This window comes from Furipterus horrens, unplaced genomic scaffold, assembly GCF_987537825.1.
Source record: "Furipterus horrens unplaced genomic scaffold, mFurHor1.1.pri manual_scaffold_11, whole genome shotgun sequence".
Lineage (NCBI taxonomy): Eukaryota > Metazoa > Chordata > Mammalia > Chiroptera > Furipteridae > Furipterus > Furipterus horrens.
In genome coordinates, this window is record NW_028327181.1 from 37524086 (window position 1) to 37596174 (window position 72089).

A 72089-nucleotide genomic window follows, 5' to 3' on the forward strand; every position below is an offset into this window, starting at 1 on the left:
TCCTTAAATATAGACTGAGTCCATATTCTGTTAGAACACAGACTGAGTAATTTTTGAACAAAATCTGAGTTCATATTCTGTTAGAACACAGACTGAGTTAGTAATTTTTGATCTGAACCCACATTCTGTTAGAACACAGACTGAGTTAGTAATTTTTGATCTGAATCCACATTCTGTTAGAACACAGGCTGAATAATTTTTGAACAAAATCTGAGTCCACATTCTGTTAGAACACAGACTGAGTTAGTAATATTTGATCTGAATCCACATTGTGTTAGAACACAGGCTGAGTTAGTATTCTGTTAGAACACTGGCTACGTGAGTGTTCTGTTAGAATACTGAGGTGAGTGAGTATTCTTTAAATATAGACTGAGTCCATATTCTGTTAGAACACAGGCTGTGTGAGTATTCTGTTAGAACACAGGCTGAGTCCATACTCTGGTAAAATACTGGCTGAGTGAGTATTCTTTAAACATAGACTGAGTCCATATTCTGTTAGAACACAGACTGAGTAATTTTTGAACAAAATCTAAGTCCATATTCTGTTAGAACACAGACTGCGTTAGTAATTTTTGATCTGAATCCACATTTTGTTAGAAAACAGTCTCAGTTAGTGTTCTGTTAGAACACAGGCTACGTGAGTGTTCTGTTAGAACACTGAGGTGAGTGAGTATTTTTTAAACATAGACTGCGTCCAAATTCTGTTAGAACACAGACTGAGTTAGTAATTTTTGAACAATATCTGAGTCCACATTCTGTTAGAACACAGGCTAAGTGAGCGTTCTGCTAGAACATAGGCTGAGTGAGTATTCTTGAAAATAGTCTGAATCCATATTCTGGTAGAACACTGGCTGAGTGAGTATTCTTTAAACATAGACTGAGTCCATATTCTGTTAGAACACAGACTGAGTAATTTTTGAACAAAATCTGAGTTCATATTCTGTTAGAACACAGACTGAGTTAGTAATTTTTGATCTGAACCCACATTCTGTTAGAACACAGGCTAAGTGAGTGTTATGTTAGAACACTGAGCTGAGTGAGTATTCTTTAAACATAGACTTAGTCCATATTCTGTTAGAACACAGACTGAGTAATTTTTGAACAAAATCTGAGTCCACATTCTGTTAGAACTCAGACTGAGTTATTAATATTTGATCTGAATGCACATTCTGTTAGAACACAGGCTGAGTTAGTATTCTGTTAGAACACTGGCTACGTGAGTGTTCTGTTGGAATACTGAGGTGAGTTAGTATTCTTTAAATATAGACTGAGTCCATATTCTGTTAGAACACAGGCTGTGTGAGTATTCTGTTAGAACACAGGCTGAGTCCATACTCTGGTAAAATACTGGCTGAGTGAGTATTCTTTAAACATAGACTGAGTCCATATACTGTTAGAAACAGACTGAGTAAGTTTTGAACAAAATCTGAGTCCACATTCTGTTAGAACACAGACTGAGTTAGTAATTTTTGATCTGAATCCACATTCTGTTAGAACACTGGCTGAGTTAGTATTCTGTTAGAACACTGGCTACGTGAGTGTTCTGTTAGAATACTGAGGTGAGTGAGTATTCCTTAAATATAGACTGAGTCCATATTCTGTTAGAAAACAGACTGAGTAATTTTTGAACAAAATCTGAGTTCATATTCTGTTAGAACACAGACTGAGTTAGTAATTTTTGATCTGAACCCACATTCTGTTAGAACACAGACTGAGTTCGTAATTTTTGATCTGAACCCACATTCTGTTAGAACACAGGCTGAATAATTTTTGAACAAAATCTGAGTCCACATTCTGTTAGAACACAGACTGAGTTAGTAATATTTGATCTGAATCCACATTCTGTTAGAACACAGGCTGAGTTAGTATTCTGTTAGAACACTGGCTACATGAGTGTTCTGTTGGAATTATGAGGTGAGTGAGTATTCTTTAAATATAGACTGAGTCCATATTCTGTTAGAACACAGGCTGTGTGAGTATTCTGTTAGAACACAGGCTGAGTCCATACTCTGGTAAAATATTGGCTGAGTGAGTATTCTTTAAACATAGACTGAGTCCATATTCTGTTAGAACACAGACTGAGTAATTTTTGAACAAAATCTAAGTCCATATTCTGTTAGAACACAGACTGCGTTAGTAATTTTTGATCTGAATCCACATTCTGTTAGAAAACAGGCTGAGTTAGTGTTCTGTTAGAACACAGGCTACGTGAGTGTTCTGTTAGAATACTGAGGTGAGTGAGTATTCTTTAAATATAGACTGAGTCCATATTCTGTTAGAACACAGGCTGTGTGAGTATTCCGTTAGAACACAGGCTGCGTCCATACTCTGGTAAAATACTGGCTGAGTGAGTATTCTTTAAACATAGACTGAGTCCATATTCTGTTAGAACACAGACTGAGTAATTTTTGAACAAAATCTGAGTCCACATTCTGTTAGAACACAGGCTGAGTTAATATTCTGTTAGAACACTGGCTACGTGAGTGTTCTGTTAGAATACTGAGGTGAGTGAGTATTCTTTAAATATAGACTGAGTACATATTCTGTTAGAACACAGGCTGTGTGAGTATTCTGTTAGAACACAGGCTGAGTACATACTCTGGTAAAATACTGACTGAGTGAGTATTCTTTAAACATAGACTGAGTCCATATTCTGTTAGAACACAGACTGAGTAATTTTTGAACAAAATCTAAGTCCATATTCTGTTAGAACACAGACTGCGTTAGTAATTTTTGAACTGAATCCACATTTTGTTAGAAAACAGGCTGAGTTAGTGTTCTGTTAGAACACAGGCTACGTGAGTGTTCTGTTAGAACACTGAGGTGAGTGAGTATTTTTTAAACATAGACGGCGTCCAAATTCTGTTAGAACACAGACTGAGTTAGTAATTTTTGAACAATATCTGAGTCCACATTCTGTTAGAACACAGGCTAAGTGAGCGTTCTGCTAGAACACAGGCTGAGTGAGTATTCTTGAAAATAGTCTGAATCCATATTCTGGTAGAACACTGGCTGAGTGAGTATTCTTTAAACATAGACTGAGTCCATATTCTGTTAGAACACAGACTGAGTAATTTTTGAACAAAATCTGAGTTCATATTCTGTTAGAACACAGACTGAGTTAGAAATTTTTGATCTGAAACCACATTCTGTTAGAACACAGGCTAAGTGAGTGTTATGTTAGAACACTGAGCTGAGTGAGTATTCTTTAAACATAGACTTAGTCCATATTCTGTTAGAACACAGACTGAGTAATTTTTGAACAAAATCTGAGTCCACATTCTGTTAGAACACAGACTGACTTAGTAATATTTGATCTGGATCCACATTCTGTTAGAACACAGGCTGAGTTAGTATTCTGTTAGAACACTGGCTACGTGAGTGTTCTGTAGGAATACTGAGGTGAGTGAGTATTCTTTAAATATAGACTGAGTCCATATTCTGTTAGAACACAGGCTGTGTGAGTATTCTGTTAGAACACAGGCTGAGTCCATACTCTGGTAAAATATTGGCTGAGTGAGTATTCTTTAAACATAGACTGAGACCATATTCTGTTAGAAATAGACTGAGTAATATTTGAACAAAATCTGAGTCCACATTCTGTTAGAACACAGATTGAGTTAGTAATTTTTGATCTGAATCCACATTCTGTTAGAACACAGGCTGAATAATTTTTGAACAAAATCTGAGTTCACATTCTGTTAGAACACAGACTGAGTTAGTAATATTTGATCTGAATCCACATTCTGTTAGAACACAGGCTGAATAATTTTTGAACAAAATCTGAGTCCACATTCTGTTAGAACACAGACTGCGTTAGTAATTTTTGATCTGAATCCACATTCTGTTAGAAAACAGGCTGAGTTAGTGTTCTGTTAGAACACAGGCTACGTGAGTGTTCTGTTAGAATACTGAGGTGAGTGAGTATTCTTTAAATATAGACTGAGTCCATATTCTGTTAGAACACAGGCTGTGTGAGTATTCTGTTAGAACACAGGCTGAGTCCATACTCTGGTAAAATACTGGCTGAGTGAGTATTCTTTAAACATAGACTGAGTCCATATTCTGTTAGAAACAGACTGAGTAATTTTTGAACAAAATCTGAGTCCACATTTTGTTAGAACACAGACTGAGTTAGTAATTTTTGATCTGAATCCACATTCTGTTAGAACACAGGCTGAGTTAGTATTCTGTTAGACACTGGCTACGTTAGTGTTCTGTTAGAATACTGAGGTGAGTGAGTATTCTTTAAATATAGACTGAGTCCATATTCTGTTAGAACACAGGCTGTGTGAGTATTCTGTTAGAACACAGGCTACGTGAGTGTTCTGTTAGAACACTGAGGTGAGTGAGTATTTTTTAAACATAGACTGCGTCCAAATTCTGTTAGAACACAGACTGAGTTAGTAATTTTTGAACAATATCTGAGTCCACATTCTGTTAGAACACAGGCTAAGTGAGCGTTCTGCTAGAACACAGGCTGAGTGAGTATTCTTGAAAATAGTCTGAATCCATATTCTGGTAGAACACTGGCTGAGTGAGTATTCTTTAAACATAGACTGAGTCCATATTCTGTTAGAAACAGACTGAGTAATTTTTGAACAAAATCTGAGTCCACATTCTGTTAGAACACAGACTGACTTAGTAATATTTGATCTGGATCCACATTCTGTTAGAACACAGGCTGAGTTAGTATTCTGTTAGAACACTGGCTACGTGAGTGTTCTGTAGGAATACTGAGGTGAGTGAGTATTCTTTAAATATAGACTGAGTCCATATTCTGTTAGAACACAGGCTGTGTGAGTATTCTGTTAGAACACAGGCTGAGTCCATACTCTGGTAAAATATTGGCTGAGTGAGTATTCTTTAAACATAGACTGAGACCATATTCTGTTAGAAATAGACTGAGTAATATTTGAACAAAATCTGAGTCCACATTCTGTTAGAACACAGATTGAGTTAGTAATTTTTGATCTGAATCCACATTCTGTTAGAACACAGGCTGAATAATTTTTGAACAAAATCTGAGTTCACATTCTGTTAGAACACAGACTGAGTTAGTAATATTTGATCTGAATCCACATTCTGTTAGAACACAGGCTGAATAATTTTTGAACAAAATCTGAGTCCACATTCTGTTAGAACACAGACTGCGTTAGTAATTTTTGATCTGAATCCACATTCTGTTAGAAAACAGGCTGAGTTAGTGTTCTGTTAGAACACAGGCTACGTGAGTGTTCTGTTAGAATACTGAGGTGAGTGAGTATTCTTTAAATATAGACTGAGTCCATATTCTGTTAGAACACAGGCTGTGTGAGTATTCTGTTAGAACACAGGCTGAGTCCATACTCTGGTAAAATACTGGCTGAGTGAGTATTCTTTAAACATAGACTGAGTCCATATTCTGTTAGAAACAGACTGAGTAATTTTTGAACAAAATCTGAGTCCACATTTTGTTAGAACACAGACTGAGTTAGTAATTTTTGATCTGAATCCACATTCTGTTAGAACACAGGCTGAGTTAGTATTCTGTTAGACACTGGCTACGTTAGTGTTCTGTTAGAATACTGAGGTGAGTGAGTATTCTTTAAATATAGACTGAGTCCATATTCTGTTAGAACACAGGCTGTGTGAGTATTCTGTTAGAACACAGGCTACGTGAGTGTTCTGTTAGAACACTGAGGTGAGTGAGTATTTTTTAAACATAGACTGCGTCCAAATTCTGTTAGAACACAGACTGAGTTAGTAATTTTTGAACAATATCTGAGTCCACATTCTGTTAGAACACAGGCTAAGTGAGCGTTCTGCTAGAACACAGGCTGAGTGAGTATTCTTGAAAATAGTCTGAATCCATATTCTGGTAGAACACTGGCTGAGTGAGTATTCTTTAAACATAGACTGAGTCCATATTCTGTTAGAAACAGACTGAGTAATTTTTGAACAAAATCTGAGTCCACATTCTGTTAGAACACAGACTGAGTTAGTAATTTTTGATCTGAATCCACATTCTGTTAGAACACAGGCTGAGTTAGTATTCTGTTAGAACACTGGCTACGTGAGTGTTCTGTTAGAATACTGAGGTGAGTGAGTATTCTTTAAATATAGACTGAGTACATATTCTGTTAGAACACAGGCCGTGTGAGTATTCTGTTAGAACACAGGCTGAGTCCATACTCTGGTAAAATACTGGCTGAGTGAGTATTCTTTAAACATAGACTGAGTCCATATTCTGTTAGAACACAGACTGAGTAATTTTTGAACAAAATCTAAGTCCATATTCTGTTAGAACACAGACTGCGTTAGTAATTTTTTATCTGAATCCACATTTTGTTAGAAAACAGGCTGAGTTAGTGTTCTGTTAGAACAGAGGCTACGTGAGTGTTCTGTTAGAATACTGAGGTGAGTGAGTATTTTTTAAACATAGACTGCGTCCAAATTCTGTTAGAACACAGACTGAGTTAGTAATTTTTGAACAATATCTGAGTCCACATTCTGTTAGAACACAGGTTAAGTGAGCGTTCTGCTAGAACACAGGCTGAGTGAGTATTCTTGAAAATAGTCTGAATCCATATTCTGGTAGAACACTGGCTGAGTGAGTATTCTTTAAACATAGACTGAGTCCATATTCTGTTAGAACACAGACTGAGTAATTTTTGAACAAAATCTGAGTTCATATTCTGTTAGAACACAGACTGAGTTAGTAATTTTTGATCTGAACCCACATTCTGTTAGAACACAGGCTGAATAATTTTTGAACAAAATCTGAGTCCACATTCTGTTAGAACAGAGACTGAGTTAGTAATTTTTGATCTGAATCCACATTCTGTTAGAACACAGGCTGAGTTAGTATTCTGTTAGAACACTGGCTACGTGAGTGTTCTGTTAGAATACTGAGGTGAGTGAGTACTCTTTAAATATAGACTGAGTACATATTCTGTTAGAACACAGGCTGTGTGAGTATTCTGTTAGAACACAGGCTGAGTCCATACTCTGGTAAAATACTGGCTGAGTGAGTATTCTTTAAACATAGACTGAGTCCATATTCTGTTAGAACACAGACTGAGTAATTTTTGAACAAAATCTAAGTCTATATTCTGTTAGAACACAGACTGCGTTAGTAATTTTTTATCTGAATCCACATTTTGTTAGAAAACAGGCTGAGTTAGTGTTCTGTTAGAACACAGGCTACGTGAGTGTTCTGTTAGAACACTGAGCTCAGTGAGTATTTTTTAAACATAGACTGCGTCCAAATTCTGTTAGAACACAGACTGAGTTAGTAATTTTTGAACAATATCTGAGTCCACATTCTGTTAGAACACAGGCTAAGTGAGCGTTCTGCTAGAACACAGGCTGAGTGAGTATTCTTGAAAATAGTCTGAATCCATATTCGGGTAGAACACTGGCTGAGTGAGTATTCTTTAAACATAGACTGAGTCCATATTCTGTTAGAACACAGACTGAGTAATTTTTGAACAAAATCTGAGTTCATATTCTGTTAGAACACAGACTGAGTTAGTAATTTTTGATCTGAACCCACATTCTGTTAGAACACAGACTGAGTTAGTAATTTTTGATCTGAATCCGCATTCTGTTAGAACACAGGCTGAATAATTTATGAACAAAATCTGAGTCCACATTCTGTTAGAACACAGACTGAGTTAGTAATATTTGATCTGAATCCACATTCTGTTAGAACACAGGCTGAGTTAGTATTCTGTTAGAACACTGGCTACGTGAGTGTTCTGTTAGAATACTGAGGTGAGTGAGTATTCTTTAAATATAGACTGAGTCCATATTCTGTTAGAACACAGGCTGTGTGAGTATTCTGTTAGAACACAGGCTGAGTCCATACTCTGGTAAAATACTGGCTGAGTGAGTATTCTTTAAACATAGACTGAGTCCATATACTGTTAGAAACAGACTGAGTAAGTTTTGAACAAAATCTGAGTCCACATTCTGTTAGAACACAGACTGAGTTAGTAATTTTTGATCTGAATCCACATTCTGTTAGAACACTGGCTGAGTTAGTATTCTGTTAGAACACTGGCTACGTGAGTGTTCTGTTAGAATACTGAGGTGAGTGAGTATTCCTTAAATATAGACTGAGTCCATATTCTGTTAGAACACAGACTGAGTAATTTTTGAACAAAATCTGAGTTCATATTCTGTTAGAACACAGACTGAGTTAGTAATTTTTGATCTGAACCCACATTCTGTTAGAACACAGACTGAGTTAGTAATTTTTGATCTGAACCCACATTCTGTTAGAACACAGGCTGAATAATTTTTGAACAAAATCTGAGTCCACATTCTGTTAGAACACAGACTGAGTTAGTAATATTTGATCTGAATCCACATTCTGTTAGAACACAGGCTGAGTTAGTATTCTGTTAGAACACTGGCTACATGAGTGTTCTGTTGGAATACTGGAGGTGAGTGAGTATTCTTTAAATATAGACTGAGTCCATATTCTGTTAGAACACAGGCTGTGTGAGTATTCTGTTAGAACACAGGCTGAGTCCATACTCTGGTAAAATATTGGCTGAGTGAGTATTCTTTAAACATAGACTGAGTCCATATTCTGTTAGAACACAGACTGAGTAATTTTTGAACAAAATCTAAGTCCATATTCTGTTAGAACACAGACTGCGTTAGTAATTTTTGATCTGAATCCACATTCTGTTAGAAAACAGGCTGAGTTAGTGTTCTGTTAGAACACAGGCTACGTGAGTGTTCTGTTAGAATACTGAGGTGAGTGAGTATTCTTTAAATATAGACTGAGTCCATATTCTGTTAGAACACAGGCTGTGTGAGTATTCTGTTAGAACACAGGCTGAGTCCATACTCTGGTAATATACTGGCTGAGTGAGTATTCTTTAAACATAGACTGAGTCCATATTCTGTTAGAAACAGACTGAGTAATTTTTGAACAAAATCTGAGTCCACATTCTGTTAGAACACAGGCTGAGTTAATATTCTGTTAGAACACTGGCTACGTGAGTGTTCTGTTAGAATACTGAGGTGAGTGAGTATTCTTTAAATATAGACTGAGTACATATTCTGTTAGAACACAGGCTGTGTGAGTATTCTGTTAGAACACAGGCTGAGTACATACTCTGGTAAAATACTGACTGAGTGAGTATTCTTTAAACATAGACTGAGTCCATATTCTGTTAGAACACAGACTGAGTAATTTTTGAACAAAATCTAAGTCCATATTCTGTTAGAACACAGACTGAGTAATTTTTGAACAAAATCTAAGTCCATATTCTGTTAGAACACAGACTGCGTTAGTAATTTTTGATCTGAATCCACATTTTGTTAGAAAACAGGCTGAGTTAGTGTTCTGTTAGAACACAGGCTACGTGAGCGTTCTGTTAGAACACTGAGGTGAGTGAGTATTTTTTAAACATAGACGGCGTCTAAATTCTGTTAGAACACAGAGTGAGTTAGTAATTTTTGAACAATATCTGAGTCCACATTCTGTTAGAACACAGGCTAAGTGAGCGTTCTGCTAGAACACAGGCTGAGTGAGTATTCTTGAAAATAGTCTGAATCCATATTCTGGTAGAACACTGGCTGAGTGAGTATTCTTTAAACATAGACTGAGTCCATATTCTGTTAGAACACAGACTGAGTAATTTTTGAACAAAATCTGAGTTCATATTCTGTTAGAACACAGACTGAGTTAGAAATTTTTGATCTGAAACCACATTCTGTTAGAACACAGGCTAAGTGAGTGTTATGTTAGTACACTGAGCTGAGTGAGTATTCTTTAAACATAGACTTAGTACATATTCTGTTAGAACACAGACTGAGTAATTTTTGAACAAAATCTGAGTCCACATTCTGTTAGAACACAGACTGAGTTAGTAATATTTGATCTGAATCCACATTCTGTTAGAACACAGGCTGAGTTAGTATTCTGTTAGAACACTGGCTACGTGAGTGTTCTGTAGAAATACTGAGGTGAGTGAGTATTCTTTAAATATAGACTGAGTCCATATTCTGTTAGAACACAGGCTGTGTGAGTATTCTGTTAGAACACAGGCTGAGTCCATACTCTGGTAAAATATTGGCTGAGTGAGTATTCTTTAAACATAGACTGAGACCATATTCTGTTAGAAATAGACTGAGTAATATTTGAACAAAATCTGAGTCCACATTCTGTTAGAACACAGACTGAGTTAGTAATTTTTGATCTGAATCCACATTCTGTTAGAACACAGGCTGAATTATTTTTGAACAAAATCTGAGTCCACATTCTGTTAGAACACAGACTGAGTTAGTAATTTTTGATCTGAATCCACATTCTGTTAGAACACAGGCTGAATAATTTTTGAACAAAATCTGAGTCCACATTCTGTTAGAACACAGACTGAGTTAGTAATATTTGATCTGAATCCACATTCTGTTAGAAAACAGGCTGAGTTAGTGTTCTGTTAGAACACAGGCTACGTGAGTGTTCTGTTAGAATACTGAGGTGAGTGAGTATTCTTTAAATATAGACTGAGTCCATATTCTGTTAGAACACAGGCTGTGTGAGTATTCTGTTATAACACAGGCTGAGTCCATACTCTGGTAAAATACTGGCTGAGTGAGTATTCTTTAAACATAGACTGAGTCCATATTCTGTTAGAAACAGACTGAGTAATTTTTGAACAAAATCTGAGTCCACATTTTGTTAGAACACAGACTGAGTTAGTAATTTTTGATCTGAATCCACATTCTGTTAGAACACAGGCTGAGTTAGTATTCTGTTAGAACACTGGCTACGTGAGTGTTCTGTTAGAATACTGAGGTGAGTGAGTATTCTTTAAATATAGACTGAGTCCATATTCTGTTAGAACACAGGCTGTGTGAGTATTCTGTTAGAACACAGGCTACGTGAGTGTTCTGTTAGAACACTGAGGTGAGTGAGTATTTTTTAAACATAGACTGCGTCCAAATTCGGTTAGAACACAGACTGAGTTAGTAATTTTTGAACAATATCTGAGTCCACATTCTGTTAGAACACAGGCTAAGTGAGCGTTCTGCTAGAACACAGGCTGAGTGAGTATTCTTGAAAATAGTCTGAATCCATATTCTGGTAGAACACTGGCTGAGTGAGTATTCTTTAAACATAGACTGAGTCCATATTCTGTTAGAAACAGACTGACTAATTTTTGAACAAAATCTGAGTCCACATTCTGTTAGAACACAGACTGAGTTAGTAATTTTTGATCTGAATCCACATTCTGTTAGAACACAGGCTGAGTTAGTATTCTGTTAGAACACTGGCTACATGAGTGTTCTGTTGGAATACTGAGGTGAGTGAGTATTCTTTAAATATAGACTGAGTCCATATTCTGTTAGAACACAGGCTGTGTGAGTATTCTGTTACAACACAGGCTGAGTCCATACTCTGGTAAAATATTGGCTGAGTGAGTATTCTTTAAACATAGACTGAGTCCATATTCTGTTAGAACACAGACTGAGTAATTTTTGAACAAAATCTAAGTCCATATTCTGTTAGAACACAGACTGCGTTAGTAATTTTTGATCTGAATCCACATTCTGTTAGAAAACAGGCTGAGTTAGTGTTCTGTTAGAACACAGGCTACGTGAGTGTTCTGTTAGAATACTGAGGTGAGTGAGTATTCTTTAAATATAGACTGAGTCCATATTCTGTTAGAACACAGGCTGTGTGAGTATTCTGTTAGAACACAGGCTGAGTCCATACTCTGGTAAAATACTGGCTGAGTGAGTATTCTTTAAACATAGACTGAGTCCATATTCTGTTAGAAACAGACTGAGTAATTTTTGAACAAAATCTGAGTCCACATTCTGTTAGAACACAGGCTAAGTGAGTGTTATGTTAGAACACTGAGCTGAGTGAGTATTCTTTAAACATAGACTTAGTCCATATTCTGTTAGAACACAGACTGAGTAATTCTTGAACAAAATCTGAGTCCACATTCTGTTAGAACACAGACTGAGTTAGTAATATTTGATCTGGATCCACATTCTGTTAGAACACAGGCTGAGTTAGTATTCTGTTAGAACACTGGCTACGTGAGTGTTCTGTAGGAATACTGAGGTGAGTGAGTATTCTTTAAATATAGACTGAGTCCATATTCTGTTAGAACACAGGCTGTGTGAGTATTCTGTTAGAACACAGGCTGAGTCCATACTCTGGTAAAATACTGGCTGAGTGAGTATTCTTTAAACATAGACTGAGTCCATATTCTGTTAGAAACAGACTGAGTAATTTTTGAACAAAATCTGAGTCCACATTTTGTTAGAACACAGACTGAGTTAGTAATTTTTGATCTGAATCCACATTCTGTTAGAACACAGGCTGAGTTAGTATTCTGTTAGACACTGGCTACGTTAGTGTTCTGTTAGAATACTGAGGTGAGTGAGTATTCTTTAAATATAGACTGAGTCCATATTCTGTTAGAACACAGGCTGTGTGAGTATTCTGTTAGAACACAGGCTACGTGAGTGTTCTGTTAGAACACTGAGGTGAGTGAGTATTTTTTAAACATAGACTGCGTCCAAATTCTGTTAGAACACAGACTGAGTTAGTAATTTTTGAACAATATCTGAGTCCACATTCTGTTAGAACACAGGCTAAGTGAGCGTTCTGCTAGAACACAGGCTGAGTGAGTATTCTTGAAAATAGTCTGAATCCATATTCTGGTAGAACACTGGCTGAGTGAGTATTCTTTAAACATAGACTGAGTCCATATTCTGTTAGAAACAGACTGAGTAATTTTTGAACAAAATCTGAGTCCACATTCTGTTAGAACACAGACTGAGTTAGTAATTTTTGATCTGAATCCACATTCTGTTAGAACACAGGCTGAGTTAGTATTCTGTTAGAACACTGGCTACGTGAGTGTTCTGTTAGAATACTGAGGTGAGTGAGTATTCTTTAAATATAGACTGAGTACATATTCTGTTAGAACACAGGCCGTGTGAGTATTCTGTTAGAACACAGGCTGAGTCCATACTCTGGTAAAATACTGGCTGAGTGAGTATTCTTTAAACATAGACTGAGTCCATATTCTGTTAGAACACAGACTGAGTAATTTTTGAACAAAATCTAAGTCCATATTCTGTTAGAACACAGACTGCGTTAGTAATTTTTTATCTGAATCCACATTTTGTTAGAAAACAGGCTGAGTTAGTGTTCTGTTAGAACAGAGGCTACGTGAGTGTTCTGTTAGAACACTGAGGTGAGTGAGTATTTTTTAAACATAGACTGCGTCCAAATTCTGTTAGAACACAGACTGAGTTAGTAATTTTTGCACAATATCTGAGTCCACATTCTGTTAGAACACAGGTTAAGTGAGCGTTCTGCTAGAACACAGGCTGAGTGAGTATTCTTGAAAATAGTCTGAATCCATATTCTGGTAGAACACTGGCTGAGTGAGTATTCTTTAAACATAGACTGAGTCCATATTCTGTTAGAACACAGACTGAGTAATTTTTGAACAAAATCTGAGTTCATATTCTGTTAGAACACAGACTGAGTTAGTAATTTTTGATCTGAACCCACATTCTGTTAGAACACAGGCTAAGTGAGTGTTATGTTAGAAAACTGAGCTGAGGGAGTATTCTTTAAACATAGACTTAGTCCATATTCTGTTAGAACACAGACTGAGTAATTTTTGAACAAAATCTGAGTCCACATTCTGTTTGAACACAGACTGAGTTATTAATATTTGATCTGAATGCACATTCTGTTAGAACACAGGCTGAGTTAGTATTCTGTTAGAACACTGGCTACGTGAGTGTTCTGTTGGAATACTGAGGTGAGTGAGTATTCTTTAAATATAAACTGAGTCCATATTCTGTTAGAACACAGGCTGTGTGAGTATTCTGTTAGAACACAGGCTGAGTCCATACTCTGGTAAAATACTGGCTGAGTGAGTATTCTTTAAACATAGACTGAGTCCATATACTGTTAGAAACAGACTGAGTAAGTTTTGAACAAAATCTGAGTCCACATTCTGTTAGAACACAGACTGAGTTAGTAATTTTTGATCTGAATCCACATTCTGTTAGAACACAGGCTGAGTAATTTTTGAACAAAATCTAAGTCCATATTCTGTTAGAACACAGACTGCGTTAGTAATTTTTGATCTGAATCCACATTTTGTTAGAAAACAGGCTGAGTTAGTGTTCTGTTAGAACACAGGCTACGTGAGTGTTCTGTTAGAACACTGAGGTGAGTGAGTATTTTTTAAATATAGACTGCGTCCAAATTCTGTTAGAACACAGACTGAGTTAGTAATTTTTGAACAATATCTGAGTCCACATTCTGTTAGAACACAGGCTAAGTGAGCGTTCTGCTAGAACATAGGCTGAGTGAGTATTCTTGAAAATAGTCTGAATCCATATTCTGGTAGAACACTGGCTGAGTGAGTATTCTTTAAACATAGACTGAGTCCATATTCTGTTAGAACACAGACTGAGTAATTTTTGAACAAAATCTGAGTTCATATTCTGTTAGAACACAGACTGAGTTAGCAATTTTTGATCTGAACCCACATTCTGTTAGAACACAGGCTAAGTGAGTGTTATGTTAGAACACTGAGCTGAGTGAGTATTCTTTAAACATAGACTTAGTCCATATTCTGTTAGAACACAGACTGAGTAATTTTTGAACAAAATCTGAGTCCACATTCTGTTAGAACTCAGACTGAGTTATTAATATTTGATCTGAATGCACATTCTGTTAGAACACAGGCTGAGTTAGTATTCTGTTAGAACACTGGCTACGTGAGTGTTCTGTTGGAATACTGAGGTGAGTTAGTATTCTTTAAATATAGACTGAGTCCATATTCTGTTAGAACACAGGCTGTGTGAGTATTCTGTTAGAACACAGGCTGAGTCCATACTCTGGTAAAATACTGGCTGAGTGAGTATTCTTTAAACATAGACTGAGTCCATATTCTGTTAGAACAGAGACTGAGTAATTTTTGAACAAAATCTAAGTCCATATTCTGTTAGAACACAGACTGCGTTATTAATTTTTTATCTGAATCCACATTTTGTTAGAAAACAGGCTGAGTTAGTGTTCTGTTAGAACACAGGCTACGTGAGTGTTCTGTTAGAATACTGAGGTGAGTGAGTATTCTTTAAATATAGACTGAGTCCATATTCTGTTAGAACACAGACTGAGTAATTTTTGAACAAAATCTGAGTTCATATTCTGTTAGAACACAGACTGAGTTAGTATTTTGATCTGAACCCACATTCTGTTAGAACACAGACTGAGTTAGTAATTTTTGATCTGAATCCACATTCTGTTAGAACACAGGCTGAATAATTTTTGAACAAAATCTGAGTCCACATTCTGTTAGAACAGAGACTGAGTTAGTAATTTTTGATCTGAATCCACATTCTGTTAGAACACAGGCTGAGTTAGTATTCTGTTAGAACACTGGCTACGTGAGTGTTCTGTTAGAATACTGAGGTGAGTGAGTACTCTTTAAATATAGACTGAGTACATATTCTGTTAGAACACAGGCTGTGTGAGTATTCTGTTAGAACACAGGCTGAGTCCATACTCTGGTAAAATACTGGCTGAGTGAGTATTCTTTAAACATAGACTGAGTCCATATTCTGTTAGAACACAGACTGAGTAATTTTTGAACAAAATCTAAGTCTATATTCTGTTAGAACACAGACTGCGTTAGTAATTTTTTATCTGAATCCACATTTTGTTAGAAAACAGGCTGAGTTAGTGTTCTGTTAGAACACAGGCTACGTGAGTGTTCTGTTAGAACACTGAGCTCAGTGAATATTTTTTAAACATAGACTGCGTCCAAATTCTGTTAGAACACAGACTGAGTTAGTAATTTTTGAACAATATCTGAGTCCACATTCTGTTAGAACACAGGCTAAGTGAGCGTTCTGCTAGAACACAGGCTGAGTGAGTATTCTTGAAAATAGTCTGAATCCATATTCGGGTAGAACACTGGCTGAGTGAGTATTCTTTAAACATAGACTGAGTCCATATTCTGTTAGAACACAGACTGAGTAATTTTTGAACAAAATCTGAGTTCATATTCTGTTAGAACACAGACTGAGTTAGTAATTTTTGATCTGAACCCACATTCTGTTAGAACACAGACTGAGTTAGTAATTTTTGATCTGAATCCGCATTCTGTTAGAACACAGGCTGAATAATTTATGAACAAAATCTGAGTCCACATTCTGTTAGAACACAGACTGAGTTAGTAATATTTGATCTGAATCCACATTCTGTTAGAACACAGGCTGAGTTAGTATTCTGTTAGAACACTGGCTACGTGAGTGTTCTGTTAGAATACTGAGGTGAGTGAGTATTCTTTAAATATAGACTGAGTCCATATTCTGTTAGAACACAGGCTGTGTGAGTATTCTGTTAGAACACAGGCTGAGTCCATACTCTGGTAAAATACTGGCTGAGTGAGTATTCTTTAAACATAGACTGAGTCCATATACTGTTAGAAACAGACTGAGTAAGTTTTGAACAAAATCTGAGTCCACATTCTGTTAGAACACAGACTGAGTTAGTAATTTTTGATCTGAATCCACATTCTGTTAGAACACTGGCTGAGTTAGTATTCTGTTAGAACACTGGCTACGTGAGTGTTCTGTTAGAATACTGAGGTGAGTGAGTATTCCTTAAATATAGACTGAGTCCATATTCTGTTAGAACACAGACTGAGTAATTTTTGAACAAAATCTCAGTTCATATTCTGTTAGAACACAGACTGAGTTAGTAATTTTTGATCTGAACCCACATTCTGTTAGAACACAGACTGAGTTAGTAATTTTTGATCTGAACCCACATTCTGTTAGAACACAGGCTGAATAATTTTTGAACAAAATCTGAGTCCACATTCTGTTAGAACACAGACTGAGTTAGTAATATTTGATCTGAATCCACATTCTCTTAGAACACAGGCTGAGTTAGTATTCTGTTAGAACACTGGCTACATGAGTGTTCTGTTGGAATACTGGAGGTGAGTGAGTATTCTTTAAATATAGACTGAGTCCATATTCTGTTAGAACACAGGCTGTGTGAGTATTCTGTTAGAACACAGGCTGAGTCCATACTCTGGTAAAATATTGGCTGAGTGAGTATTCTTTAAACATAGACTGAGTCCATATTCTGTTAGAACACAGACTGAGTAATTTTTGAACAAAATCTAAGTCCATATTCTGTTAGAACACAGACTGCGTTAGTAATTTTTGATCTGAATCCACATTCTGTTAGAAAACAGGCTGAGTTAGTGTTCTGTTAGAACACAGGCTACGTGAGTGTTCTGTTAGAATACTGAGGTGAGTGAGTATTCTTTAAATATAGACTGAGTCCATATTCTGTTAGAACACAGGCTGTGTGAGTATTCTGTTAGAACACAGGCTGAGTCCATACTCTGGTAATATACTGGCTGAGTGAGTATTCTTTAAACATAGACTGAGTCCATATTCTGTTAGAAACAGACTGAGTAATTTTTGAACAAAATCTGAGTCCACATTCTGTTAGAACACAGGCTGAGTTAATATTCTGTTAGAACACTGGCTACGTGAGTGTTCTGTTAGAATACTGAGGTGAGTGAGTATTCTTTAAATATAGACTGAGTACATATTCTGTTAGAACACAGGCTGTGTGAGTATTCTGTTAGAACACAGGCTGAGTACATACTCTGGTAAAATACTGACTGAGTGAGTATTCTTTAAACATAGACTGAGTCCATATTCTGTTAGAACACAGACTGAGTAATTTTTGAACAAAATCTAAGTCCATATTCTGTTAGAACACAGACTGAGTAATTTTTGAACAAAATCTAAGTCCATATTCTGTTAGAACACAGACTGCGTTAGTAATTTTTGATCTGAATCCACATTTTGTTAGAAAACAGGCTGAGTTAGTGTTCTGTTAGAACACAGGCTACGTGAGCGTTCTGTTAGAACACTGAGGTGAGTGAGTATTTTTTAAACATAGACGGCGTCTAAATTCTGTTAGAACACAGAGTGAGTTAGTAATTTTTGAACAATATCTGAGTCCACATTCTGTTAGAACACAGGCTAAGTGAGCGTTCTGCTAGAACACAGGCTGAGTGAGTATTCTTGAAAATAGTCTGAATCCATATTCTGGTAGAACACTGGCTGAGTGAGTATTCTTTAAACATAGACTGAGTCCATATTCTGTTAGAACACAGACTGAGTAATTTTTGAACAAAATCTGAGTTCATATTCTGTTAGAACACAGACTGAGTTAGAAATTTTTGATCTGAAACCACATTCTGTTAGAACACAGGCTAAGTGAGTGTTATGTTAGTACACTGAGCTGAGTGAGTATTCTTTAAACATAGACTTAGTACATATTCTGTTAGAACACAGACTGAGTAATTTTTGAACAAAATCTGAGTCCACATTCTGTTAGAACACAGACTGAGTTAGTAATATTTGATCTGAATCCACATTCTGTTAGAACACAGGCTGAGTTAGTATTCTGTTAGAACACTGGCTACGTGAGTGTTCTGTAGAAATACTGAGGTGAGTGAGTATTCTTTAAATATAGACTGAGTCCATATTCTGTTAGAACACAGGCTGTGTGAGTATTCTGTTAGAACACAGGCTGAGTCCATACTCTGGTAAAATATTGGCTGAGTGAGTATTCTTTAAACATAGACTGAGACCATATTCTGTTAGAAATAGACTGAGTAATATTTGAACAAAATCTGAGTCCACATTCTGTTAGAACACAGACTGAGTTAGTAATTTTTGATCTGAATCCACATTCTGTTAGAACACAGGCTGAATAATTTTTGAACAAAATCTGAGTCCACATTCTGTTAGAACACAGACTGAGTTAGTAATTTTTGATCTGAATCCACATTCTGTTAGAACACAGGCTGAATAATTTTTGAACAAAATCTGAGTCCACATTCTGTTAGAACACAGACTGAGTTAGTAATATTTGATCTGAATCCACATTCTGTTAGAAAACAGGCTGAGTTAGTGTTCTGTTAGAACACAGGCTACGTGAGTGTTCTGTTAGAATACTGAGGTGAGTGAGTATTCTTTAAATATAGACTGAGTCCATATTCTGTTAGAACACAGGCTGTGTGAGTATTCTGTTATAACACAGGCTGAGTCCATACTCTGGTAAAATACTGGCTGAGTGAGTATTCTTTAAACATAGACTGAGTCCATATTCTGTTAGAAACAGACTGAGTAATTTTTGAACAAAATCTGAGTCCACATTTTGTTAGAACACAGACTGAGTTAGTAATTTTTGATCTGAATCCACATTCTGTTAGAACACAGGCTGAGTTAGTATTCTGTTAGAACACTGGCTACGTGAGTGTTCTGTTAGAATACTGAGGTGAGTGAGTATTCTTTAAATATAGACTGAGTCCATATTCTGTTAGAACACAGGCTGTGTGAGTATTCTGTTAGAACACAGGCTACGTGAGTGTTCTGTTAGAACACTGAGGTGAGTGAGTATTTTTTAAACATAGACTGCGTCCAAATTCGGTTAGAACACAGACTGAGTTAGTAATTTTTGAACAATATCTGAGTCCACATTCTGTTAGAACACAGGCTAAGTGAGCGTTCTGCTAGAACACAGGCTGAGTGAGTATTCTTGAAAATAGTCTGAATCCATATTCTGGTAGAACACTGGCTGAGTGAGTATTCTTTAAACATAGACTGAGTCCATATTCTGTTAGAAACAGACTGACTAATTTTTGAACAAAATCTGAGTCCACATTCTGTTAGAACACAGACTGAGTTAGTAATTTTTGATCTGAATCCACATTCTGTTAGAACACAGGCTGAGTTAGTATTCTGTTAGAACACTGGCTACATGAGTGTTCTGTTGGAATACTGAGGTGAGTGAGTATTCTTTAAATATAGACTGAGTCCATATTCTGTTAGAACACAGGCTGTGTGAGTATTCTGTTAGAACACAGGCTGAGTCCATACTCTGGTAAAATATTGGCTGAGTGAGTATTCTTTAAACATAGACTGAGTCCATATTCTGTTAGAACACAGACTGAGTAATTTTTGAACAAAATCTAAGTCCATATTCTGTTAGAACACAGACTGCGTTAGTAATTTTTGATCTGAATCCACATTCTGTTAGAAAACAGGCTGAGTTAGTGTTCTGTTAGAACACAGGCTACGTGAGTGTTCTGTTAGAATACTGAGGTGAGTGAGTATTCTTTAAATATAGACTGAGTCCATATTCTGTTAGAACACAGGCTGTGTGAGTATTCTGTTAGAACACAGGCTGAGTCCATACTCTGGTAAAATACTGGCTGAGTGAGTATTCTTTAAACATAGACTGAGTCCATATTCTGTTAGAAACAGACTGAGTAATTTTTGAACAAAATCTGAGTCCACATTCTGTTAGAACACAGGCTAAGTGAGTGTTATGTTAGAACACTGAGCTGAGTGAGTATTCTTTAAACATAGACTGAGTCCATATTCTGTTAGAACACAGACTGAGTAATTTTTGAACAAAATCTGAGTCCACATTCTGTTAGAACACAGACTGAGTTAGTAATATTTGATCTGGATCCACATTCTGTTAGAACACAGGCTGAGTTAGTATTCTGTTAGAACACTGGCTACGTGAGTGTTCTGTAGGAATACTGAGGTGAGTGAGTATTCTTTAAATATAGACTGAGTCCATATTCTGTTAGAACACAGGCTGTGTGAGTATTCTGTTAGAACACAGGCTGAGTCCATACTCTGGTAAAATATTGGCTGAGTGAGTATTCTTTAAACATAGACTGAGACCATATTCTGTTAGAAATAGACTGAGTAATATTTGAACAAAATCTGAGTCCACATTCTGTTAGAACACAGATTGAGTTAGTAAATTTTGATCTGAATCCACATTCTGTTAGAACACAGGCTGAATAATTTTTGAACAAAATCTGAGTCCACATTCTGTTAGAACACAGACTGAGTTAGTAATATTTGATCTGAATCCACATTCTGTTAGAACACAGGCCGAATAATTTTTGAACAAAATCTGAGTCCACATTCTGTTAGAACACAGACTGCGTTAGTAATTTTTGATCTGAATCCACATTCTGTTAGAAAACAGGCTGAGTTAGTGTTCTGTTAGAACACAGGCTACGTGAGTGTTCTGTTAGAATACTGAGGTGAGTGAGTATTCTTTAAATATAGACTGAGTCCATATTCTGTTAGAACACAGGCTGTGTGAGTATTCTGTTAGAACACAGGCTGAGTCCATACTCTGGTAAAATACTGGCTGAGTTAGTATTCTTTAAACATAGACTGAGTCCATATTCTGTTAGAAACAGACTGAGTAATTTTTGAACAAAATCTGAGTCCACATTTTGTTAGAACACAGACTGAGTTAGTAATTTTTGATCTGAATCCACATTCTGTTAGAACACAGGCTGAGTTAGTATTCTGTTAGAACACTGGCTACGTTAGTGTTCTGTTAGAATACTGAGGTGAGTGAGTATTCTTTAAATAGAGACTGAGTCCATATTCTGTTAGAACACAGGCTGTGTGAGTATTCTGTTAGAACACAGGCTACGTGAGTGTTCTGTTAGAACACTGAGGTGAGTGAGTATTTTTTAAACATAGACTGCGTCCAAATTCTGTTAGAACACAGACTGAGTTAGTAATTTTTGAACAATATCTGAGTCCACATTCTGTTAGAACACAGGCTAAGTGAGCGTTCTGCTAGAACACAGGCTGAGTGAGTATTCTTGAAAATAGTCTGAATCCATATTCTGGTAGAACACTGGCTGAGTGAGTATTCTTTAAACATAGACTGAGTCCATATTCTGTTAGAAACAGACTGAGTAATTTTTGAACAAAATCTGAGTCCACATTCTGTTAGAACACAGACTGAGTTAGTAATTTTTGATCTGAATCCACATTCTGTTAGAACACAGGCTGAGTTAGTATTCTGTTAGAACACTGGCTACGTGAGTGTTCTGTTAGAATACTGAGGTGAGTGAGTATTCTTTAAATATAGACTGAGTACATATTCTGTTAGAACACAGGCCGTGTGAGTATTCTGTTAGAACACAGGCTGAGTCCATACTCTGGTAAAATACTGGCTGAGTGAGTATTCTTTAAACATAGACTGAGTCCATATTCTGTTAGAACACAGACTGAGTAATTTTTGAACAAAATCTAAGTCCATATTCTGTTAGAACACAGACTGCGTTAGTAATTTTTTATCTGAATCCACATTTTGTTAGAAAACAGGCTGAGTTAGTGTTCTGTTAGAACACAGGCTACGTGAGTGTTCTGTTAGAACACTGAGGTGAGTGAGTATTTTTTAAACATAGACTGCGTCCAAATTCTGTTAGAACACAGACTGAGTTAGTAATTTTTGAACAATATCTGAGTCCACATTCTGTTAGAACACAGGCTAAGTGAGCGTTCTGCTAGAACACAGGCTGAGTGAGTATTCTTGAAAATAGTCTGAATCCATATTCTGGTAGAACACTGGCTGAGTGAGTATTCTTTAAACATAGACTGAGTCCATATTCTGTTAGAACACAGACTGAGTAATTTTTGAACAAAATCTGAGTTCATATTCTGTTAGAACACAGACTGAGTTAGTAATTTTTGATCTGAACCCACATTCTGTTAGAACACAGGCTAAGTGAGTGTTATGTTAGAAAACTGAGCTGAGGGAGTATTCTTTAAACATAGACTTAGTCCATATTCTGTTAGAACACAGACTGAGTAATTTTTGAACAAAATCTGAGTCCACATTCTGTTTGAACAAAGACTGAGTTATTAAAATTTGATCTGAATGCACATTCTGTTAGAACACAGGCTGAGTTAGTATTCTGTTAGAACACTGGCTACGTGAGTGTTCTGTTGGAATACTGAGGTGAGTGAGTATTCTTTAAATATAGACTGAGTCCATATTCTGTTAGAACACAGGCTGTGTGAGTATTCTGTTAGAACACAGGCTGAGTCCATACTCTGGTAAAATACTGGCTGAGTGAGTATTCTTTAAACATAGACTGAGTCCATATACTGTTAGAAACAGACTGAGTAAGTTTTGAACAAAATCTGAGTCCACATTCTGTTAGAACACAGACTGAGTTAGTAATTTTTGATCTGAATCCACATTCTGTTAGAACACAGGCTGAGTAATTTTTGAACAAAATCTAAGTCCATATTCTGTTAGAACACAGACTGCGTTAGTAATTTTTGATCTGAATCCACATTTTGTTAGAAAACAGGCTGAGTTAGTGTTCTGTTAGAACACAGGCTACGTGAGTGTTCTGTTAGAACACTGAGGTGAGTGAGTATTTTTTATATATAGACTGCGTCCAAATTCTGTTAGAACACAGACTGAGTTAGTAATTTTTGAACAATATCTGAGTCCACATTCTGTTAGAACACAGGCTAAGTGAGCGTTCTGCTAGAACATAGGCTGAGTGAGTATTCTTGAAAATAGTCTGAATCCATATTCTGGTAGAACACTGGCTGAGTGAGTATTCTTTAAACATAGACTGAGTCCATATTCTGTTAGAACACAGACTGAGTAATTTTTGAACAAAATCTGAGTTCATATTCTGTTAGAACACAGACTGAGTTAGCAATTTTTGATCTGAACCCACATTCTGTTAGAACACAGGCTAAGTGAGTGTTATGTTAGAACACTGAGCTGAGTGAGTATTCTTTAAACATAGACTTAGTCCATATTCTGTTAGAACACAGACTGAGTAATTTTTGAACAAAATCTGAGTCCACATTCTGTTAGAACTCAGACTGAGTTATTAATATTTGATCTGAATGCACATTCTGTTAGAACACAGGCTGAGTTAGTATTCTGTTAGAACACTGGCTACGTGAGTGTTCTGTTGGAATACTGAGGTGAGTTAGTATTCTTTAAATATAGACTGAGTACATATTCTGTTAGAACACAGGCTGTGTGAGTATTCTGTTAGAACACAGGCTGAGTCCATACTCTGGTAAAATACTGGCTGAGTGAGTATTCTTTAAACATAGACTGAGTCCATATTCTGTTAGAACAGAGACTGAGTAATTTTTGAACAAAATCTAAGTCCATATTCTGTTAGAACACAGACTGCGTTAGTAATTTTTTATCTGAATCCACATTTTGTTAGAAAACAGGCTGAGTTAGTGTTCTGTTAGAACACAGGCTACGTGAGTGTTCTGTTAGAATACTGAGGTGAGTGAGTATTCTTTAAATATAGACTGAGTCCATATTCTGTTAGAACACAGACTGAGTAATTTTTGAACAAAATCTGAGTTCATATTCTGTTAGAACACAGACTGAGTTAGTATTTTGATCTGAACCCACATTCTGTTAGAACACAGACTGAGTTAGTAATTTTTGATCTGAATCCACATTCTGTTAGAACACAGGCTGAATAATTTTTGAACAAAATCTGAGTCCACATTCTGTTAGAACACAGACTGAGTTAGTAATATTTGATCTGGATCCACATTCTGTTAGAACACAGGCTGAGTTAGTATTCTGTTAGAACACTGGCTACGTGAGTGTTCTGTAGGAATACTGAGGTGAGTGAGTATTCTTTAAATATAGACTGAGTCCATATTGTGTTAGAACACAGGCTGTGTGAGTATTCTGTTAGAACACAGGCTGAGTCCATACTCTGGTAAAATATTGGCTGAGTGAGTATTCTTTAAACATAGACTGAGACCATATTCTGTTAGAAATAGACTGAGTAATATTTGAACAAAATCTGAGTCCACATTCTGTTAGAACACAGATTGAGTTAGTAATTTTTGATCTGAATCCACATTCTGTTAGAACACAGGCTGAATAATTTTTGAACAAAATCTGAGTCCACATTCTGTTAGAACACAGGCTGAGTTAATATTCTGTTAGAACACTGGCTACGTGAGTGTTCTGTTAGAATACTGAGGTGAGTGAGTATTCTTTAAATATAGACTGAGTACATATTCTGTTAGAACACAGGCTGTGTGAGTATTCTGTTAGAACACAGGCTGAGTACATACTCTGGTAAAATACTGACTGAGTGAGTATTCTTTAAACATAGACTGAGTCCATATTCTGTTAGAACACAGACTGAGTAATTTTTGAACAAAATCTAAGTCCATATTCTGTTAGAACACAGACTGCGTTAGTAATTTTTGATCTGAATCCACATTTTGTTAGAAAACAGGCTGAGTTAGTGTTCTGTTAGAACACAGGCTACGTGAGTGTTCTGTTAGAACACTGAGGTGAGTGAGTATTTTTTAAACATAGACGGCGTCTAAATTCTGTTAGAACACAGAGTGAGTTAGTAATTTTTGAACAATATCTGAGTCCACATTCTGTTAGAACACAGGCTAAGTGAGCGTTCTGCTAGAACACAGGCTGAGTGAGTATTCTTGAAAATAGTCTGAATCCATATTCTGGTAGAACACTGGCTGAGTGAGTATTCTTTAAACATAGACTGAGTCCATATTCTGTTAGAACACAGACTGAGTAATTTTTGAACAAAATCTGAGTTCATATTCTGTTAGAACACAGACTGAGTTAGAAATTTTTGATCTGAAACCACATTCTGTTAGAACACAGGCTAAGTGAGTGTTATGTTAGAACACTGAGCTGAGTGAGTATTCTTTAAACATAGACTTAGTCCATATTCTGTTAGAACACAGACTGAGTAATGTTTGAACAAAATCTGAGTCCACATTCTGTTAGAACACAGACTGAGTTAGTAATATTTGATCTGAATCCACATTCTGTTAGAACACAGGCTGAGTTAGTATTCTGTTAGAACACTGGCTACGTGAGTGTTCTGTAGGAATACTGAGGTGAGTGAGTATTCTTTAAATATAGACTGAGTCCATATTCTGTTAGAACACAGGCTGTGTGAGTATTCTGTTAGAACACAGGCTGAGTCCATACTCTGGTAAAATATTGGCTGAGTGAGTATTCTTTAAACATAGACTGAGACCATATTCTGTTAGAAATAGACTGAGTAATATTTGAACAAAATTTGAGTCCACATTCTGTTAGAACACAGACTGAGTTAGTAATTTTTGATCTGAATCCACATTCTGTTAGAACAAAGGCTGAATAATTTTTGAACAAAATCTGAGTCCACATTCTGTTAGAACACAGACTGAGTTAGTAATATTTGATCTGAATCCACATTCTGTTAGAACACAGGCTGAATAATTTTTGAACAAAATCTGAGTCCACATTCTGTTAGAACACAGACTGCGTTAGTAATTTTTGATCTGAATCCACATTCTGTTAGAAAACAGGCTGAGTTAGTGTTCTGTTAGAACACAGGCTACGTGAGTGTTCTGTTAGAATACTGAGGTGAGTGAGTATTCTTTAAATATAGACTGAGTCCATATTCTGTTAGAACACAGGCTGTGTGAGTATTCTGTTAGAACACAGGCTGAGTCCATACTCTGGTAAAATACTGGCTGAGTGAGTATTCTTTAAACATAGACTGAGTCCATATTCTGTTAGAAACAGACTGAGTAATTTTTGAACAAAATCTGAGTCCACATTTTGTTAGAACACAGACTGCGTTAGTAATTTTTGATCTGAATCCACATTCTGTTAGAAAACAGGCTGAGTTAGTGTTCTGTTAGAACACAGGCTACGTGAGTGTTCTGTTAGAATACTGAGGTGAGTGAGTATTCTTTAAATATAGACTGAGTCCATATTCTGTTAGAACACAGGCTGTGTGAGTATTCTGTTAGAACACAGGCTGAGTCCATACTCTGGTAAAATACTGGCTGAGTGAGTATTCTTTAAACATAGACTGAGTCCATATTCTGTTAGAAACAGACTGAGTAATTTTTGAAAAAAATCTGAGTCCACATTCTGTTAGAACACAGGCTGAGTTAATATTCTGTTAGAACACTGGCTACGTGAGTGTTCTGTTAGAATACTGAGGTGAGTGAGTATTCTTTAAATATAGACTGAGTACATATTCTGTTAGAACACAGGCTGTGTGAGTATTCTGTTAGAACACAGGCTGAGTACATACTCTGGTAAAATACTGACTGAGTGAGTATTCTTTAAACATAGACTGAGTCCATATTCTGTTAGAACACAGACTGAGTAATTTTTGAACAAAATCTAAGTCCATATTCTGTTAGAACACAGACTGCGTTAGTAATTTTTGATCTGAATCCACATTTTGTTAGAAAACAGGCTGAGTTAGTGTTCTGTTAGAACACAGGCTACGTGAGTGTTCTGTTAGAACACTGAGGTGAGTGAGTATTTTTTAAACATAGACTGCGTCCAAATTCTGTTAGAACACAGACTGAGTTAGTAATTTTTGAACAATATCTGAGTCCACATTCTGTTAGAACACAGGCTAAGTGAGCGTTCTGCTAGAACACAGGCTGAGTGAGTATTCTTGAAAATAGTCTGAATCCATATTCTGGTAGAACACTGGCTGAGTGAGTATTCTTTAAACATAGACTGAGTCCATATTCTGTTAGAAACAGACTGAGTAATTTTTGAACAAAATCTGAGTCCACATTCTGTTAGAACACAGACTGAGTTAGTAATTTTTGATCTGAATCCACATTCTGTTAGAACACAGGCTGAGTTAGTATTCTGTTAGAACACTGGCTACGTGAGTGTTCTGTTAGAATACTGAGGTGAGTGAGTATTCTTTAAATATAGACTGAGTACATATTCTGTTAGAACACAGGCCGTGTGAGTATTCTGTTAGAACACAGGCTGAGTCCATACTCTGGTAAAATACTGGCTGAGTGAGTATTCTTTAAACATAGACTGAGTCCATATTCTGTTAGAACACAGACTGAGTAATTTTTGAACAAAATCTAAGTCCATATTCTGTTAGAACACAGACTGCGTTAGTAATTTTTTATCTGAATCCACATTTTGTTAGAAAACAGGCTGAGTTAGTGTTCTGTTAGAACAGAGGCTACGTGAGTGTTCTGTTAGAACACTGAGGTGAGTGAGTATTTTTTAAACATAGACTGCGTCCAAATTCTGTTAGAACACAGACTGAGTTAGTAATTTTTGAACAATATCTGAGTCCACATTCTGTTAGAACACAGGCTAAGTGAGCGTTCTGCTAGAACACAGGCTGAGTGAGTATTCTTGAAAATAGTCTGAATCCATATTCTGGTAGAACACTGGCTGAGTGAGTATTCTTTAAACATAGACTGAGTCCATATTCTGTTAGAACACAGACTGAGTAATTTTTGAACAAAATCTGAGTTCATATTCTGTTAGAACACTGACTGAGTTAGTAATTTTTGATCTGAACCCACATTCTGTTAGAACACAGGCTAAGTGAGTGTTATGTTAGAAAACTGAGCTGAGGGAGTATTCTTTAAACATAGACTTAGTTCATATTCTGTTAGAACACAGACTGAGTAATTTTTGAACAAAATCTGAGTCCACATTCTGTTAGAACACAGACTGAGTTATTAATATTTGATCTGAATGCACATTCTGTTAGAACACAGGCTGAGTTAGTATTCTGTTAGAACACTGGCTACGTGAGTGTTCTGTTAGAATACTGAGGTGAGTGAGTATTCTTTAAATATAGACTGAGTCCATATTCTGTTAGAACACAGGCTGTGTGAGTATTCTGTTAGAACACAGGCTGAGTCCATACTCTGGTAAAATATTGGCTGAGTGAGTATTCTTTAAACATAGACTGAGTCCATATTCTGTTAGAACACAGACTGAGTAATTTTTGAACAAAATCTAAGTCCATATTCTGTTAGAACACAGACTGCGTTAGTAATTTTTGATCTGAATCCACATTCTGTTAGAAAACAGGCTGAGTTAGTGTTCTGTTAGAACACAGGCTACGTGAGTGTTCTGTTAGAATACTGAGGTGAGTGAGTATTCTTTAAATATAGACTGAGTCCATATTCTGTTAGAACACAGGCTGTGTGAGTATTCTGTTAGAACACAGGCTGAGTCCATACTCTGGTAAAATACTGGATGAGTGAGTATTCTTTAAACATAGACTGAGTCCATATTCTGTTAGAAACAGACTGAGTAATTTTTGAACAAAATCTGAGTCCACATTCTGTTAGAACACAGGCTGAGTTAATATTCTGTTAGAACACTGGCTACGTGAGTGTTCTGTTAGAATACTGAGGTGAGTGAGTATTCTTTAAATATAGACTGAGTACATATTCTGTTAGAACACAGGCTGTGTGAGTATTCTGTTAGAACACAGGCTGAGTACATACTCTGGTAAAATACTGACTGAGTGAGTATTCTTTAAACATAGACTGAGTCCATATTCTGTTAGAACACAGACTGAGTAATTTTTGAACAAAATCTAAGTCCATATTCTGTTAGAACACAGACTGCGTTAGTAATTTTTGATCTGAATCCACATTTTGTTAGAAAACAGGCTGAGTTAGTGTTCTGTTAGAACACAGGCTACGTGAGTGTTCTGTTAGAACACTGAGGTGAGTGAGTATTTTTTAAACATAGACGGCGTCCAAATTCTGTTAGAACACAGACTGAGTTAGTAATTTTTGAACAATATCTGAGTCCACATTCTGTTAGAACACAGGCTAAGTGAGCGTTCTGCTAGAACACAGGCTGAGTGAGTATTCTTGAAAATAGTCTGAATCCATATTCTGGTAGAACACTGGCTGAGTGAGTATTCTTTAAACATAGACTGAGTCCATATTCTGTTAGAACACAGACTGAGTAATTTTTGAACAAAATCTGAGTTCATATTCTGTTAGAACACAGACTGAGTTAGAAATTTTTGATCTGAAACCACATTCTGTTAGAACACAGGCTAAGTGAGTGTTATGTTAGAACACTGAGCTGAGTGAGTATTCTTTAAACATAGACTTAGTCCATATTCTGTTAGAACACAGACTGAGTAATTTTTGAACAAAATCTGAGTCCACATTCTGTTAGAACACAGACTGAGTTAGTAATATTTGATCTGGATCCACATTCTGTTAGAACACAGGCTGAGTTAGTATTCTGTTAGAACACTGGCTGAGTCCATACTCTGGTAAAATATTGGCTGAGTGAGTATTCTTTAAACATAGACTGAGACCGTATTCTGTTAGAAATAGACTGAGTAATATTTGAACAAAATCTGAGTCCACATTCTGTTAGAACACAGATTGAGTTAGTAATTTTTGATCTGAATCCACATTCTGTTAGAACACAGGCTGAATAATTTTTGAACAAAATCTGAGTCCACATTCTGTTAGAACACAGACTGAGTTAGTAATATTTGATCTGAATCCACATTCTGTTAGAACACAGGCTGAATAATTTTTGAACAAAATCTGAGTCCACATTCTGTTAGAACACAGACTGCGTTAGTAATTTTTGATCTGAATCCACATTCTGTTAGAAAACAGGCTGAGTTAGTGTTCTGTTAGAACACAGGCTACGTGAGTGTTCTGTTAGAATACTGAGGTGAGTGAGTATTCTTTAAATATAGACTGAGTCCATATTCTGTTAGAACACAGGCTGTGTGAGTATTCTGTTAGAACACAGGCTACGTGAGTGTTCTGTTAGAACACTGAGGTGAGTGAGTATTTTTTAAACATAGACTGCGTCCAAATTCTGTTAGAACACAGACTGAGTTAGTAATTTTTGAACAATATCTGAGTCCACATTCTGTTAGAACACAGGCTAAGTGAGCATTCTGCTAGAACACAGGCTGAGTGAGTATTCTTGAAAATAGTCTGAATCCATATTCTGGTAGAACACTGGCTGAGTGAGTATTCTTTAAACATAGACTGAGTCCATATTCTGTTAGAAACAGACTGAGTAATTTTTGAACAAAATCTGAGTCCACATTCTGTTAGAACACAGACTGAGTTAGTAATTTTTGATCTGAATCCACATTCTGTTAGAACACAGGCTGAGTTAGTATTCTGTTAGAACACTGGCTACGTGAGTGTTCTGTTAGAATACTGAGGTGAGTGAGTATTCTTTAAATATAGACTGAGTACATATTCTGTTAGAACACAGGCCGTGTGAGTATTCTGTTAGAACACAGGCTGAGTCCATACTCTGGTAAAATACTGGCTGAGTGAGTATTCTTTAAACATAGACTGAGTCCATATTCTGTTAGAACACAGACTGAGTAATTTTTGAACAAAATCTAAGTCCATATTCTGTTAGAACACAGACTGCGTTAGTAATTTTTTATCTGAATCCACATTTTGTTAGAAAGCAGGCTGAGTTAGTGTTCTGTTAGAACAGAGGCTACGTGAGTGTTCTGTTAGAACACTGAGGTGAGTGAGTATTTTTTAAACATAGACTGCGTCCAAATTCTGTTAGAACACAGACTGAGTTAGTAATTTTTGAACAATATCTGAGTCCACATTCTGTTAGAACACAGGCTAAGTGAGCGTTCTGCTAGAACACAGGCTGAGTGAGTATTCTTGAAAATAGTCTGAATCCATATTCTGGTAGAACACTGGCTGAGTGAGTATTCTTTAAATATAGACTGAGTCCATATTCTGTTAGAACACAGACTGAGTAATTTTTGAACAAAATCTGAGTTCATATTCTGTTAGAACACTGACTGAGTTAGTAATTTTTGATCTGAACCCACATTCTGTTAGAACACAGGCTAAGTGAGTGTTATGTTAGAAAACTGAGCTGAGGGAGTATTCTTTAAACATAGACTTAGTCCATATTCTGTTAGAACACAGACTGAGTAATTTTTGAACAAAATCTGAGTCCACATTCTGTTAGAACACAGACTGAGTTATTAATATTTGATCTGAATGCACATTCTGTTAGAACACAGGCTGAGTTAGTATTCTGTTAGAACACTGGCTACGTGAGTGTTCTGTTGGAATACTGAGGTGAGTCAGTATTCTTTAAATATAGACTGAGTCCATATTCTGTTAGAACACAGGCTGTGTGAGTATTCTGTTAGAACACAGGCTGAGTCCATACTCTGGTAAAATACTGGCTGAGTGAGTATTCTTTAAACATAGACTGAGTCCATATACTGTTAGAAACAGACTGAGTAAGTTTTGAACAAAATCTGAGTCCACATTCTGTTAGAACACAGACTGAGTTAGTAATTTTTGATCTGAATCCACATTCTGTTAGAACACTGGCTGAGTTAGTATTCTGTTAGAACACTGGCTACGTGAGTGTTCTGTTAGAATACTGAGGTGAATGAGTATTCCTTAAATATAGACTGAGTCCATATTCTGTTAGAACACAGACTGAGTAATTTTTGAACAAAATCTGAGTTCATATTCTGTTAGAACACAGACTGAGTTAGTAATTTTTGATCTGAACCCACATTCTGTTAGAACACAGACTGAGTTAGTAATTTTTGATCTGAATCCACATTCTGTTGGAACACAGGCTGAATAATTTTTGAACAAAATCTGAGTCCACATTCTGTTAGAACACAGACTGAGTTAGTAATATTTGATCTGAATCCACATTGTGTTAGAACACAGGCTGAGTTAGTATTCTGTTAGAACACTGGCTGAGTCCATACTCTGGTAAAATATTGGCTGAGTGAGTATTCTTTAAACATAGACTGAGACCATATTCTGTTAGAAATAGACTGAGTAATATTTGAACAAAATCTGAGTCCACATTCTGTTAGAACACAGATTGAGTTAGTAATTTTTGATCTGAATCCACATTCTGTTAGAACACAGGCTGAATAATTTTTGAACAAAATCTGAGTCCACATTCTGTTAGAACACAGACTGAGTTAGTAATATTTGATCTGAATCCACATTCTGTTAGAACACAGGCTGAATAATTTTTGAACAAAATCTGAGTCCACATTCTGTTAGAACACAGACTGCGTTAGTAATTTTTGATCTGAATCCACATTCTGTTAGAAAACAGGCTGAGTTAGTGTTCTGTTAGAACACAGGCTACGTGAGTGTTCTGTTAGAATACTGAGGTGAGTGAGTATTCTTTAAATATAGACTGAGTCCATATTCTGTTAGAACACAGGCTGTGTGAGTATTCTGTTAGAACACAGGCTGAGTCCATACTCTGGTAAAATACTGGCTGAGTGAGTATTCTTTAAACATAGACTGAGTCCATATTCTGTTAGAAACAGACTGAGTAATTTTTGAACAAAATCTGAGTCCACATTTTGTTAGAACACAGACTGAGTTAGTAATTTTTGATCTGAATCCACATTCTGTTAGAACACAGGCTGAGTTAGTATTCTGTTAGAACACTGGCTACGTTAGTGTTCTGTTAGAATACTGAGGTGAGTGAGTATTCTTTAAATATAGACTGAGTCCATATTCTGTTAGAACACAGGCTGTGTGAGTATTCTGTTAGAACACAGGCTACGTGAGTGTTCTGTTAGAACACTGAGGTGAGTGAGTATTTTTTAAACATAGACTGCGTCCAAATTCTGTTAGAACACAGACTGAGTTAGTAATTTTTGAACAATATCTGAGTCCACATTCTGTTAGAACACAGGCTAAGTGAGCGTTCTGCTAGAACACAGGCTGAGTGAGTATTCTTGAAAAGAGTCTGAATCCATATTCTGGTAGAACACTGGCTGAGTGAGTATTCTTTAAACATAGACTGAGTCCATATTCTGTTAGAAACAGACTGAGTAATTTTTGAACAAAATCTGAGTCCACATTCTGTTAGAACACAGACTGAGTTAGTAATTTTTGATCTGAATCCACATTCTGTTAGAACACCGGCTGAGTTAGTATTCTGTTAGAACACTGACTACGTGAGTGTTCTGTTAGAATACTGAGGTGAGTGAGTATTCTTTAAATATAGACTGAGTACATATTCTGTTAGAACACAGGCAGTGTGAGTATTCTTTTAGAACACAGGCTGAGTCCATACTCTGGTAAAATACTGGCTGAGTGAGTATTCTTTAAACATAGACTGAGTCCATATTCTGTTAGAACACAGACTGAGTAATTTTTGAACAAAATCTAAGTCCATATTCTGTTAGAACACAGACTGCGTTAGTAATTTTTTATCTGAATCCACATTTTGTTAGAAAACAGGCTGAGTTAGTGTTCTGTTAGAACAGAGGCTACGTGAGTGTTCTGTTAGAACACTGAGGTGAGTGAGTATTTTTTAAACATAGACTGCGTCCAAATTCTGTTAGAACACAGACTGAGTTAGTAATTTTTGAACAATATCTGAGTCCACATTCTGTTAGAACACAGGCTAAGTGAGCGTTCTGCTAGAACACAGGCTGAGTGAGTATTCTTGAAAATAGTCTGAATCCATATTCTGGTAGAACACTGGCTGAGTGAGTATTCTTTAAACATAGACTGAGTCCATATTCTGTTAGAACACAGACTGAGTAATTTTTGAACAAAATCTGAGTTCATATTCTGTTAGAACACTGACTGAGTTAGTAATTTTTGATCTGAACCCACATTCTGTTAGAACACAGGCTAAGTGAGTGTTATGTTAGAAAACTGAGCTGAGGGAGTATTCTTTAAACATAGACTTAGTCCATATTCTGTTAGAACACAGACTGAGTAATTTTTGAACAAAATCTGAGTCCACATTCTGTTAGAACACAGACTGAGTTATTAATATTTGTTCTGAATGCACATTCTGTTAGAACACAGGCTGAGTTAGTATTCTGTTAGAACACTGGCTACGTGAGTGTTCTGTTGGAATACTGAGGTGAGTCAGTATTCTTTAAATATAGACTGAGTCCATATTCTGTTAGAACACAGGCTGTGTGAGTATTCTGTTAGAACACAGGCTGAGTCCATACTCTGGTAAAATACTGGCTGAGTGAGTATTCTTTAAACATAGACTGAGTCCATATACTGTTAGAAACAGACTGAGTAAGTTTTGAACAAAATCTGAGTCCACATTCTGTTAGAACACAGACTGAGTTAGTAATTTTTGATCTGAATCCACATTCTGTTAGAACACTGGCTGAGTTAGTATTCTGTTAGAACACTGGCTACGTGAGTGTTCTGTTAGAATACTGAGGTGAATGAGTATTCCTTAAATATAGACTGAGTCCATATTCTGTTAGAACACAGACTGAGTAATTTTTGAACAAAATCTGAGTTCATATTCTGTTAGAACACAGACTGAGTTAGTAATTTTTGATCTGAACCCACATTCTGTTAGAACACAGACTGAGTTAGTAATTTTTGATCTGAATCCACATTCTGTTGGAACACAGGCTGAATAATTTTTGAACAAAATCTGAGTCCACATTCTGTTAGAACACAGACTGAGTTATTAATATTTGATCTGAATGCACATTCTGTTAGAACACAGGCTGAGTTAGTATTCTGTTAGAACACTGGCTACGTGAGTGTTCTGTTGGAATACTGAGGTGAGTCAGTATTCTTTAAATATAGACTGAGTCCATATTCTGTTAGAACACAGGCTGAGTCCATGCTCTGGTAAAATACTGGCTGAGTGAGTATTCTTTAAACATAGACTGAGTCCATATACTGTTAGAAACAGACTGAGTAAGTTTTGAACAAAATCTGAGTCCACATTCTGTTAGAACACAGACTGAGTTAGTAATTTTTGATCTGAATCCACATTCTGTTAGAACACAGGCTGAGTTAGTATTCTGTTAGAACACTGGCTACGTGAGTGTTCTGTTGGAATACTGAGGTGAGTGAGTATTCTTTAAATATAGACTGAGTCCATATTCTGTTAGAACACAGGCTGTGTGAGTATTCTGTTAGAACACAGGCTGAGTCCATACTCTGGTAAAATATTGGCTGAGCGAGTATTCTTTAAACATAGACTGAGTCCATATTCTGTTAGAACACAGACTGAGTAATTTTTGAACAAAATATAAGTCCATATTCTGTTAGAACACAGACTGCGTTAGTAATTTTTGATCTGAATCCACATTCTGTTAGAAAACAGGCTGAGTTAGTGTTCTGTTAGAACACAGGCTACGTGAGTGTTCTGTTAGAATACTGAGGTGAGTGAGTATTCTTTAAATATAGACTGAGTCCATATTCTGTTAGAACACAGGCTGTGTGAGTATTCTGTTAGAACACAGGCTGAGTCCATACTCTGGTAAAATACTGGCTGAGTGCGTATTCTTTAAACATAGACTGAGTCCATATTCTGTTACAAACAGACTGAGTAATTTTTGAACAAAATCTGAGTCCTCATTCTGTTCGAACACAGACTGAGTAATTTTTGAACAAAATCTAAGTCCATATTCTGTTAGAACACAGACTGCGTTAGTAATTTTTGATCTGAATCCACATTTTGTTAGAAAACAGGCTGAGTTAGTGTTCTGTTAGAACACAGGCTACGTGAGTGTTATGTTAGAACACTTAGGTGAGTGAGTATTTTTTAAACATAGACTGCGTCCAAATTCTGTTAGAACACAGACTGAGTTAGTAATTTTTGAACAATATCTGAGTCCACATTCTCTTAGAACACAGGCTAAGTGAGCGTTCTGTTAGAACACAGGCTGAGTGAGTATTCTTGAAAATAGTCTGAATCCATATTCTGGTAGAACACTGGCTGAGTGAGTATTCTTTAAACATAGACTGAGTCCATATTCTGTTAGAACACAGACTGAGTAATTTTTGAACAAAATCTGAGTTCATATTCTGTTAGAACACAGACTGAGTTAGTAATTTTTGATCTGAACCCACATTCTGTTAGAACACAGGCTAAGTGAGTGTTATGTTAGAACACTGAGCTGAGTGAGTATTCTTTAAACATAGACTTAGTCCATATTCTGTTAGAACACAGAGTGAGTAATTTTTGAACAAAATCTGAGTCCACATTCTGTTAGAACTCAGACTGAGTTATTAATATTTGATCTGAAGGCACATTCTGTTAGAACACAGGCTGAGTTAGTATTCTGTTAGAACACAGGCTACGTGAGTGTTCTGTTAGAACACTTAGGTGAGTGAGTATTTTTTAAACATAGACTGCGTCCAAATTCTGTTAGAACACAGACTGAGTTAGTAATTTTTGAACAATATCTGAGTCCACATTCTGTTAGAACACAGGCTAAGTGAGCGTTCTGTTAGAACACAGGCTGAGTGAGTATTCTTGAAAATAGTCTGAATCCATATTCTGGTAGAACACTGGCTGAGTGAGTATTCTTTAAACATAGACTGAGTCCATATTCTGTTAGAACACAGACTGAGTAATTTTTGAACAAAAACTGAGTTCATATTCTGTTAGAACACAGACTGAGTTAGTAATTTTTGATCTGAACCCACATTCTGTTAGAACACAGGCTAAGTGAGTGTGATGTTAGAACACTGAGCTGAGTGAGTATTCTTTAAACATAGACTTAGTCCATATTCTGTTAGAACACAAAGTGAGTAACTTTTGAACAAAATCTGAGTCCACATTCTGTTAGAACTCAGACTGAGTTATTAATATTTGATCTGAATGCACATTCTGTTAGAACACAGGCTGAGTTAGTATTCTGTTAGAACACTGGCTACGTGAGTGTTCTGTTGGAATACTGAGGTGAGTCAGTATTCTTTAAATATAGACTGAGTCCATATTCTGTTAGAACACAGGCTGTGTGAGTATTCTGTTAGAACACAGGCTGAGTCCATACTCTGGTAAAATACTGGCTGAGTGAGTATTCTTTAAACATAGACTGAGTCCATATACTGTTAGAAACAGACTGAGTAAGTTATGAACAAAATCTGAGTCCACATTCTGTTAGAACACAGACTGAGTTAGTAATTTTTGATCTGAATCCACATTCTGTTAGAACACAGGCTGAGTTAGTATTCTGTTAGAATACTGGCTACGTGAGTGTTCTGTTGGAATACTGAGGTGAGTGAGTATTCTTTAAATATAGACTGAGTCCATATTCTGTTAGAACACAGGCTGTGTGAGTATTCTGTTAGAACACAGGCTGAGTCCATACTCTGGTAAAATATTGGCTGAGCGAGTATTCTTTAAACATAGACTGAGTCCATATTATGTTAGAACACAGACTGAGTAATTTTTGAACAAAATATAAGTCCATATTCTGTTAGAACACAGACTGCGTTAGTAATTTTTGATCTGAATCCACATTCTGTTAGAAAACAGGCTGAGTTAGTGTTCTGTTAGAACACAGGCTACGTGAGTGTTCTTTTAGAATACTGAGGTGAGTGAGTATTCTTTAAATATAGACTGAGTCCATATTCTGTTAGAACACAGGCTGTGTGAGTATTCTGTTAGAACACAGGCTGAGTCCATACTCTGGTAAAATACTGGCTGAGTGCGTATTCTTTAAACATAGACTGAGTCCATATTCTGTTAGAAACAGACTGAGTAATTTTTGAACAAAATCTGAGTCCTCATTCTGTTCGAACACAGACTGAGTAATTTTTGAACAAAATCTAAGTCCATATTCTGTTAGAACACAGACTGCGTTAGTAATTTTTGATCTGAATCCACTTTTTGTTAGAAAACAGGCTGAGTTAGTGTTCTGTTAGAACACAGGCTACGTGCGTGTTCTGTTAGAACACTGAGGTGAGTGAGTATTTTTTAAACATAGACTGCGTCCAAATTCTGTTAGAACACGGACTGAGTTAGTAATTTTTGAACAATATCTGAGTCCACATTCTGTTAGAACATAGGCTAAGTGAGCGTTCTGCTAGAACACAGGCTGAGTGAGTATTCTTGAAAATAGTCTGAATCCATATTCTGTTAGAACACTGGCTGAGTGAGTATTCTTTAAACATAGACTGAGTCCATATTCTGTTAGAACACAGACAGAGTAATTTTTGAACTAAATCTGAGTTCATATTCTGTTAGAACACAGACTGAGTTAGTAATTTTTGATCTGAACCCACATTCTGTTAGAACACAGGCTCAGTGAGTGTTATGTTAGAACACTGAGCTGAGTGAGTATTCTTTAAACATAGACTTAGTCCATATTCTGTTAGAACAAAGACTGAGTAATTTTTGAACAAAATCTGAGTCCACATTCTGTTAGAACACAGACTGAGTTATTAATATTTGATCTGAATGCACATTCTGTTAGAACACAGGCTGAGTTAGTAATTTTTGAACAATATCTGAGTCCACATTCTGTTAGAACACAGGCTAAGTGAGCGTTCTGTTAGAACACAGGCTGAGTGAGTATTCTTGAAAATAGTCTGAATCCATATTCTGGTAGAACACTGGCTGAGTGAGTATTCTTTAAACATAGACTGAGTCCATATTCTGTTAGAAAACAGACTGAGTTAGTAATATTTGATCTGAATCCACATTCTGTTAGAACACAGGCTGAGTTAGTATTCTGTTAGAACACTGGCTACGTGAGTGTTCTGTTGGAATACTGAGGTGAGTGAGTATTCTTTAAATATAGACTGAGTCCATATTCTGTTAGAACACAGGCTGTGTGAGTATTCTGTTAGAACACAGGCTGAGTCCATGCTCTGGTAAAATATTGGCTGAGTGAGTATTCTTTAAACATAGACTGAGTCCATATTCTGTTAGAACACAGACTGCGTTAGTAATTTTTGATCTGAATCCACATTCTGTTAGAAAACAGGCTGAGTTAGTGTTCTGTTAGAACACAGGCTACGTGCGTGTTCTGTTAGAACACTGAGGTGAGTGAGTATTTTTTAAACATAGACTGCGTCCAAATTCTGTTAGAACACGGACTGAGTTAGTAATTTTTGAACAATATCTGAGTCCACATTCTGTTAGAACATAGGCTAAGTGAGCGTTCTGCTAGAACACAGGCTGAGTGAGTATTCTTGAAAATAGTCTGAATCCATATTCTGTTAGAACACTGGCTGAGTGAGTATTCTTAAATATAGACTGAGTCCATATTCTGTTAGAACACAGACTGAGTAATTTTTGAACTAAATCTGAGTTCATATTTTGTTAGAACACAGACTGAGTTAGTAATTTTTGATCTGAACCCACATTCTGTTAGAACACAGGCTAAGTGAGTGTTATGTTAGAACACTGAGCTGAGTGAGTATTCTTTAAACATAGACTTAGTCCATATTCTGTTAGAACAAAGACTGAGTAATTTTTGAACAAAATCTGAGTCCACATTCTGTTAGAACACAGACTGAGTTATTAATATTTGATCTGAATGCACATTCTGTTAGAACACAGGCTGAGTTAGTAATTTTTGAACAATATCTGAGTCCACATTCTGTTAGAACACAGGCTAAGTGAGCGTTCTGTTAGAACACAGGCTGAGTGAGTATTCTTGAAAATAGTCTGAATCCATATTCTGGTAGAACACTGGCTGAGTGAGTATTCTTTAAACATAGACTGAGTCCATATTCTGTTAGAAAACAGACTGAGTTAGTAATATTTGATCTGAATCCACATTCTGTTAGAACACAGGCTGAGTTAGTATTCTGTTAGAACACTGGCTACGTGAGTGTTCTGTTGGAATACTGAGGTGAGTGAGTATTCTTTAAATATAGACTGAGTCCATATTCTGTTAGAACACAGGCTGTGTGAGTATTCTGTTAGAACACAGGCTGAGTCCATGCTCTGGTAAAATATTGGCTGAGTGAGTATTCTTTAAACATAGACTGAGTCCATATTCTGTTAGAACACAGACTGAGTAATTTTTGAACAAAATCTGAGTCCACATTCTGTTAGAACACAGACTGAGTTAGTAATATTAGATCTGAATCCAGATTCTGTTAGAACACAGGCTGAGTTAGTATTCTGTTAGAACACTGGCTACGTGAGTGTTCTGTAGTAATACTGAGGTGAGTGAGTATTCTTTAAATATAGACTGAGTCCATATTCTGTTAGAACACAGGCTGTGTGAGTATTCTGTTAGAACACAGGCTGAGTCCATACTCTGGTAAAATATTGGCTGAGTGAGTATTCTTTAAACATAGACTGAGTCCATATTCTGTTAGAACACAGACTGAGTAATTTTTGAACAAAATCTAAGTCCATATTCTGTTAGAACACAGACTGCGTTAGTAATATTTGATCTGAATCCACATTCTGTTAGAAAGCAGGCTGAGTTAGTGTTCTGTTAGAACACAGGCTACGTGAGTGTTCTGTGAGAATACTGAGGTGAGTGAGTATTCTTTAAATATAGACTGAGTCCATATTCTGTTAGAACACAGACTGTGTGAGTATTCTGTTAGAACACAGGCTGAGTCCATACTCTGGTAAAATACTGGCTGAGTGAGTATTCTTTAAACATAGAGTGAGACCATATTCTGTTAGAAACAGACTGAGTAATTTTTGAACAAAATCTGAGTTCACATTCTGTTAGAACACAGACTGAGTTAGTAATTTTTGATCTGAATCAACATTCTGTTAGAACACAGGCTGAGTTAGTATTCTGTTAGAACACTGGCTACGTGAGTGTTCTGTTAGAATACTGAGGTGAGTGAGTATTCTTTAAATATAGACTGAGTACATATTCTGTTAGAACACAGGCTGTGTGAGTATTCTGTTAGAACACAGGCTGAGTCCATACTCTGGTAAAATACTGGCTGAGTGAGTATTCTTTAAACATAGACTGAGTCCATATTCTGTTAGAACACAGACTGAGTAATTTTTGAACAAAATCTAAGTCCATATTCTGTTAGAACACAGACTGCGTTAGTAATTTTTGATCTGAATCCACATTCTGTTAGAAAACAGGCTGAGTTAGTGTTCTGTTAGAACACAGGCTACGTGCGTGTTCTGTTAGAACACTGAGGTGAGTGAGTATTTTTTAAACATAGACTGCGTCCAAATTCTGTTAGAACACGGACTGAGTTAGTAATTTTTGAACAATATCTGAGTCCACATTCTGTTAGAACATAGGCTAAGTGAGCGTTCTGCTAGAACACAGGCTGAGTGAGTATTCTTGAAAATAGTCTGAATCCATATTCTGTTAGAACACTGGCTGAGTGAGTATTCTTTAAACATAGACTGAGTCCATATTCTGTTAGAACACAGACTGAGTAATTTCTGAACTAAATCTGAGTTCATATTCTGTTAGAACACAGACTGAGTTAGTAATTTTTGATCTGAACCCACATTCTGTTAGAACACAGGCTAAGTGAGTGTTATGTTAGAACACTGAGCTGAGTGAGTATTCTTTAAACATAGACTTAGTCCATATTCTGTTAGAACAAAGACTGAGTAATTTTTGAACAAAATCTGAGTCCACATTCTGTTAGAACACAGGCTAATTGAGCGTTCTGTTAGAACACAGGCTGAGTGAGTATTCTTGAAAATAGTCTGAATCCATATTCTGGTAGAACACTGGCTGAGTGAGTATTCTTTAAACATAGACTGAGTCCATATTCTGTTAGAACACAGACTGAGTAATTTTTGAACAAAAACTGAGTTCATATTCTGTTAGAACACAGACTGAGTTAGTAATTTTTGATCTGAACCCACATTCTGTTAGAACACAGGCTAAGTGAGTGTGATGTTAGAACACTGAGCTGAGTGAGTATTCTTTAAACATAGACTTAGTCCATATTCTGTTAGAACACAAAGTGAGTAACTTTTGAACAAAATCTGAGTCCACATTCTGTTAGAACTCAGACTGAGTTATTAATATTTGATCTGAATGCACATTCTGTTAGAACACAGGCTGAGTTAGTATTCTGTTAGAACACTGGCTACGTGAGTGTTCTGTTGGAATACTGAGGTGAGTCAGTATTCTTTAAATATAGACTGAGTCCATATTCTGTTAGAACACAGGCTGTGTGAGTATTCTGTTAGAACACAGGCTGAGTCCATACTCTGGTAAAATACTGGCTGAGTGAGTATTCTTTAAACATAGACTGAGTCCATATACTGTTAGAAACAGACTGAGTAAGTTATGAACAAAATCTGAGTCCACATTCTGTTAGAACACAGACTGAGTTAGTAATTTTTGATCTGAATCCACATTCTGTTAGAACACAGGCTGAGTTAGTATTCTGTTAGAATACTGGCTACGTGAGTGTTCTGTTGGAATACTGAGGTGAGTGAGTATTCTTTAAATATAGACTGAGTCCATATTCTGTTAGAACACAGGCTGTGTGAGTATTCTGTTAGAACACAGGCTGAGTCCATACTCTGGTAAAATATTGGCTGAGCGAGTATTCTTTAAACATAGACTGAGTCCATATTATGTTAGAACACAGACTGAGTAATTTTTGAACAAAATATAAGTCCATATTCTGTTAGAACACAGACTGCGTTAGTAATTTTTGATCTGAATCCACATTCTGTTAGAAAACAGGCTGAGTTAGTGTTCTGTTAGAACACAGGCTACGTGAGTGTTCTTTTAGAATACTGAGGTGAGTGAGTATTCTTTAAATATAGACTGAGTCCATATTCTGTTAGAACACAGGCTGTGTGAGTATTCTGTTAGAACACAGGCTGAGTCCATACTCTGGTAAAATACTGGCTGAGTGCGTATTCTTTAAACATAGACTGAGTCCATATTCTGTTAGAAACAGACTGAGTAATTTTTGAACAAAATCTGAGTCCTCATTCTGTTCGAACACAGACTGAGTAATTTTTGAACAAAATCTAAGTCCATATTCTGTTAGAACACAGACTGCGTTAGTAATTTTTGATCTGAATCCACTTTTTGTTAGAAAACAGGCTGAGTTAGTGTTCTGTTAGAACACAGGCTACGTGCGTGTTCTGTTAGAACACTGAGGTGAGTGAGTATTTTTTAAACATAGACTGCGTCCAAATTCTGTTAGAACACGGACTGAGTTAGTAATTTTTGAACAATATCTGAGTCCACATTCTGTTAGAACATAGGCTAAGTGAGCGTTCTGCTAGAACACAGGCTGAGTGAGTATTCTTGAAAATAGTCTGAATCCATATTCTGTTAGAACACTGGCTGAGTGAGTATTCTTTAAACATAGACTGAGTCCATATTCTGTTAGAACACAGACAGAGTAATTTTTGAACTAAATCTGAGTTCATATTCTGTTAGAACACAGACTGAGTTAGTAATTTTTGATCTGAACCCACATTCTGTTAGAACACAGGCTAAGTGAGTGTTATGTTAGAACACTGAGCTGAGTGAGTATTCTTTAAACATAGACTTAGTCCATATTCTGTTAGAACAAAGACTGAGTAATTTTTGAACAAAATCTGAGTCCACATTCTGTTAGAACACAGACTGAGTTATTAATATTTGATCTGAATGCACATTCTGTTAGAACACAGGCTGAGTTAGTAATTTTTGAACAATATCTGAGTCCACATTCTGTTAGAACACAGGCTAAGTGAGCGTTCTGTTAGAACACAGGCTGAGTGAGTATTCTTGAAAATAGTCTGAATCCATATTCTGGTAGAACACTGGCTGAGTGAGTATTCTTTAAACATAGACTGAGTCCATATTCTGTTAGAAAACAGACTGAGTTAGTAATATTTGATCTGAATCCACATTCTGTTAGAACACAGGCTGAGTTAGTATTCTGTTAGAACACTGGCTACGTGAGTGTTCTGTTGGAATACTGAGGTGAGTGAGTATTCTTTAAATATAGACTGAGTCCATATTCTGTTAGAACACAGGCTGTGTGAGTATTCTGTTAGAACACAGGCTGAGTCCATGCTCTGGTAAAATATTGGCTGAGTGAGTATTCTTTAAACATAGACTGAGTCCATATTCTGTTAGAACACAGACTGCGTTAGTAATTTTTGATCTGAATCCACATTCTGTTAGAAAACAGGCTGAGTTAGTGTTCTGTTAGAACACAGGCTACGTGCGTGTTCTGTTAGAACACTGAGGTGAGTGAGTATTTTTTAAACATAGACTGCGTCCAAATTCTGTTAGAACACGGACTGAGTTAGTAATTTTTGAACAATATCTGAGTCCACATTCTGTTAGAACATAGGCTAAGTGAGCGTTCTGCTAGAACACAGGCTGAGTGAGTATTCTTGAAAATAGTCTGAATCCATATTCTGTTAGAACACTGGCTGAGTGAGTATTCTTAAATATAGACTGAGTCCATATTCTGTTAGAACACAGACTGAGTAATTTTTGAACTAAATCTGAGTTCATATTTTGTTAGAACACAGACTGAGTTAGTAATTTTTGATCTGAACCCACATTCTGTTAGAACACAGGCTAAGTGAGTGTTATGTTAGAACACTGAGCTGAGTGAGTATTCTTTAAACATAGACTTAGTCCATATTCTGTTAGAACAAAGACTGAGTAATTTTTGAACAAAATCTGAGTCCACATTCTGTTAGAACACAGACTGAGTTATTAATATTTGATCTGAATGCACATTCTGTTAGAACACAGGCTGAGTTAGTAATTTTTGAACAATATCTGAGTCCACATTCTGTTAGAACACAGGCTAAGTGAGCGTTCTGTTAGAACACAGGCTGAGTGAGTATTCTTGAAAATAGTCTGAATCCATATTCTGGTAGAACACTGGCTGAGTGAGTATTCTTTAAACATAGACTGAGTCCATATTCTGTTAGAAAACAGACTGAGTTAGTAATATTTGATCTGAATCCACATTCTGTTAGAACACAGGCTGAGTTAGTATTCTGTTAGAACACTGGCTACGTGAGTGTTCTGTTGGAATACTGAGGTGAGTGAGTATTCTTTAAATATAGACTGAGTCCATATTCTGTTAGAACACAGGCTGTGTGAGTATTCTGTTAGAACACAGGCTGAGTCCATGCTCTGGTAAAATATTGGCTGAGTGAGTATTCTTTAAACATAGACTGAGTCCATATTCTGTTAGAACACAGACTGAGTAATTTTTGAACAAAATCTGAGTCCACATTCTGTTAGAACACAGACTGAGTTAGTAATATTAGATCTGAATCCAGATTCTGTTAGAACACAGGCTGAGTTAGTATTCTGTTAGAACACTGGCTACGTGAGTGTTCTGTAGTAATACTGAGGTGAGTGAGTATTCTTTAAATATAGACTGAGTCCATATTCTGTTAGAACACAGGCTGTGTGAGTATTCTGTTAGAACACAGGCTGAGTCCATACTCTGGTAAAATATTGGCTGAGTGAGTATTCTTTAAACATAGACTGAGTCCATATTCTGTTAGAACACAGACTGAGTAATTTTTGAACAAAATCTAAGTCCATATTCTGTTAGAACACAGACTGCGTTAGTAATATTTGATCTGAATCCACATTCTGTTAGAAAGCAGGCTGAGTTAGTGTTCTGTTAGAACACAGGCTACGTGAGTGTTCTGTGAGAATACTGAGGTGAGTGAGTATTCTTTAAATATAGACTGAGTCCATATTCTGTTAGAACACAGACTGTGTGAGTATTCTGTTAGAACACAGGCTGAGTCCATACTCTGGTAAAATACTGGCTGAGTGAGTATTCTTTAAACATAGACTGAGACCATATTCTGTTAGAAACAGACTGAGTAATTTTTGAACAAAATCTGAGTTCACATTCTGTTAGAACACAGACTGAGTTAGTAATTTTTGATCTGAATCAACATTCTGTTAGAACACAGGCTGAGTTAGTATTCTGTTAGAACACTGGCTACGTGAGTGTTCTGTTAGAATACTGAGGTGAGTGAGTATTCTTTAAATATAGACTGAGTACATATTCTGTTAGAACACAGGCTGTGTGAGTATTCTGTTAGAACACAGGCTGAGTCCATACTCTGGTAAAATACTGGCTGAGTGAGTATTCTTTAAACATAGACTGAGTCCATATTCTGTTAGAACACAGACTGAGTAATTTTTGAACAAAATCTAAGTCCATATTCTGTTAGAACACAGACTGCGTTAGTAATTTTTGATCTGAATCCACATTCTGTTAGAAAACAGGCTGAGTTAGTGTTCTGTTAGAACACAGGCTACGTGCGTGTTCTGTTAGAACACTGAGGTGAGTGAGTATTTTTTAAACATAGACTGCGTCCAAATTCTGTTAGAACACGGACTGAGTTAGTAATTTTTGAACAATATCTGAGTCCACATTCTGTTAGAACATAGGCTAAGTGAGCGTTCTGCTAGAACACAGGCTGAGTGAGTATTCTTGAAAATAGTCTGAATCCATATTCTGTTAGAACACTGGCTGAGTGAGTATTCTTTAAACATAGACTGAGTCCATATTCTGTTAGAACACAGACTGAGTAATTTCTGAACTAAATCTGAGTTCATATTCTGTTAGAACACAGACTGAGTTAGTAATTTTTGATCTGAAACCACATTCTGTTAGAACACAGGCTAAGTGAGTGTTATGTTAGAACACTGAGCTGAGTGAGTATTCTTTAAACATAGACTTAGTCCATATTCTGTTAGAACAAAGACTGAGTAATTTTTGAACAAAATCTGAGTCCACATTCTGTTAGAACACAGACTGAGTTATTAATATTTGATCTGAATGCACATTCTGTTAGAACACAGGCTGAGTTAGTAATTTTTGAACAATATCTGAGTCCACATTCTGTTAGAACACAGGCTAAGTGAGCGTTCTGTTAGAACACAGGCTGAGTGAGTATTCTTGAAAATAGTCTGAATCCATATTCTGGTAGAACACTGGCTGAGTGAGTATTCCTTAAACATAGACTGAGTCCATATTCTGTTAGAACACAGACTGAGTTAGTAATATTTGATCTGAATCCACATTCTGTTAGAACACAGGCTGAGTTAGTATTCTGTTAGAACACTGGCTACATGAGTGTTCTGTTGGAATACTAAGGTGAGTGAGTATTCTTTAAATATAGACTGAGTCCATATTCTGTTAGAACACAGGCTGTGTGAGTATTCTGTTAGAACACAGGCTGAGTCCATACTCTGGTAAAATACTGGCTGAGTGAGTATTCTTTAAACATAGACTGAGTCCATATTCTGTTAGAAACAGACTGAGTAATTTTTGAACAAAATCTGAGTCCACATTTTGTTAGAACACAGACTGAGTTAGTAATTTTTGATCTGAATCCACATTCTGTTAGAACACAGGCTGAGTTAGTATTCTGTTAGAACACTGGCTACGTTAGTGTTCTGTTAGAATACTGAGGTGAGTGAGTATTCTTTAAATATAGACTGAGTCCATATTCTGTTAGAACACAGGCTGTGTGAGTATTCTGTTAGAACACAGGCTACGTGAGTGTTCTGTTAGAACACTGAGGTGAGTGAGTATTTTTTAAACATAGACTGCGTCCAAATTCTGTTAGAACACAGACTGAGTTAGTAATTTTTGAACAATATCTGAGTCCACATTCTGTTAGAACACAGGCTAAGTGAGCGTTCTGCTAGAACACAGGCTGAGTGAGTATTCTTGAAAATAGTCTGAATCCATATTCTGGTAGAACACTGGCTGAGTGAGTATTCTTTAAACATAGACTGAGTCCATATTCTGTTAGAAACAGACTGAGTAATTTTTGAACAAAATCTGAGTCCACATTCTGTTAGAACACAGACTGAGTTAGTAATTTTTGATCTGAATCCACATTCTGTTAGAACACAGGCTGAGTTAGTATTCTGTTAGAACACTGGCTACGTGAGTGTTCTGTTAGAATACTGAGGTGAGTGAGTATTCTTTAAATATAGTCTGAGTACATATTCTGTTAGAACACAGGCAGTGTGAGTATTCTTTTAGAACACAGGCTGAGTCCATACTCTGGTAAAATACTGGCTGAGTGAGTATTCTTTAAACATAGACTGAGTCCATATTCTGTTAGAACACAGACTGAGTAATTTTTGAACAAAATCTAAGTCCATATTCTGTTAGAACACAGACTGCGTTAGTAATTTTTTATCTGAATCCACATTTTGTTAGAAAACAGGCTGAGTTAGTGTTCTGTTAGAACAGAGGCTACGTGAGTGTTCTGTTAGAACACTGAGGTGAGTGAGTATTTTTTAAACATAGACTGCGTCCAAATTCTGTTAGAACACAGACTGAGTTAGTAATTTTTGAACAATATCTGAGTCCACATTCTGTTAGAACACAGGCTAAGTGAGCGTTCTGCTAGAACACAGGCTGAGTGAGTATTCTTGAAAATAGTCTGAATCCATATTCTGGTAGAACACTGGCTGAGTGAGTATTCTTTAAACATAGACTGAGTCCATATTCTGTTAGAACACAGACTGAGTAATTTTTGAACAAAATCTGAGTTCATATTCTGTTAGAACACTGACTGAGTTAGTAATTTTTGATCTGAACCCACATTCTGTTAGAACACAGGCTAAGTGAGTGTTATGTTAGAAAACTGAGCTGAGGGAGTATTGTTTAAACATAGACTTAGTCCATATTCTGTTAGAACACAGACTGAGTAATTTTTGAACAAAATCTGAGTCCACATTCTGTTAGAACACAGACTGAGTTATTAATATTTGTTCTGAATGCACATTCTGTTAGAACACAGGCTGAGTTAGTATTCTGTTAGAACACTGGCTACGTGAGTGTTCTGTTGGAATACTGAGGTGAGTCAGTATTCTTTAAATATAGACTGAGTCCATATTCTGTTAGAACACAGGCTGTGTGAGTATTCTGTTAGAACACAGGCTGAGTCCATACTCTGGTAAAATACTGGCTGAGTGAGTATTCTTTAAACATAGACTGAGTCCATATACTGTTAGAAACAGACTGAGTAAGTTTTGAACAAAATCTGAGTCCACATTCTGTTAGAACACAGACTGAGTTAGTAATTTTTGATCTGAATCCACATTCTGTTAGAACACTGGCTGAGTTAGTATTCTGTTAGAACACTGGCTACGTGAGTGTTCTGTTAGAATACTGAGGTGAATGAGTATTCCTTAAATATAGACTGAGTCCATATTCTGTTAGAACACAGACTGAGTAATTTTTGAACAAAATCTGAGTTCATATTCTGTTAGAACACAGACTGAGTTAGTAATTTTTGATCTGAACCCACATTCTGTTAGAACACAGACTGAGTTAGTAATTTTTGATCTGAATCCACATTCTGTTGGAACACAGGCTGAATAATTTTTGAACAAAATCTGAGTCCACATTCTGTTAGAACACAGACTGAGTTAGTAATATTTGATCTGAATCCACATTGTGTTAGAACACAGGCTGAGTTAGTATTCTGTTAGAACACTGGCTACGTGAGTGTTCTGTTAGAATACTGAGGTGAGTGAGTATTCTTTAAATATAGACTGAGTCCATATTCTGTTAGAACACAGGCTGTGTGAGTATTCTGTTAGAACACAGGCTGAGTCCATACTCTGGTAAAATACTGGCTTAGTGAGTATTCTTTAAACATAGACTGAGTCCATATTCTGTTAGAACACAGACTGAGTAATTTTTGAACAAAATCTAAGTCCATATTCTGTTAGAACACAGGCTGCGTTAGTAATTTTTGATCTGAATCCACATTTTGTTAGAAAACAGGCTGAGTTAGTGTTCTGTTAGAACACAGGCTACGTGAGTGTTCTGTTAGAACACTGAGGTGAGTGAGTATTTTTTAAATATAGACTGCGTCCAAATTCTGTTAGAACACAGACTGAGTTAGTAATTTTTGAACAATATCTGAGTCCACATTCTGTTAGAACACAGGCTAAGTGAGCGTTCTGCTAGAACACAGGCTGAGTGAGTATTCTTGAAAATAGTCTGAATCCATATTCTGGTAGAACACTTGCTGAGTGAGTATTCTTTAAATATAGACTGAGTCCATATTCTGTTAGAACACAGACTGAGTAATTTTTGAACAAAATCTGAGTTCATATTCTGTTAGAACACAGACTGAGTTAGTAATTTTTGATCTGAACCCACATTCTGTTAGAACACAGGCTAAGTGAGTGTTATGTTAGAACACTGAGCTGAGTGAGTATTCTTTAAACATAGACTTAGTCCATATTCTGTTAGAACACAGAGTGAGTAATTTTAGAACAAAATCTGAGTCCACATTCTGTTAGAAGTCAGACTGAGTTATTAATATTTGATCTGAATGCACATTCTGTTAGAACACAGGCTGAGTTAGTATTCTGTTAGAACACTGGCTACGTGAGTGTTCTGTTGGAATACTGAGGTGAGTCAGTATTCTTTAAATATAGACTGAGTCCATATTCTGTTAGAACACAGGCTGTGTGAGTATTCTGTTAGAACACAGGCTGAGTCCATGCTCTGGTAAAATACTGGCTGAGTGAGTATTCTTTAAACATAGACTGAGTCCATATACTGTTAGAAACAGACTGAGTAAGTTTTGAACAAAATCTGAGTCCACATTCTGTTAGAACACAGACTGAGTTAGTAATTTTTGATCTGAATCCACATTCTGTTAGAACACAGGCTGAGTTAGTATTCTGTTAGAACACTGGCTACGTGACTGTTCTGTTGGAATACTGAGGTGAGTGAGTATTCTTTAAATATAGACTGAGTCCATATTCTGTTAGAACACAGGCTGTGTGAGTATTCTGTTAGAACACAGGCTGAGTCCATACTCTGGTAAAATATTGGCTGAGCGAGTATTCTTTAAACATAGACTGAGTCCATATTCTGTTAGAACACAGACTGAGTAATTTTTGAACAAAATATAAGTCCATATTCTGTTAGAACACAGACTGCGTTAGTAATTTTTGATCTGAATCCACATTCTGTTAGAAAACAGGCTGAGTTAGTGTTCTGTTAGAACACAGGCTACGTGAGTGTTCTGTTAGAATACTGAGGTGAGTGAGTATTCTTTAAATATAGACTGAGTCCATATTCTGTTAGAACACAGGCTGTGTGAGTATTCTGTTAGAACACAGGCTGAGTCCATACTCTGGTAAAATACTGGCTGAGTGCGTATTCTTTAAACATAGACTGAGTCCATATTCTGTTACAAACAGACTGAGTAATTTTTGAACAAAATCTGAGTCCTCATTCTGTTCGAACACAGACTGAGTAATTTTTGAACAAAATCTAAGTCCATATTCTGTTAGAACACAGACTGCGTTAGTAATTTTTGATCTGAATCCACATTTTGTTAGAAAACAGGCTGAGTTAGTGTTCTGTTAGAACACAGGCTACGTGAGTGTTATGTTAGAACACTTAGGTGAGTGAGTATTTTTTAAACATAGACTGCGTCCAAATTCTGTTAGAACACAGACTGAGTTAGTAATTTTTGAACAATATCTGAGTCCACATTCTGTTAGAACACAGGCTAAGTGAGCGTTCTGTTAGAACACAGGCTGAGTGAGTATTCTTGAAAATAGTCTGAATCCATATTCTGGTAGAACACTGGCTGAGTGAGTATTCTTTAAACATAGACTGAGTCCATATTCTGTTAGAACACAGACTGAGTAATTTTTGAACAAAATCTGAGTTCATATTCTGTTAGAACACAGACTGAGTTAGTAATTTTTGATCTGAACCCACATTCTGTTAGAACACAGGCTAAGTGAGTGTTATGTTAGAACACTGAGCTGAGTGAGTATTCTTTAAACATAGACTTAGTCCATATTCTGTTAGAACACAGAGTGAGTAATTTTTGAACAAAATCTGAGTCCACATTCTGTTAGAACTCAGACTGAGTTATTAATATTTGATCTGAAGGCACATTCTGTTAGAACACAGGCTGAGTTAGTATTCTGTTAGAACACAGGCTACGTGAGTGTTCTGTTAGAACACTTAGGTGAGTGAGTATTTTTTAAACATAGACTGCGTCCAAATTCTGTTAGAACACAGACTGAGTTAGTAATTTTTGAACAATATCTGAGTCCACATTCTGTTAGAACACAGGCTAAGTGAGCGTTCTGTTAGAACACAGGCTGAGTGAGTATTCTTGAAAATAGTCTGAATCCATATTCTGGTAGAACACTGGCTGAGTGAGTATTCTTTAAACATAGACTGAGTCCATATTCTGTTAGAACACAGACTGAGTAATTTTTGAACAAAAACTGAGTTCATATTCTGTTAGAACACAGACTGAGTTAGTAATTTTTGATCTGAACCCACATTCTGTTAGAACACAGGCTAAGTGAGAGTGATGTTAGAACACTGAGCTGAGTGAGTATTCTTTAAACATAGACTTAGTCCATATTCTGTTAGAACACAAAGTGAGTAACTTTTGAACAAAATCTGAGTCCACATTCTGTTAGAACTCAGACTGAGTTATTAATATTTGATCTGAATGCACATTCTGTTAGAACACAGGCTGAGTTAGTATTCTGTTAGAACACTGGCTACGTGAGTGTTCTGTTGGAATACTGAGGTGAGTCAGTATTCTTTAAATATAGACTGAGTCCATATTCTGTTAGAACACAGGCTGTGTGAGTATTCTGTTAGAACACAGGCTGAGTCCATACTCTGGTAAAATACTGGCTGAGTGAGTATTCTTTAAACATAGACTGAGTCCATATACTGTTAGAAACAGACTGAGTAAGTTATGAACAAAATCTGAGTCCACATTCTGTTAGAACACAGACTGCGTTAGTAATTTTTGATCTGAATCCACATTCTGTTAGAACACAGGCTGAGTTAGTATTCTGTTAGAATACTGGCTACGTGAGTGTTCTGTTGGAATACTGAGGTGAGTGAGTATTCTTTAAATATAGACTGAGTCCATATTCTGTTAGAACACAGGCTGTGTGAGTATTCTGTTAGAACACAGGCTGAGTCCATACTCTGGTAAAATATTGGCTGAGCGAGTATTCTTTAAACATAGACTGAGTCCATATTATGTTAGAACACAGACTGAGTAATTTTTGAACAAAATATAAGTCCATATTCTGTTAGAACACAGACTGCGTTAGTAATTTTTGATCTGAATCCACATTCTGTTAGAAAACAGGCTGAGTTAGTGTTCTGTTAGAACACAGGCTACGTGAGTGTTCTGTTAGAATACTGAGGTGAGTGAGTATTCTTTAAATATAGACTGAGTCCATATTCTGTTAGAACACAGGCTGTGTGAGTATTCTGTTAGAACACAGGCTGAGTCCATACTCTGGTAAAATACTGGCTGAGTGCGTATTCTTTAAACATAGACTGAGTCCATATTCTGTTAAAAACAGACTGAGTAATTTTTGAACAAAATCTGAGTCCTCATTCTGTTCGAACACAGACTGAGTAATTTTTGAACAAAATCTAAGTCCATATTCTGTTAGAACACAGACTGCGTTAGTAATTTTTGATCTGAATCCACATTTTGTTAGAAAACAGGCTGAGTTAGTGTTCTGTTAGAACACAGGCTACGTGCGTGTTCTGTTAGAACACTGAGGTGAGTGAGTATTTTTTAAACATAGACTGCGTCCAAATTCTGTTAGAACACGGACTGAGTTAGTAATTTTTGAACAATATCTGAGTCCACATTCTGTTAGAACATAGGCTAAGTGAGCGTTCTGCTAGAACACAGGCTGAGTGAGTATTCTTGAAAATAGTCTGAATCCATATTCTGTTAGAACACTGGCTGAGTGAGTATTCTTTAAACATAGACTGAGTCCATATTCTGTTAGAACACAGACAGAGTAATTTTTGAACTAAATCTGAGTTCATATTCTGTTAGAACACAGACTGAGTTAGTAATTTTTGATCTGAACCCACATTCTGTTAGAACACAGGCTAAGTGAGTGTTATGTTAGAACACTGAGCTGAGTGAGTATTCTTTAAACATAGACTTAGTCCATATTCTGTTAGAACAAAGACTGAGTAATTTTTGAACAAAATCTGAGTCCACATTCTGTTAGAACACAGACTGAGTTATTAATATTTGATCTGAATGCACATTCTGTTAGAACACAGGCTGAGTTAGTAATTTTTGAACAATATCTGAGTCCACATTCTGTTAGAACACAGGCTAAGTGAGCGTTCTGTTAGAACACAGGCTGAGTGAGTATTCTTGAAAATAGTCTGAATCCATATTCTGGTAGAACACTGGCTGAGTGAGTATTCTTTAAACATAGACTGAGTCCATATTCTGTTAGAAAACAGACTGAGTTAGTAATATTTGATCTGAATCCACATTCTGTTAGAACACAGGCTGAGTTAGTATTCTGTTAGAACACTGGCTACGTGAGTGTTCTGTTGGAATACTGAGGTGAGTGAGTATTCTTTAAATATAGACTGAGTCCATATTCTGTTAGAACACAGGCTGTGTGAGTATTCTGTTAGAACACAGGCTGAGTCCATGCTCTGGTAAAATATTGGCTGAGTGAGTATTCTTTAAACATAGACTGAGTCCATATTCTGTTAGAACACAGACTGAGTAATTTTTGAACAAAATCTAAGTCCATATTCTGTTAGAACACAGACTGCGTTAGTAATTTTTGATCTGAATCCACATTCTGTTAGAAAACAGGCTGAGTTAGTGTTCTGTTAGAACACAGGCTACGTGCGTGTTCTGTTAGAACACTGAGGTGAGTGAGTATTTTTTAAACATAGACTGCGTCCAAATTCTGTTAGAACACGGACTGAGTTAGTAATTTTTGAACAATATCTGAGTCCACATTCTGTTAGAACATAGGCTAAGTGAGCGTTCTGCTAGAACACAGGCTGAGTGAGTATTCTTGAAAATAGTCTGAATCCATATTCTGTTAGAACACTGGCTGAGTGAGTATTCTTTAAACATAGACTGAGTCCATATTCTGTTAGAACACAGACTGAGTAATTTTTGAACTAAATCTGAGTTCATATTTTGTTAGAACACAGACTGAGTTAGTAATTTTTGATCTGAACCCACATTCTGTTAGAACACAGGCTAAGTGAGTGTTATGTTAGAACACTGAGCTGAGTGAGTATTCTTTAAACATAGACTTAGTCCATATTCTGTTAGAACAAAGACTGAGTAATTTTTGAACAAAATCTGAGTCCACATTCTGTTAGAACACAGACTGAGTTATTAATATTTGATCTGAATGCACATTCTGTTAGAACACAGGCTGAGTTAGTAATTTTTGAACAATATCTGAGTCCACATTCTGTTAGAACACAGGCTAAGTGAGCATTCTGTTAGAACACAGGCTGAGTGAGTATTCTTGAAAATAGTCTGAATCCATATTCTGGTAGAACACTGGCTGAGTGAGTATTCTTTAAACATAGACTGAGTCCATATTCTGTTAGAAAACAGACTGAGTTAGTAATATTTGATCTGAATCCACATTCTGTTAGAACACAGGCTGAGTTAGTATTCTGTTAGAACACTGGCTACGTGAGTGTTCTGTTGGAATACTGAGGTGAGTGAGTATTCTTTAAATATAGACTGAGTCCATATTCTGTTAGAACACAGGCTGTGTGAGTATTCTGTTAGAACACAGGCTGAGTCCATGCTCTGGTAAAATATTGGCTGAGTGAGTATTCTTTAAACATAGACTGAGTCCATATTCTGTTAGAACACAGACTGAGTAATTTTTGAACAAAATCTGAGTCCACATTCTGTTAGAACACAGACTGAGTTAGTAATATTAGATCTGAATCCAGATTCTGTTAGAACACAGGCTGAGTTAGTATTCTGTTAGAACACTGGCTACGTGAGTGTTCTGTAGTAATACTGAGGTGAGTGAGTATTCTTTAAATATAGACTGAGTCCATATTCTGTTAGAACACAGGCTGTGTGAGTATTCTGTTAGAACACAGGCTGAGTCCATACTCTGGTAAAATATTGGCTGAGTGAGTATTCTTTAAACATAGACTGAGTCCATATTCTGTTAGAACACAGACTGAGTAATTTTTGAACAAAATCTAAGTCCATATTCTGTTAGAACACAGACTGCGTTAGTAATATTTGATCTGAATCCACATTCTGTTAGAAAGCAGGCTGAGTTAGTGTTCTGTTAGAACACAGGCTACGTGAGTGTTCTGTGAGAATACTGAGGTGAGTGAGTATTCTCTAAATATAGACTGAGTCCATATTCTGTTAGAACACAGGCTGTGTGAGTATTCTGTTAGAACACAGGCTGAGTCCATACTCTGGTAAAATACTGGCTGAGTGCGTATTCTTTAAACATAGACTGAGTCCATATTCTGTTAAAAACAGACTGAGTAATTTTTGAACAAAATCTGAGTCCTCATTCTGTTCGAACACAGACTGAGTAATTTTTGAACAAAATCTAAGTCCATATTCTGTTAGAACACAGACTGCGTTAGTAATTTTTGATCTGAATCCACATTTTGTTAGAAAACAGGCTGAGTTAGTGTTCTGTTAGAACACAGGCTACGTGCGTGTTCTGTTAGAACACTGAGGTGAGTGAGTATTTTTTAAACATAGACTGCGTCCAAATTCTGTTAGAACACGGACTGAGTTAGTAATTTTTGAACAATATCTGAGTCCACATTCTGTTAGAACATAGGCTAAGTGAGCGTTCTGCTAGAACACAGGCTGAGTGAGTATTCTTGAAAATAGTCTGAATCCATATTCTGTTAGAACACTGGCTGAGTGAGTATTCTTTAAACATAGACTGAGTCCATATTCTGTTAGAACACAGACAGAGTAATTTTTGAACTAAATCTGAGTTCATATTCTGTTAGAACACAGACTGAGTTAGTAATTTTTGATCTGAACCCACATTCTGTTAGAACACAGGCTAAGTGAGTGTTATGTTAGAACACTGAGCTGAGTGAGTATTCTTTAAACATAGACTTAGTCCATATTCTGTTAGAACAAAGACTGAGTAATTTTTGAACAAAATCTGAGTCCACATTCTGTTAGAACACAGACTGAGTTATTAATATTTGATCTGAATGCACATTCTGTTAGAACACAGGCTGAGTTAGTAATTTTTGAACAATATCTGAGTCCACATTCTGTTAGAACACAGGCTAAGTGAGCGTTCTGTTAGAACACAGGCTGAGTGAGTATTCTTGAAAATAGTCTGAATCCATATTCTGGTAGAACACTGGCTGAGTGAGTATTCTTTAAACATAGACTGAGTCCATATTCTGTTAGAAAACAGACTGAGTTAGTAATATTTGATCTGAATCCACATTCTGTTAGAACACAGGCTGAGTTAGTATTCTGTTAGAACACTGGCTACGTGAGTGTTCTGTTGGAATACTGAGGTGAGTGAGTATTCTTTAAATATAGACTGAGTCCATATTCTGTTAGAACACAGGCTGTGTGAGTATTCTGTTAGAACACAGGCTGAGTCCATGCTCTGGTAAAATATTGGCTGAGTGAGTATTCTTTAAACATAGACTGAGTCCATATTCTGTTAGAACACAGACTGAGTAATTTTTGAACAAAATCTAAGTCCATATTCTGTTAGAACACAGACTGCGTTAGTAATTTTTGATCTGAATCCACATTCTGTTAGAAAACAGGCTGAGTTAGTGTTCTGTTAGAACACAGGCTACGTGCGTGTTCTGTTAGAACACTGAGGTGAGTGAGTATTTTTTAAACATAGACTGCGTCCAAATTCTGTTAGAACACGGACTGAGTTAGTAATTTTTGAACAATATCTGAGTCCACATTCTGTTAGAACATAGGCTAAGTGAGCGTTCTGCTAGAACACAGGCTGAGTGAGTATTCTTGAAAATAGTCTGAATCCATATTCTGTTAGAACACTGGCTGAGTGAGTATTCTTTAAACATAGACTGAGTCCATATTCTGTTAGAACACAGACTGAGTAATTTTTGAACTAAATCTGAGTTCATATTTTGTTAGAACACAGACTGAGTTAGTAATTTTTGATCTGAACCCACATTCTGTTAGAACACAGGCTAAGTGAGTGTTATGTTAGAACACTGAGCTGAGTGAGTATTCTTTAAACATAGACTTAGTCCATATTCTGTTAGAACAAAGACTGAGTAATTTTTGAACAAAATCTGAGTCCACATTCTGTTAGAACACAGACTGAGTTATTAATATTTGATCTGAATGCACATTCTGTTAGAACACAGGCTGAGTTAGTAATTTTTGAACAATATCTGAGTCCACATTCTGTTAGAACACAGGCTAAGTGAGCATTCTGTTAGAACACAGGCTGAGTGAGTATTCTTGAAAATAGTCTGAATCCATATTCTGGTAGAACACTGGCTGAGTGAGTATTCTTTAAACATAGACTGAGTCCATATTCTGTTAGAAAACAGACTGAGTTAGTAATATTTGATCTGAATCCACATTCTGTTAGAACACAGGCTGAGTTAGTATTCTGTTAGAACACTGGCTACGTGAGTGTTCTGTTGGAATACTGAGGTGAGTGAGTATTCTTTAAATATAGACTGAGTCCATATTCTGTTAGAACACAGGCTGTGTGAGTATTCTGTTAGAACACAGGCTGAGTCCATGCTCTGGTAAAATATTGGCTGAGTGAGTATTCTTTAAACATAGACTGAGTCCATATTCTGTTAGAACACAGACTGAGTAATTTTTGAACAAAATCTGAGTCCACATTCTGTTAGAACACAGACTGAGTTAGTAATATTAGATCTGAATCCAGATTCTGTTAGAACACAGGCTGAGTTAGTATTCTGTTAGAACACTGGCTACGTGAGTGTTCTGTAGTAATACTGAGGTGAGTGAGTATTCTTTAAATATAGACTGAGTCCATATTCTGTTAGAACACAGGCTGTGTGAGTATTCTGTTAGAACACAGGCTGAGTCCATACTCTGGTAAAATATTGGCTGAGTGAGTATTCTTTAAACATAGACTGAGTCCATATTCTGTTAGAACACAGACTGAGTAATTTTTGAACAAAATCTAAGTCCATATTCTGTTAGAACACAGACTGCGTTAGTAATATTTGATCTGAATCCACATTCTGTTAGAAAGCAGGCTGAGTTAGTGTTCTGTTAGAACACAGGCTACGTGAGTGTTCTGTGAGAATACTGAGGTGAGTGAGTATTCTTTAAATATAGACTGAGTCCATATTCTGTTAGAACACAGACTGTGTGAGTATTCTGTTAGAACACAGGCTGAGTCCATACTCTGGTAAAATACTGGCTGAGTGAGTATTCTTTAAACATAGACTGAGACCATATTCTGTTAGAAACAGACTGAGTAATTTTTGAACAAAATCTGAGTTCACATTCTGTTAGAACACAGACTGAGTTAGTAATTTTTGATCTGAACCAACATTCTGTTAGAACACAGGCTGAGTTAGTATTCTGTTAGAACACTGGCTACGTGAGTGTTCTGTTAGAATACTGAGGTGAGTGAGTATTCTTTAAATATAGACTGAGTACATATTCTGTTAGAACACAGGCTGTGTGAGTATTCTGTTAGAACACAGGCTGAGTCCATACTCTGGTAAAATACTGGCTGAGTGAGTATTCTTTAAACATAGACTGAGTCCATATTCTGTTAGAACACAGACTGAGTAATTTTTGAACAAAATCTAAGTCCATATTCTGTTAGAACACAGACTGCGTTAGTAATTTTTGATCTGAATCCACATTCTGTTAGAAAACAGGCTGAGTTAGTGTTCTGTTAGAACACAGGCTACGTGCGTGTTCTGTTAGAACACTGAGGTGAGTGAGTATTTTTTAAACATAGACTGCGTCCAAATTCTGTTAGAACACGGACTGAGTTAGTAATTTTTGAACAATATCTGAGTCCACATTCTGTTAGAACATAGGCTAAGTGAGCGTTCTGCTAGAACACAGGCTGAGTGAGTATTCTTGAAAATAGTCTGAATCCATATTCTGTTAGAACACTGGCTGAGTGAGTATTCTTTAAACATAGACTGAGTCCATATTCTGTTAGAACACAGACTGAGTAATTTTTGAACTAAATCTGAGTTCATATTCTGTTAGAACACAGACTGAGTTAGTAATTTTTGATCTGAACCCACATTCTGTTAGAACACAGGCTAAGTGAGTGTTATGTTAGAACACTGAGCTGAGTGAGTATTCTTTAAACATAGACTTAGTCCATATTCTGTTAGAACAAAGACTGAGTAATTTTTGAACAAAATCTGAGTCCACATTCTGTTAGAACACAGACTGAGTTATTAATATTTGATCTGAATGCACATTCTGTTAGAACACAGGCTGAGTTAGTAATTTTTGAACAATATCTGAGTCCACATTCTGTTAGAACACAGGCTAAGTGAGCGTTCTGTTAGAACACAGGCTGAGTGAGTATTCTTGAAAATAGTCTGAATCCATATTCTGGTAGAACACTGGCTGAGTGAGTATTCCTTAAACATAGACTGAGTCCATATTCTGTTAGAACACAGACTGAGTTAGTAATATTTGATCTGAATCCACATTCTGTTAGAACACAGGCTGAGTTAGTATTCTGTTAGAACACTGGCTACATGAGTGTTCTGTTGGAATACTAAGGTGAGTGAGTATTCTTTAAATATAGACTGAGTCCATATTCTGTTAGAACACAGGCTGTGTGAGTATTCTGTTAGAACACAGGCTGAGTCCATACTCTGGTAAAATATTGGCTGAGTGAGTATTCTTTAAACATAGACTGAGTCCGTATTCTGTTAGAACCAGGCTGTGTGAGTATTCTGTTAGAACACAGGCTGAGTCCATACTCTGGTAAAATACTGGCTGAGTGAGTATTCTTTAAACATAGACTGAGACCATATTCTGTTAGAAACAGACTGAGTAATTTTTGAACAAAATCTGAGTCCACATTCTGTTAGAACACAGACTGAGTTAGTAATTTTTGATCTGAATCCACATTCTGTTAGAACACAGGCTGAGTTAGTATACTTTTAGAACACTGGCTACGTGAGTGTTCTGTTAGAATACTGAGGTGAGTGAGTATTCTTTAAATATAGACTGAGTACATATTCTGTTAGAACACAGGCTGTGTGAGTATTCTGTTAGAACACAGGCTGAGTCCATACTCTGGTAAAATACTGGCTGAGTGAGTATTCTTTAAACATAGACTGAGTCCATATTCTGTTAGAACACAGACTGAGTTAGTAATTTTTGATCTGAACCCACATTCTGTTAGAACACAGGCTAAGTGAGTGTTATGTTAGAACACTGAACTGAGTGAGTATTCTTTAAACATAGACTTAGTCCATATTCTGTTAGAACAAAGACTGAGGAATTTTTGAACAAAATCTGAGTCCACATTCTGTTAGAACACAGACTGAGTTAGTAATATTTGATCTGAATGCACATTCTGTTAGAACACAGGCTGAGTTAGTATTCTGTTAGAACACTGGCTACGTGAGTGTTCTGTTGGAATACTGAGGTGAGTCAGTATTCTTTAAATATAGACTGAGTCCATATTCTGTTAGAACACAGGCTGTGTGAGTATTCTGTTAGAACACAGGCTGAGTCCATACTCTGGTAAAATACTGGCTGAGTGAGTATTCTTTAAACATAGACTGAGTCCATATTCTGTTAAAAACAGACTGAGTAAGTTTTGAACAAAATCTGAGTCCACATTCTGTTAGAACACAGACTGAGTTAGTATTCTGTGAGAACACTGGCTACGTGAGTGTTCTGTTAGAATACTGAGGTGAATGAGTATTCTTTAAATATAGACTGAATCCATATTCTGTTAGAACACAGACTGAGTAATTTTTGAACAAAATCTGAGTTCATATTCTGTTAGAACACAGACTGAGTTAGTAATTTTTGATCTGAACCCACATTCTGTTAGAACACAGACTGAGTTAGTAATTTTTGATCTGAATCCACATTCTGTTAGAACACAGGCTGAATAATTTTTGAACAAAATCTGAGTCCACATTCTGTTAGAACACAGACTGAGTTAGTAATATTTGATCTGAATCCACATTCTGTTAGAACACAGGCTGAGTTAGTATTCTGTTAGAACACTGGCTACATGAGTGTTCTGTTGGAATACTAAGGTGAGTGAGTATTCTTTAAATATAGACTGAGTCCATATTCTGTTAGAACACAGGCTGTGTGAGTATTCTGTTAGAACACAGGCTGAGTCCATACTCTGGTAAAATATTGGCTGAGTGAGTATTCTTTAAACATAGACTGAGTCCGTATTCTGTTAGAACCAGGCTGTGTGAGTATTCTGTTAGAACACAGGCTGAGTCCATACTCTGGTAAAATACTGGCTGAGTGAGTATTCTTTAAACATAGATTGAGTCCATATTCTGTTAGAAACAGACTGAGTAATTTTTGAACAAAATCTGAGTCCACATTCTGTTAGAACACAGACTGAGTTAGTAATTTTTGATCTGAATCCACATTCTGTTAGAACACAGGCTGAGTTAGTATACTGTTAGAACACTGGCTACGTGAGTGTTCTGTTAGAATACTGAGGTGAGTGAGTATTCTTTAAATATAGACTGAGTCCATATTCTGTTAGAACACAGGCTGTGTGAGTATTCTGTTAGAACACAGGCTGAGTCCATACTCTGGTAAAATACTGGCTGAGTGAGTATTCTTTAAACATAGACTGAGTCCATATTCTGTTAGAACACAGACTGAGTTAGTAATTTTTGATCTGAACCCACATTCTGTTAGAACATAGGCTAAGTGAGTGTTATGTTAGAACACTGAACTGAGTCAGTATTCTTTAAACATAGACTTAGTCCATATTCTGTTAGAACACAGACTGAGTAATTTTTGAACAAAATCTCAGTTCATATTCTGTTAGAACACAGACTGAGTTAGTAATTTTTGATCTGAACCCACATTCTGTTAGAACACAGACTGAGTTAGTAATTATTGATCTGAATCCACATTCTGTTAGAAAACAGGCTGAATAATTTTTGAACAAAATCGGAGTCCACATTCTGTTAGAACACAGACTGGGTTAGTAATATTTGATCTGAATCCACATTCTGTTAGAACAGAGGCTGAGTTAGTATTCTGTTAGAACACTGGCTACGTGAGTGTTCTGTTGGAATACTGAGGTGAGTGAGTATTCTTTAAATATAGACTGAGTCCATATTCTGTTAGAACACAGGCTGTGTGAGTATTCTGTTAGAACACAGGCTGAGTCCATACTCTGGTAAAATATTGGCTGAGTGAGTATTCTTTAAACATAGACTGAGTCCATATTCTGTTAGAACACAGACTGAGTAATTTTTGAACAAAATCTAAGTCCATATTCTGTTAGAACACAGACTGCGTTAGTAATTTTTGATCTGAATCCACATTCTGTTAGAAAACAGGCTGAGTTAGTGTTCTGTTAGAACACAGGCTACGTGAGTGTTCTGTTAGAACACTGAGGTGAGTGAGTATTTTTTAAACATAGACTGCGTCCAAATTTTGTTAGAACACAGACTGAGTTAGTAATTTTTGAACAATATCTGAGTCCACATTCTGTTTGAACACAGGCTAAGTGAGCGTTCTGCTAGAACACAGGCTGAGTGAGTATTCTTGAAAATAGTCTGAATCCATATTCTGGTAGAACACTGGCTGAGTGAGTATTCTTTAAACATAGACTGAGTCCATATTCTGTTAGAACACAGACTGAGTAATTTTTGAACAAAATCTGAGTTCATATTCTGTTAGAACACAGACTGAGTTAGTAATTTTTGATCTGAACCCACATTCTGTTAGAACACAGGCTAAGTGAGTGTTATGTTAGAACACTGAGCTGAGTGAGTATTCTTTAAACATAGACTTAGTCCATATTCTGTTAGAACACAGACTGAGTAATTTTTGAACAAAATCTGAGTCCACATTCTGTTAGAACACAGACTGAGTTAGTAATTTTTGATCTGAATCCACATTCTGTTAGAACACAGGCTGAGTTAGTATTCTGTTAGAACACTGGCTGCGTGAGTGTTCTGTTAGAATACTGAGGTGAGTGAGTATTCTCTAAATATAGACTGAGTACATATTCTGTTAGAACACAGGCTGTGTGAGTATTCTGTTAGAACACAGGCTGAGTCCATACTCTGGTAAAATACTGGCTGAGTGAGTATACTTTAAACATAGACTGAGGCCATATTCTGTTAGAACACAGACTGAGTAATTTTTGAACAAAATCTAAGTCCATATTCTGTTAGAACACAGACTGCCTTAGTAATTTTTGATCTGAATCCACATTTTGTTAGAAAACAGGCTGAGTTAGTGTTCTGTTAGAACACAGGCTACGTGAGTGTTCTGTTAGAACACTGAGGTGTGTGAGTATTTTTTAAACATAGACTGCGTCCAAATTCTGTTAGAATTCAGACTGAGTTAGTAATTTTTGAACAATATCTGATTCCACATTCTGTTAGAACACAGGCTAAGTGAGCGTTCTGCTAGAACACAGCCTGAGTGAGTATTCTTGAAAATAGTCTGAATCCATATTCTGGTAGAACACTGGCTGAGTGAGTATTCTTTAAACATAGACTGAGTCCATATTCTGTTAGAAACAGACTGAGTAATTTTTGAACAAAATCTGAGTCCACATTCTGTTAGAACACAGGCTGAGTTAGTATTCTGTTAGAACACTGGCTACGTGAGTGTTCTGTTAGAATACTGAGGTGAGTGAGTATTCTTTAAATATAGACTGAGTACATATTCTGTTAGAACACAGGCTGTGTGAGTATTCTGTTAGAACACAGGCTGAGTCCATACTCTGGTAAAATACTGGCTGAGTGAGTATTCTTTAAATATTGACTGAGTCCATATTCTGTTAGAACACAGACTGAGTAACTTTTGAACAAAATCTATATCCATATTCTGTTAGAAAACAGACTGCGTTAGTAATTTTTGATCTGAATCCACATTTTGTTAGAAAACAGGCTGAGTTAGTGTTCTGTTAGAACACAGGCTACGTGAGTGTTCTGTTAGAATACTGGCTGCGTGAGTGTTCTGTTAGAATACTGAGGTGAGTGAGTATTCTCTAAATATAGACTGAGTACATATTCTGTTAGAACACAGGCTGTGTGAGTATTCTGTTAGAACACAGGCTGAGTCCATACTCTGGTAAAATACTGGCTGAGTGAGTATACTTTAAACATAGACTGAGGCCATATTCTGTTAGAACACAGACTGAGTAATTTTTGAACAAAATCTAAGTCCATATTCTGTTAGAACACAGACTGCGTTAGTAATTTTTGATCTGAATCCACATTTTGTTAGAAAACAGGCTGAGTTAGTGTTCTGTTAGAACACAGGCTACGTGAGTGTTCTGTTAGAACACTGAGGTGTGTGAGTATTTTTTAAACATAGACTGCGTCCAAATTCTGTTAGAATTCAGACTGAGTTAGTAATTTTTGAACAATATCTGAGTCCACATTCTGTTAGAACACAGGCTAAGTGAGCGTTCTGCTAGAACACAGCCTGAGTGAGTATTCTTGAAAATAGTTTGAATCCATATTCTGGTAGAACACTGGCTGTGTGAGTATTCTTTAAACATAGACTGAGTCCATATTCTGTTAGAAACAGACTGAGTAATTTTTGAACAAAATCTGAGTCCACATTCTGTTAGAACACAGGCTGAGTTAGTATTCTGTTAGAACACTGGCAACATGAGTGTTCTGTTAGAATACTGAGGTGAGTGAGTATTCTTTAAATATAGACTGAGTACATATTCTGTTAGAACACAGGCTGTGTGAGTATTCTGTTAGAACACAGGCTGAGTCCATACTCTGGTAAAATACTGGCTGAGTGAGTATTCTTTAAATATTGACTGAGTCCATATTCTGTTAGAACACAGACTGAGTAATTTTTGAACAAAATCTAAGTCCATATTCTGTTAGAATACAGACTGCGTTAGTAATTTTTGATCTGAATCCACATTTTGTTAGAAAACAGGCTGAGTTAGTGTTCTGTTAGAACACAGGCTACGTGAGTGTTCTGTTAGAACACTGAGGTGAGTGAGTATTTTTTAAACATAGACTGCGTCCAAATTCTGTTAGAACACAGACTGAGTTAGTACTTTTTGAACAATATCTGAGTCCACATTCTGTTAGAACACAGGCTAAGTGAGCGTTCTGCTAGAACACAGGCTGAGTGAGTATTCTTGAAAATAGTCTGAATCCATATTCTGGTAGAACACTGGCTGAGTGAGTATTCTTTAAACATAGAGTGAGTCCATATTCTGTTAGAACACAGACTGAGTAATTTTTGAACAAAATCTGAGTCCACATTCTGTTAGAACACAGACTGAGTTAGTAATTTTTGATCTGAAACCACATTCTGTTAGAACACAGGCTAAGTGAGTGTTATGTTAGAACACTGAGCTGAGTGAGTATTCTTTAAACATAGACTTAGTCCATATTCTGTTAGAACACAGACTGAGTAATTTTTGAACAAAATCTGAGTCCACATTCTGTTAGAACACAGACTGAGTTAGTAATATTTGATGTGAATCCACATTCTGTTAGAACACAGGCTGAGTTAGTATTCTGTTAGAACACTGGCTACGTGAGTGTTCTGTAGGAATACTGAGGTGAGTGAGTATTCTTTAAATATAGACTGAGTCCATATTCTGTTAGAACACAGGCTGTGTGAGTATTCTGTTAGAACACAGGCTGAGTCCATACTCTGGTAAAATATTGGCTGAGTGAGTATTCTTTAAACATAGACTGAGTCCATATTCTGTTAGAACACAGACTGAGTAATTTTTGAACTAAATCTGAGTTCATATTTTGTTAGAACACAGACTGAGTTAGTAATTTTTGATCTGAACCCACATTCTGTTAGAACACAGGCTAAGTGAGTGTTATGTTAGAACACTGAGCTGAGTGAGTATTCTTTAAACATAGACTTAGTCCATATTCTGTTAGAACAAAGACTGAGTAATTTTTGAACAAAATCTGAGTCCACATTCTGTTAGAACACAGACTGAGTTATTAATATTTGATCTGAATGCACATTCTGTTAGAACACAGGCTGAGTTAGTAATTTTTGAACAATATCTGAGTCCACATTCTGTTAGAACACAGGCTAAGTGAGCATTCTGTTAGAACACAGGCTGAGTGAGTATTCTTGAAAATAGTCTGAATCCATATTCTGGTAGAACACTGGCTGAGTGAGTATTCTTTAAACATAGACTGAGTCCATATTCTGTTAGAAAACAGACTGAGTTAGTAATATTTGATCTGAATCCACATTCTGTTAGAACACAGACTGAGTAATTTTTGAACAAAATCTAAGTCCATATTCTGTTAGAACACAGACTGCGTTAGTAATTTTTGATCTGAATCCACATTCTGTTAGAAAACAGGCTGAGTTAGTGTTCTGTTAGAACACAGGCTACGTGCGTGTTCTGTTAGAACACTGAGGTGAGTGAGTATTTTTTAAACATAGACTGCGTCCAAATTCTGTTAGAACACGGACTGAGTTAGTAATTTTTGAACAATATCTGAGTCCACATTCTGTTAGAACATAGGCTAAGTGAGCGTTCTGCTAGAACACAGGCTGAGTGAGTATTCTTGAAAATAGTCTGAATCCATATTCTGTTAGAACACTGGCTGAGTGAGTATTCTTTAAACATAGACTGAGTCCATATTCTGTTAGAACACAGACTGAGTAATTTTTGAACTAAATCTGAGTTCATATTTTGTTAGAACACAGACTGAGTTAGTAATTTTTGATCTGAACCCACATTCTGTTAGAACACAGGCTAAGTGAGTGTTATGTTAGAACACTGAGCTGAGTGAGTATTCTTTAAACATAGACTTAGTCCATATTCTGTTAGAACAAAGACTGAGTAATTTTTGAACAAAATCTGAGTCCACATTCTGTTAGAACACAGACTGAGTTATTAATATTTGATCTGAATGCACATTCTGTTAGAACACAGGCTGAGTTAGTAATTTTTGAACAATATCTGAGTCCACATTCTGTTAGAACACAGGCTAAGTGAGCATTCTGTTAGAACACAGGCTGAGTGAGTATTCTTGAAAATAGTCTGAATCCATATTCTGGTAGAACACTGGCTGAGTGAGTATTCTTTAAACATAGACTGAGTCCATATTCTGTTAGAAAACAGACTGAGTTAGTAATATTTGATCTGAATCCACATTCTGTTAGAACACAGGCTGAGTTAGTATTCTGTTAGAACACTGGCTACGTGAGTGTTCTGTTGGAATACTGAGGTGAGTGAGTATTCTTTAAATATAGACTGAGTCCATATTCTGTTAGAACACAGGCTGTGTGAGTATTCTGTTAGAACACAGGCTGAGTCCATGCTCTGGTAAAATATTGGCTGAGTGAGTATTCTTTAAACATAGACTGAGTCCATATTCTGTTAGAACACAGACTGAGTAATTTTTGAACAAAATCTGAGTCCACATTCTGTTAGAACACAGACTGAGTTAGTAATATTAGATCTGAATCCAGATTCTGTTAGAACACAGGCTGAGTTAGTATTCTGTTAGAACACTGGCTACGTGAGTGTTCTGTAGTAATACTGAGGTGAGTGAGTATTCTTTAAATATAGACTGAGTCCATATTCTGTTAGAACACAGGCTGTGTGAGTATTCTGTTAGAACACAGGCTGAGTCCATACTCTGGTAAAATATTGGCTGAGTGAGTATTCTTTAAACATAGACTGAGTCCATATTCTGTTAGAACACAGACTGAGTAATTTTTGAACAAAATCTAAGTCCATATTCTGTTAGAACACAGACTGCGTTAGTAATATTTGATCTGAATCCACATTCTGTTAGAAAGCAGGCTGAGTTAGTGTTCTGTTAGAACACAGGCTACGTGAGTGTTCTGTGAGAATACTGAGGTGAGTGAGTATTCTTTAAATATAGACTGAGTCCATATTCTGTTAGAACACAGACTGTGTGAGTATTCTGTTAGAACACAGGCTGAGTCCATACTCTGGTAAAATACTGGCTGAGTGAGTATTCTTTAAACATAGACTGAGACCATATTCTGTTAGAAACAGACTGAGTAATTTTTGAACAAAATCTGAGTTCACATTCTGTTAGAACACAGACTGAGTTAGTAATTTTTGATCTGAACCAACATTCTGTTAGAACACAGGCTGAGTTAGTATTCTGTTAGAACACTGGCTACGTGAGTGTTCTGTTAGAATACTGAGGTGAGTGAGTATTCTTTAAATATAGACTGAGTACATATTCTGTTAGAACACAGGCTGTGTGAGTATTCTGTTAGAACACAGGCTGAGTCCATACTCTGGTAAAATACTGGCTGAGTGAGTATTCTTTAAACATAGACTGAGTCCATATTCTGTTAGAACACAGACTGAGTAATTTTTGAACAAAATCTAAGTCCATATTCTGTTAGAACACAGACTGCGTTAGTAATTTTTGATCTGAATCCACATTCTGTTAGAAAACAGGCTGAGTTAGTGTTCTGTTAGAACACAGGCTACGTGCGTGTTCTGTTAGAACACTGAGGTGAGTGAGTATTTTTTAAACATAGACTGCGTCCAAATTCTGTTAGAACACGGACTGAGTTAGTAATTTTTGAACAATATCTGAGTCCACATTCTGTTAGAACATAGGCTAAGTGAGCGTTCTGCTAGAACACAGGCTGAGTGAGTATTCTTGAAAATAGTCTGAATCCATATTCTGTTAGAACACTGGCTGAGTGAGTATTCTTTAAACATAGACTGAGTCCATATTCTGTTAGAACACAGACTGAGTAATTTTTGAACTAAATCTGAGTTCATATTCTGTTAGAACACAGACTGAGTTAGTAATTTTTGATCTGAACCCACATTCTGTTAGAACACAGGCTAAGTGAGTGTTATGTTAGAACACTGAGCTGAGTGAGTATTCTTTAAACATAGACTTAGTCCATATTCTGTTAGAACAAAGACTGAGTAATTTTTGAACAAAATCTGAGTCCACATTCTGTTAGAACACAGACTGAGTTATTAATATTTGATCTGAATGCACATTCTGTTAGAACACAGGCTGAGTTAGTAATTTTTGAACAATATCTGAGTCCACATTCTGTTAGAACACAGGCTAAGTGAGCGTTCTGTTAGAACACAGGCTGAGTGAGTATTCTTGAAAATAGTCTGAATCCATATTCTGGTAGAACACTGGCTGAGTGAGTATTCCTTAAACATAGACTGAGTCCATATTCTGTTAGAACACAGACTGAGTTAGTAATATTTGATCTGAATCCACATTCTGTTAGAACACAGGCTGAGTTAGTATTCTGTTAGAACACTGGCTACATGAGTGTTCTGTTGGAATACTAAGGTGAGTGAGTATTCTTTAAATATAGACTGAGTCCATATTCTGTTAGAACACAGGCTGTGTGAGTATTCTGTTAGAACACAGGCTGAGTCCATACTCTGGTAAAATATTGGCTGAGTGAGTATTCTTTAAACATAGACTGAGTCCGTATTCTGTTAGAACCAGGCTGTGTGAGTATTCTGTTAGAACACAGGCTGAGTCCATACTCTGGTAAAATACTGGCTGAGTGAGTATTCTTTAAACATAGACTGAGACCATATTCTGTTAGAAACAGACTGAGTAATTTTTGAACAAAATCTGAGTCCACATTCTGTTAGAACACAGACTGAGTTAGTAATTTTTGATCTGAATCCACATTCTGTTAGAACACAGGCTGAGTTAGTATACTTTTAGAACACTGGCTACGTGAGTGTTCTGTTAGAATACTGAGGTGAGTGAGTATTCTTTAAATATAGACTGAGTACATATTCTGTTAGAACACAGGCTGTGTGAGTATTCTGTTAGAACACAGGCTGAGTCCATACTCTGGTAAAATACTGGCTGAGTGAGTATTCTTTAAACATAGACTGAGTCCATATTCTGTTAGAACACAGACTGAGTTAGTAATTTTTGATCTGAACCCACATTCTGTTAGAACACAGGCTAAGTGAGTGTTATGTTAGAACACTGAACTGAGTGAGTATTCTTTAAACATAGACTTAGTCCATATTCTGTTAGAACAAAGACTGAGGAATTTTTGAACAAAATCTGAGTCCACATTCTGTTAGAACACAGACTGAGTTAGTAATATTTGATCTGAATGCACATTCTGTTAGAACACAGGCTGAGTTAGTATTCTGTTAGAACACTGGCTACGTGAGTGTTCTGTTGGAATACTGAGGTGAGTCAGTATTCTTTAAATATAGACTGAGTCCATATTCTGTTAGAACACAGGCTGTGTGAGTATTCTGTTAGAACACAGGCTGAGTCCATACTCTGGTAAAATACTGGCTGAGTGAGTATTCTTTAAACATAGACTGAGTCCATATTCTGTTAAAAACAGACTGAGTAAGTTTTGAACAAAATCTGAGTCCACATTCTGTTAGAACACAGACTGAGTTAGTATTCTGTGAGAACACTGGCTACGTGAGTGTTCTGTTAGAATACTGAGGTGAATGAGTATTCTTTAAATATAGACTGAATCCATATTCTGTTAGAACACAGACTGAGTAATTTTTGAACAAAATCTGAGTTCATATTCTGTTAGAACACAGACTGAGTTAGTAATTTTTGATCTGAACCCACATTCTGTTAGAACACAGACTGAGTTAGTAATTTTT